We start from the raw sequence: 72,089 nt of genomic DNA on the forward strand, positions 1-72,089 counted from the left end.
TTGGCTCCAACTTTCTGTCTTTGCGATTTCTCGTCATCAAACTTAACCTTTCCACTACCCGTGCGTCCTGCATGCGGACTTTCCAGTACACATTTAATTATTTTGGTTAAGGAATTAATTATACAATTAATTACGTACAGTACACCACCAATTTGATATAATTAATTTGAGACAAAATCTGCATTATCTCATCCCAAAAATCTTCTAAGTACCATACACCACATCTAGCCTGCTTAATCCAATCTACCACTAACATTGAGTCCGTCTCTATTTCCAGCCAACTCATTCCCATCCTTTTACATCTCTGTAGTTCATGCAGCAAGGCTTGAATTTCAACAGAGTTGTTTGTACCTTGCCCAAGCGTATGTGAAAAAGCCATACAGAGCTCTCCTTTATGATTTCTCAATATTCCACATGCACCAATTCTTCTAGGATTTCCAATGCAGCAGCCATCTACATTAATTTTATACCAACGTGGTTGTGGTTTACTCCAACTCACCAACCGAATATTGACAATCTTTGGCAACTGAACCCGAATATTCAACCCCTTCAAAATATTTTCATCTACAATGGACAGCTTCTTGGCTTCTGTAAGTTTCATTGCTACAAGCCCCAACAAAATTTAATTGATTGTCGTGTATCTTCAATAGACACAGACGTCCCTTCCATTCTACCAGCACATCACCAGTTCCACAACTCCCATGTGACAATAGATGGCAACACACCTATAAGAACCCCACATGAGAACTCCCTTTTCCTCTTTAACTCTAATGCAATCCCACGCCGACTTGGTGCTGAGCATTCCAAAGTTTCTTCCCATATAACTAAATCCTCCCCAGCTTTTTTCATTCCCAACATCTCCAATATTTCCTCCAACTTCTCCACCCCAGCTAGCTGAGCAATTTTTTCTTGATCCCATCCATTCTCCACCGACACTTCCAAAACTTTCAGATCAGCTCTACCTACCATACTCATTTGCTCACACAGAGCACCCGAATTCAGCCATTTATCTTTCCAAAAGAAAACATCACCTTGCTTAATTTTCCAGCGTGTGTGCTCCAGGACATCTGGTAGACACTGAGCAATCATCTTCCAAGTACGAGTACCACGGTTTGCTTCGACCAAAGACACATGCCTAGATTTAACATACTTTGCTCTAAAGAACTGCACCAAAAGTGACTTCCATGAGATGAGACTCCATGCTAGCTTCATATGAAGAGATTTTTGAACCTCTTGGAAGCTTCGGATACCAATACCACCTTCATTCGTAGGCCTACAAATCTTGCCCCAAGCCATCCATTTTTTCTTTTCTCTCCCGTCAGAAACACCCCAGAAAAATGTGCTTAACAGTCGATTCAAATGAGAGATGACTGCCTTTGGAACATTAGAGCATGCTAGTAGGTGCATAGGTAAGCTCATAAGTACATGGCGAAGAAGAAGAACTCGAGCACCTTTAGAGAGAATTTTATGCATCCAACCTCCAATCTTATTCCTTACTCTGCTAATAAGCTCCTCAAAATAAATAATCTTCAATCTTTAGAACACAATCGGGCCCCCCCAGATATTTAATACGAAAATTTCCTTGGCTAAAACCTTATTGCCTTAACACTGCCCTTCTTCGTTGAGGAAAAATAAGTTTAGAGAAGAAGGTACATGATTTTTCCTTACTCACAACCTGTCCAGACCACTTCTCATACGTACTAAGGACTTCCGTAATCCTCTTTGTGGACGATCTGCTACCATTAGAGAAGATCACAATATCATCTGCATATAGCAAATGAGAGATATGTGGAGTGCCTCTGGCTTGTAGAAACGCACCAATCCTACCCCGAGCAAACTCCTTCTTCAATAATCTTGTCAGAACTTCTTCTAAGACAATGAAAAGATATGGAGACAAAGGATCCCCCCGTCGTAATCCTCTACCACTTTTGAAGGAACCTTTAGTTGTTCCATTCACTACCACTAAGAACCACGGGCTTGTTACACATTGCCTAAGCAATTGACAAACAGCCTGTGAAAAAACAAAGGATCTCAACACATGAAAAAGTAAATCCCACTCCACACTATCATATGCCTTGGCCATATCTATTTTAAACATCACATTCCCACCCCTGCAAAGCTTATTGATACTATGATCCATTTCTTGAGTAAGACTAATATTCACAAATATTTCTCTCAGGAATAAAAGCACCTTGCTCAGAAGAAATGGTTCTAGGCAATATAGAAGATAATCGATTCACCATCAGTTTAGAGCATACCTTATACACCACAGAACAAATATGATCGAACGGAACTTATCAAAACCAGTAGGGTTTTCCATCTTAGGAATAATCACTATAAACGACGCCGTGTGGAATCTCATAAACAAATTTCCTTAGAAGAAATCCCAAATTGCTTCCACCACATCTGCTGCCACAATTTCCCAATAAGTTTGAAAAAAACCAGCTCCAAACCAATCAGGCCTCGGGCTACTATTAACCGGTAAAGAGAACATCACATCCTTAATTTCCTGAGTCGTGGGCAACTGAGAAATAAAATCATTATCCACGTCTAATACCACCGACACCACCAATTCTGATAAATCCGGTAAGCACACCCTAGGTCTTGACTCCATAAACGCCTTAAAGTACTGAACTGCCCATTATGGATGGTTTCCGGAGAAACAAGGAGCCTACCACTCCCCAAACGCGTTTCTTTTACATTACTCTGCCTCTTACCATTTAACGCACGAAAGAACTATACATTTGCCTCTCCATTTTCCACCCACCTTAATTTGCTTGGCCTGTTGCGCAAGACGAGACTCTTCCCTTTGAAGCCAAACTGACAACTCAAGCTTTGACGCCAGCAAGTCACTTTCTACATCCTCTGAATAATTCTCCTGAAGAAAACCATCCAACAACTCAATCCTGTCCTCTAGATTTTTGATCTGCACCCTAGTAAAACCAAAAACCTCCTTATTCCACACTCGCAAAACCGCTTGAAGCTTTTTCAACTTCATGGCCAAACTCCATAGACCCGAACCCACCACCTCCATAACCCACACTTCCGCAACACATCTCAAGAAATCATCATGTGTTTTCCACATTTGGGCCACACCTGGCAAGCAATGATTCACTGCAAATAACTAACAGAGCATGGTCAGAAGAAGTCCTAGCTAAATACTTCGTTGAAATATTCGAACAACCTTCCAAACAAGCCACATTCAGTAGAGTGCGATCCAACCGTGCCCACCTTCGAGTCCTTCTTGCATGATCATTGCACCAAGAAAAACGCCCTCCTACATGCACGAATTCGCTAAGCCCACAATTATCAATAAAAGAGTTGAATTTTTACATGGCTGATGCACCTCTTGGATTACCCCCTCTTCTTTCATTATCCGATCTTAATTATATTAAAATCACCACTTATCAACCATGGATAACTGCATTGGCTCTCCACCGTTAGAACTTCCCAAAGCTGTCATCTCTCTTGTTGAGAGCATTTCGCGTATACAAAGGACACCATCATTCGAAAACTTTCCTTCCCTACCAGCAGTGAAATATGCTAATTACTCCTCCCATGTACCTCAACGTGAAATCCACTACCCCATACAACCCATAGCTTACCTCCCAATTCCATATTAGTACACCCATCAACCCCATTCATCCGACTTCTGAATGACTGGAACTTTGATTCGGATGCAAACGACTATGCAATGGCAACAATACCCGGATTAAATTTCCTCACTAACATCCTTAACCTTCACCTCAAGGTTTGTAAACCTCACACATTCCAGAACAACAAATTACCAATCATAAATTCAATCGAGAATGCCTGCTTAGGGCCCTAACCGAACTCCTCAGTTTCCTTACCTAGGGTCTAACCTCCACAAGTACATTATGATTCTCATAATCAGAATGACACAATTTATTCTTCCCCATGTGCTCAATAAAGTCAACTCCTCTGAACGTGTCTCCATAAGGACCTTAATATCATGACTTTCCACATTTAACACTCTCTCTGCATCACCAATATTCTCAATTGAAGTACCACCCTCCAAACCCTCCCTACTACCCTCCAAAACTATATGCATGTCCATCTACCCTAACTCACCCTCCACTAACTCCAAACTCACATGCTGACCAAAATCATGTGCCTCCTCCACATTCGGTAACTGACTTACCAAGTGCGTAGAGACCCCCTCAGCTTCAGCATCCGAGCAGTCCTGAAGATCGAAATCCTCTGCCCTTCTGAGCAGCTCCTCACCTCTCAACACTTCCTCTTGATGTACCACATTTTCCACACTTTTCAGCCCTTAGAGCAATAGGCGCATCACCCAGTTGTTCATCCACCATATTAACCACCTCCTTGTCCTCCACCATCACACTTCCCATCGGTAATGCAATAGAATCAGGAACTCCATTCTCACTCTGCAGCAAGACATTCACCCTAACATTCACATCCCTTGTTGCACCCAACACACTTCCTGCACCAACAAAATCATTTTTTTAAAGGTCGACATCTGTATTCTCCATATCGCTATTTGGTTCCATGCTATTCATCATACTCCGAGTCTCATCAATGGTTGGGACATTCTCCTTAGTATTAAGCTAAGTCGTCAAAGTCATCGCTCCCATCTTACTAGATTCACCCCGTTGCAAAATTGGTTTTTCCTCATTTTTTCATTTTCGAAACCAAGTTACATTCACTTTTCGCCCTTTCTAAAGCCCATCACGACTCTTTTCTTCCCATTTACAAGTCCTTGCATTATGTCCTTGCACATGACATTTCATACAATAGGCTGGTAACATTTTGAAAACAATTTCTTGAGAGAAACTCTGTGGATTTAAAGAAGTCCCCATCCAGATTGTTGTCAAAGGTTCCAGGGTCACGTCCATCTCCACACAAACTCTTGCCCCATCCGTACAAGTAGCACACCCTGTTGGATTATCATGCTTGAGGATCGACCAATCGGTGTTGTGATGCTCCACAGCAATGATTCATGATAAAAATTAGGAGGCAACCTCAGCAATGTGATCCATACTGGAACACACATTGGTTCCTGATCCTCAAGAAAATCTGTAGTCCAATGAAAAGGTCAGTATTGAACTCCATCAATCTCACATGATTCTCTAGCAAAAGTTTTTACAAAGTCCTCTTCTGTCATCATACGAATAAAGACATTTCTGGGCCTTCTCATCGATGAAACAACCGGCTGATGACATAGACCCCATCTTTTTCTGATGAAGGAGCGAATGGAATCAAGAGAAGGTCGCTGGTGTAAGAACTTCAAAACCAACGAAAACTAGAACGACACTGCTAAACGATCAATCTCAACCTTCAAAAAGACCACGCACACCTCCCCTTCTAAATTTTCATGAGTCCGAAAAGGCACCACCACCTATAGAAGAGGTTGTGGAGATTCAAGCAGCGTATCAACAAACGAATGCTGACGTGAGGCGACCACCAAAGTGGCTTGGCGGCCACCGGCGACTGCCATGCACAACCCTAAACACACACTCAAATTGGCAAACCAAAATCGCCAAACCAATTGCTTGAAAATCGCCAACTAGCCTCTCGCAAAATACGGAGCCTCAAGTCTTTTTTGCACTGCTAATTGATCTATTAAAAATTATTGCATAAATTCTTTGTTCATGGTTTCAACGTGGTATTTTTTCAATGTGCTTATGTGCTAAGACAAGACTGCACAAAATATGTTAACATTTCACTTGATGAAGTTTCAGGGTTGAGAAAATTACAGATCAATGAATTGGATGAAGCTCATCAAGATGCCTATGACAACGCTCAGTTGGCTATGACAACGCTCAGTTGGCGAAGGAACATATGAAAATTCTACATGATCAGAAAATTTATCCCAAGCATTTCACACTTGGTCAGGAAGTTCTTCTTTACAACTGTCGCTTACATACTTTTCCTGGTAAATTGAAATCCCGATGTTGTGGGTCGTTTATTGTAAAGAAGGTTCATCCTCACGGGACGGTAGATATTGTTAATCCGAAGAATGGCAATAACTTCACTGGCAATGGACAATGTCTGAAGCCCTTTATGACTGCCTTTGATCCAAACGAAGAGATCTTGCTTGTGCAAGACCCCAGGAAAGTATCTTGATTTTGATTTTGATTTTGATTTTGATTTTGATTTTTTTTTTCTTTCTTCTTCTTCCCTTTACGACTTTCTTTAATTTTTTTTTCTTTGATTTTATATCACATGCTAGGTTGTCTGTTTTGCTTACTTATTCCTGTGCAATTTAGTTTCTTTTGTTCAATTCATTGAGGACAATGTCTCTCACTAGTTGGGGGGTAGCGTGTGTGCACCGGATAACATAATTTTGCATTAATGTGATGTGCATTGATACAGAAATGATTGACACACACTCTATTTCTAACATTTTGTGAAATTTGAGCATCTTGGGGGAGTGATTGAGCGGAATTCTTTTTGAGAAGATTTATTTTCAAGCTTGAGCATAGAGCATGATTTTTTATGCATCATATTTTGTTGATGTGTAGCTTGAAATACCGGGATGCTATACTCATTGAAATGAGACTTGGTGAGATTTTTGTAGAACAAATGGCAAGTTTTGAAGGACATTTTGCACATGCTTATATTTGTAGTGTTCCTCAATTTACTGTTCATTGATTTAACACAGGAGAAGTAAACTGCAGGATTACCAAGCCTTTTTTTCAAAACAAAAACAAAAACAAAAGAACAAAAACAAAAAGAAAAAAAAAAAAAGAAAGATGAAAACGATTTATGGATCTTTCCTAAATTAAGGGCTAAAAACAGTTACCCAAGACTTTGGGGGTTGAGTGTTCAACCTTTAAAAGCAGAGCTGGCGTGAAAACTGCTAGTCCCTTGGGCTTTGAGGTAGTTAGAATCAGCAATAATTAATCTTAAGGTTGAAAAATCATATGACAAATCATGGCTAGTAATGAGCAACACACAGCCAGTTTAACTCTACACACACATTTGAGTTCTGATACACTTGCCTCAATTCTATGTGAAATATTGTTGAGATAGTCTTGGCGGGTATAGCCCCTTGGGGTTGAGTAGTAATGTGTCACTTTTGTGAGAATTCATAATTGTGTTTGATTGCTTCTATTTGGATTTCGATTTTTATGCAATATTCATCTCAATTAATTTTCACTATTTTGCTCAAGGTTTAGCAAAACGCTAGTTGGGGGTGTGATTGAGCTGAGTTATTGCATATTTTATACATCTAGAACCAATATATTTTAATTATTTCATTACATTATTATTGGTTTTAGATGGAAAAATGATTAAGATGCATAAATTCGGGTTGTGATTTAAATTGATTTATAGCATAGTTTATGCTTAATTTTATAACTTGTGATTTAATTGGGCAATATTTCTTCAGATGCACAACACATTTTTTATATTCTTTTTTTTTTCTTTTTTTTTTCTTTTTTTCTTTTTTTCTTTTCTTTTTTTTTTTCTTTTTTCTTTCCAAGCCTTGTAAAAGCATGAGAAAAGTCAAGGCACCCAAAGGCAAGTCAAAAAGCAACCCAACATATCTTTTTCTCTTGGTGTTTGGAAGGAAGCAAGGAAGAGTTTTTTTGGTTCTTTCTCAAAACGCACGCTGGGCAACACACGGAAAAAAGAAAAAAATAAACGCACACAACGGAGCGAGACGCTACGGGCATTTTGAAAAAAAGCAAGAATCCCTTTTTTTCATGAGGAGTTTTGGACGACGCGAACGAGAGAGGAAATTGTTTTTTCTTTTTCGTTTTGAATAGCTCGCTAGAAACGGATGCACGGAGGGAAGAACGTCGCGGCTTGAAGAACCTCGAGGGGTCCAAACTGTAGTTTCTCTAGCCTCCTTCACTACTTTCCATCTTCATCTCCATTCATTTGGCTTGCTCTTTCCACTCTCTATTATTTATTTAATTTTAGTTTAAAATTTATGATATATTTTGAGATATTTGGCTTAGATCTTTGGGCATTTTATTTGCCGTTTATTTTCCTTGATGTTAGTTATTTTTCTTGCTTCTTTAAGCTTCCATTAAATATACATTACAATTATTATGGATTGATTTTGATAATTTATGATTTAAATGCAAGGATGAACCATAGAATTTTAGTTTTGGGGCTTTTCAATTTTCAGCTCATATTGCATTAATTATTTTCTAATCTAGCTTAGTTCTTGGTTTAATTTTGTTAAACTTTTAGTTCCATTGCATATTAGGTTAATTAGGACTGAATTAATTTTGGTTTTATTAATTAATTTTCTTATTAATTGAGATTGTTTAGCTTAGTTGATTCCTTGATTGTTAATTTCAATTTGCTAGTCTCTTACATTTCATTTCGACACTCAAAAAAATCTAAAAATATGAATCTAGTCCATGACTAGTGCCCTTTTCATTCCCGTTGCATTCTTCCATTCATTACACATATCAACATTTTTATTTTCTCTTTATGAATATTTTCACCATTTTAAACGAGTTTGGTTTTAAGTAACTTTTCCTGAGGAGACGATCTAGGAATTTATTCCTAATTATTACGCGACATCCTCCTATACTTGAGACAGCCTTTGTGCTGCTCATTTTTTAGTGAGTCAAAGCCCTACTGGTCGTTGGCAGTGGAAGAAATACTCACCTTCAAGAATTGTCTCAAGTTTATCAATCGTTTTATGGAAATTTTTTTGAAGTTGCTAGTAGAGAGTCAGGAGCTCATAGGAGGAGTAGGATAATATTTTTAACTATGTAGAATGAGACAATATGCTAATCTTTTGAGGTTATGACGGGTCAATATTTTAGGATCCTACTTTGATGTATGAATGGTAAGAACATAATCTTTTGGGGTATAATAGACTTTTGATTTGGTACCATGTTTATTGCTCAAGCCCGTGTTATTTTTCTACTGTGATTTATTCATACTTCTAGAAACCTGTTAGGTGCATTGCATGTTAACTATCATGAACGAGGAGTATGTAACCCAGTGTTGCATCTCTCAATGCTTCAATTACTGCAAATCACAAGCAGGGGTTGGGGGCGTCACAATTAGTCATTGTCACTTCCCAAATAATTTTATACAACACCAACTATTCATCACTCTCATTCAGGTACGACATACCAAAAACGATTAGTCGCCTGACTAAATAGTACATTTTCACAAGTGCAATTAACTAGTAGTGGAGATAGGCCTTTGTTTCTATGACTCGAGTAGGGTCAATTCCTCGGAAATTTCATCTTGGACTACGCTTGCATCAAGGCCTATGGTTCCAATAAACGAAACCATAGGTAGGTTAAACATCTATGACAATACTATGAATGAGAGACAATGCAAGTGAAGATGCAAGTACTGTTTTATGTAAATGATTTGTGAACACATTTATGCATGGTGAGGAATCAGCCTCTAAGCAAATCTCAATTATACTTAATTATCACTAAGGCGAGGAAACACCCTCTTATCAAACACATAAAACTCAATTGTTTAAGAAAAGAACCATATGCAATCGGGTTTATATATGTAATAAAACATCAGGTAACATTTATAAAAGAGCTTATTCATACTTGAAGATGGACTTAGGTTTTCCTTGCTAGTGCTCGATGTATTGCCTCACTAGGTATCTTTTGGCACAATTTTCATCTAATCATACGTAAAGATGGACTTAGAGTGAATATATACATGTTATATTTTTTATAATTACGTTATAGCCCCTAAACCTTTTGATTTTATATTATGCCCTAAACTTTTAAATATTATAGTTTGACCCCTAAAGTTTTTGGTATTTGCATTTTGACCACTAATTTCTCAAAATTTACATTTTAGACCCGATTTTAGAAACTCATATGTGATGTTCTTTTCTTGGTTTATTTATTTCCTACATTCCTTATTTTTTCATATATATTTTTAGACATTCAAGCCTAGGATTTTCACTACGGCCGAAATCCCTAAGGAAACTTTTTACACTATTTTCATTTTAGTTTGTCAATCTATCCTCCTACTTAAAATGTTCTTCTTTAAATACATAATATATCCTAATGCATGTTGGTTGGACAACCTTGGCCTATTTTTAACTTATTGGCCAAATAACCAAATCTCATCTCATGTCTTCAAATTTTCATTTTAACATCAAGATTTAGACATGCATGCTCATCTATATTTCTCCATTCAAAACACCATTTTAACCTTCATGAGCCATAACCGGCCTTTATGTAGGTTCGGACATTTTTCCTTTAAAACAATATCACATAAGCATCGATTCATATTCCCATACCCGTTTTCATCCAAAATTTATAACGTAAAACTAAATGAATGTTTGATCTAAGTCTTGCACGTTCATCATCTCTTCAATTCCTTACTTAAACTAATGGTTTAAACACGAATGAGCACATGCATGTGGATTCAAGCTTTAGAACTTCTAGTTACATAGTTTGGCCCATATGAGAAACTCAAGCATGCATGATAAATGCTCATGCTCTAGATCTTTTGCACCTTGGATTAATTGTGTTAAAGTTCTACATTGGGTTAAAAAATAATGAAGGTGATGCATGATCACTAGGGGATGTTTAGATGTAAGATTTCTAGCAAACTAATGAAACTGTTAAATGTTGGTTTACGGGTTTGCAAAACTATGTTTGGGCTGACAAGGTATTTGTTATATTTTTTGTTGGGGTATGAAAAATAGTGGGCCTATTAAAAACATGTTCTATGAAGAAAATTTATGTGAGTTTTTTATTTTTTTATTTCGTGAAGATCTTTTTTATTTTGTTTGATACAAAAATTGAGGTAAAAGGTTTTAATGAAAATGTTTTGTGTGAGGACTGGGTAGAAGCAAGGGAAGAGACATTTTCCCATGGGCAAGGTACGGTGAAGGATGAGGCAACAGGTCTAGCAATGTGCAGCTAGTCCAAAGTAGGGCGAACATCGCTATGTAGAAAGCCTGGCAGACACATCCTAGTACTAGGTGATAAAAGAGAGAATGATACCTGATGGTCCCACCCTATAAAAGGCTTTGGTCCCACCCAAAGTGTTGGATCTTCTTTGTAGTTGGAGTCTTCAAAGAAATCAAGTGACTTCAAGGGTGCGACAGAGAGAGCAGCACCAGTGCGACCGTAGTATTTTAATATTGTTCATGTAGGTTAGCTCCTAAGAATGTACTGGGAATGTGGGGTAATGTTTTGTGAGTATGATTGTAATATTAGACTTTTCATTACTGTAACTCTCCCATTTTTTCTACATGAAAATAATATATATCTTCTCTATTATGTTTATGGATTATCTTTACACTGTAATTTTGAGATTTTGAGTTTGAATGGTGTGGGTTGGTTGTGATTGTGATTTTTGGGTGCGTGAGTATTACCGTGTGTCGAAGAGTCCCTGTGCCATTCCTACAGCACGTTGCCACAAGTTTCATAAGAATAGAGAGAGTCCCCTTGACGATCGGGCTGGAATGTCTTCATATGATTGGCTTCACTTGATAAACGGGTAGAGAGACTTTCCGAATTGATCATGTATGTTGTCTTTCAGTCGGTTGATCGAGTAGAGAGATTCTCCAGGTTGATCATGTATGTTGTCTTCGGGTGTGTTAACCGAGTTGAGCGATTCTCCATGTTGAATGATTTGAAATTGGTGGATCAGTTTGCACATTGACTAAGTAGAGTGATTCTCCGGGTTTAATGGTGGAATGATTCCTTACTTGGTATTTATACCATGAGATATGATGAATTTTATGTGCTTTGATAAGACGGTAGTTCCTCGCCTTGGTGATATTTATGTATGCATAAGATTTTCTCAGAGGGTGATTCCTCATCATGTTTATATACTTGAGTTTTACCTAGATTGTGGTTCCTCGCCATGCATAATAAAGATATGTGTTCCCAGTCCATTTACATAAAACATTGCATGTATATTCATTTGCCTTGTCTCTCATTAGTAGTATTGTCATAGATGTTTAACATACCTATGGTTTCGTTTATCAAAATTGTAGACATTGATGCAGACATAGAGTAAGAAGAGTTTCCGGTGGAAGGAGGACTGATTCTGCCCAAGTCATAGAAACGGAGGCCTATCTCCGTTATTTGTTGTTTATATTTTATTAAGATGTACTATTTAGTCAAACGACAAACTATGTTCGAGTTATCGTACATGGACGTAAGTGATGAACAGATGGTGTTGTATAAGATTATTTGGGAGATAACAATGACATGTGGATATTATTATTGTTAATGGATGAACCTTTACCTATTTAAACTTCTAGTATAATTAGTAGTTAATTTTTTTTTTCACTAAACTTTTACTTATTTTGATGTTACTTAATTTATTTACCACGTATTCGATTCATGATTACACACATAGATCAGACAGTAATATCAAGTTGCCGACCGGCTAGAAATTCTGACATTACGTATCATCATCAGGCTCTTTAGCGAACAATGGAACACCACATTTCGTCCTCGTTTGGATATAAAAACACTCTCAATCCATCTCATATTATCTCAGCATTATAATTTTCTCAAATTCTCATACAAAATATAATAAACAATTTAATTTTTTTCAAATCTTAAAATAATACTAATATTAAAAAATAATATTTTAAAAATATTTTATTCAACTAATCTAAAATCATCTTATCTCATCTCATCATCCAAATAAGCTCGCTTATATTTAAAAGGTACGTGCTTATTAATTTATTTTTGCTGTAAAAACATTATTCCGACTGTCTAATTGAACCAATGCTGAAGCCTGAAATGATTTGAAGAATCCACACGATGGAAAACCCAATTTTTAAAATTAAATTTACATTAATTTGACTAAAAAACTAAGTGCGAACTAATGATAAGGGCACGTTATGAAACTAGTATTTTTGAGATTAGTGCCATTGGCAACCTTTGAAACGTGCAGGCAAGCGGCAACGTGGTGTGAAGAAATTTGGACCAATAATATAATTATTTATTTATTAGAGGTTCTCAGTTTTCGGACATTGTAATCCCCCGAGCAAGTGCAAATCTTCCCGGCATTGGAATTTATTCCGTATCACATGGACTCTGTCGCCATTTGAACGTCGAAAAACTAGTGGTTCTGTGGAGGAGAATTTTATGCATTGCTTTTCGCCGCCAATTGTAAGGTATTAGTCATTCCAAAAATGCTATTTTAAAATATATAGTCATATATTATTCATATAGTCATAAAATATAAATTTTAAAAATTATTTCTTAAAATAAATTATATCATATAGATAATATATAATAGTGTAGATGGCTTGGAATAGAGTTGAGAAAATTTTGGTATCTAAATCAAAACTTATTCTACTTAAAAGTCCTAAACCACATACTTTTTTAAAAAAAATTAAAAAAATAAATCGACGCCTGACTGATTTGTGATATAAAACTGTTGAATAGAATATAGCGTATATAAAAGTATCTTCATTGACTTGGCCAAAATGAAAGGATAGCTAAAATTTAGATAACTTGTATCAAAAAGACTCTACATATTAGATTAGTCATTTTTAAAATAATTTAGATTTCTATTACAATGATTGACTAAATATAAAGAACCACAATTGGTTTATCAAACATTAAAATAATAATTTCTCACTCCAACTACACAGGCGAAAACGGCAACAAAACGCGGAATATTTCTCTCCCGTAACTCTTTCTCCACCTTCTCTCTGTCTCTCTCTCACTCCCACTCCCAATTCGTAATCCCTCCACGACCCATGGAAACACCTGGTAGTGTTATTTTATGTACGTGAGGGAAATTAAGATATATACATGAATACTAGTATGTTGCTAGACATGGTAAGTGCAGATTTATCAAATGTTGGAAGTGCTAGACATACTAAGATGGCGTTGGATCTTAAAAGGTCTTGTAGGTGCAGATTTTTTATTGACACCGAAATGGGTAAATTGTTAAATATTTTGCCAATGAATAAGAAATTTAGATAAAAATTTAGATAAATTTAATCTCGATTTTTTGTTATTAGCATTAAATGATATTTAAAAATATGATTTTTTTAATATTAATTTAATTAGAATATAATTATTATTATTATAAATTAGTATAATTATAAAATGTGATGTAAATAAATTAAATAAAATAATTATTAATTTAATAATATTTTATTAATATATATAGAATGAATGATTAATTTAATATAAAGATTGAATTTAAATGAAATATATAAATATAAAAAAAATATGATATTAACTAAAGGCAGGTTTGGGAGATGAGATTAGATACAAAATTTTCATCTCATCTCATCTCATCATTATACATTTTTTAAATTCTTATACAAAATATAATAAACAATTTAATTTTTTCAAATCTCAATTCAATTTTTTTAAATTCCAATACAATAATAATACTAAAATATAATATTTTAAATATTAAAATAAAATATAAAATTCTTATTTCATCTTCTAAATCTGTCCTAAATTTTAAAGATAAATTTAATCAATAAAATGCTCTAAATTAAAAGAATAAAACATTTTCCTAATTGTCTTACATCAGGTCAATTCCAGCAATGAAGACTGCCACCTACTAGCTATACACTACATCATTACCATCAATGCGATGTTGATACATTTTTAAATAAATAAAAATAATAAAAAATATATTTTAAATTAAAAAATAATATTAAATAAAATCATAAATTATATTCGTATCATCGATTTATTTTAAAAAATAAAATTTATTATTAAAAATTAATTTATTATATAATTCTTATACAGTTATTAAAATAAATACATAACATTTATGCACTTTTTTATATAATTCTTATATACATGTTAAAAAAAATACACAACGTACTCTATAATTACAACTATTATTTCTTTAAATTAAAAACTATCACAATAAATTGAAAAAAAAAAAAAAAGTGGGTGGCCATGCAGCGACCCTTTAATAAAGTTAAGAACTTAAAAGAGTATAAAATTTATCAATTAATCTGCACAAGAAACAAAGTACAGGGACTATTTTAATAGAATAACCAACTGAAAATTTGGAGGGGAGAGCATGTGGAAGACGCAGCTAACTTCTCTCCCCAACGGACACTAGGCAGGGCTTCGTAGAATTGACCAACCCCATCCCTCTCTCTCTCTCGCTCTCTCTCTATAAATGTGAGAGGCCGTAGTGCTGGGTTAAGACCTCCGCCCATCTATATTCTATCTCTCCTTTCTTCCAAAACCATATTTCTAGCTCTCCCACGATCTACCACATTTTTCGGTATGTTTCTGCTGATTTTTTCTTTTTTCTTGCACTACTACGTTTCCGTCTTTTTCTTGGATCGCATGTTCTCGATCGCCTTTTCCAGATACCAGATTTCGCATATGTTCTTAGGTTTTACTTGCTTTACGCAGAGTCGTAATAAAGTTCTTTGTATTGGGATTATTGTCATATGTTGGAGTAGGTGTCATGATTGATCTCTCCTAGTAGTATGTACAGTAGATTTCTGAAGTCATAATCTGCACCTAAATATGGTGGATCCATTTCCATTTTGTATATTCTGCCATCAATTTTGACAATCACCACCTCAGACTCTCAGAAATTACAATGTAGCCCCTCTAATTTATATGTTGATATGAATGCTCTTGATATGTAATTCAAACAAAAAATTAAATAAATAAGGTTGAGAATTTAAAGAAACAATAATAAGAACTAAAAACATAAAAACTGAAAATTAATTTCAAAACAAAAAAATATAAAAAGTAACAAACGTGATTTTTTAAGAATTTTTTTCTAAAAAATATTTATTTTAAAAAACGTTTGTTGAAAATTTTGTATTTCTTTTAATTTAATAGATATAATTTATTAGGTTTGCTTTTTCTGATGTAATTTTATCTTTTAATTTAAAAGGAAAAATGAGGTATATCGCAACTTTTTTATAGTTAGGGAGGTGAATTCCCAAAGAATAACTTTAATTTGCAAACCTATTTATTGATGTTCCAAGCATGCCAAGATGATATGGAAGCCTATCATGTCAGTATTGGTAATTTGACATTTTTTATGAATAAAATGGGTCCACAGTAAGTGGTATGTTACACACTAGACTTGTATATAGCATAACTCTATTTATTAAAACACTCGAGTCTCAATTTCTAAGCACAATGGTTAGAAAGTTTCGTATACCTTTAAGATAATTGTGGATTAATTCATTCTGTTTCATTTTCACTACAGAACTTCCAAAATTCATCACCGATTTGTTTCGGGCTGATGATAATAAAAGATGTATATAAAAAAAGAAAAGACATGTCAAAATATTTCAATTCAAATACGGGTATTGCTTAGGTATAAGATTTGAAAAGTTACACTTGCAAGCCGGTCCACACTGCTGACATATTATAATTTGATTAGTAAAAGATTTTAATTTTAGACATCTCTTACAAATCAAATTTTGCCATATCAGCTGTGTGGAGAGTATGTCTTCCACACCGGCTTGTATGTATTCTGGATTTAATCATCCTCGATCATACTAATTGATGCCAGGCATTTTGAATGACTTCATTGGTAGACTCCATAAAATCAAATGACACATATGGGCCTTTAATGAGGTTATTTTGGATCAGGCCCACACACACAAACACATGTTTTGTAATGGGCTCTTGATCCACGATATCACCTTACATTCTATTTTCACAAAAAGGAAGTGTCTTTGATCTGAATGTCATTTGCTTCTAGAGTGATTTGTATATAATCTTGGCTGCTAAATATCAGACTGCATAAGGATTATGGCATTGCCACCTCCTGCAACTGAAATAATTAATTCTCATATTTGTCATCCTGATTTAAGAACCAGAGTTTTTGAATCCACAGCTTCGTTAATTTTAATATTTTATCAAGCTTTCCATGTGATACTTTTTTCTGCATCTTATTAGAGATGAGTGACGAGGCACATGAAAGTGAAGCTAAAGAAAATCATGCTCAACGTTCAGTTCCCCGATTGAATGAGAGAATCCTTTCATCTTTGTCAAGGAGATCAGTTGCTGCACACCCTTGGCATGATCTCGAGATTGGTATGTATAAACCCACTATATTCAGTGTTCATATAAACTTAAAGGTACTAATTCTGTTCCATAAAACTTTGTCTGCAGGACCTGGAGCACCTAATGTTTTCAACTGTGTATGTTTTCGAACTTGGCTTTACAATATGAAGTGCTTTGTTAGTGAAGGGAATAAACATGTTCAGCCCTTGAATTTTGTCTGCCTTATTTTTTTTCTGTATTTTCTGTATTGATTGTAGCGCATCCAATAATGCAACCAAAATCTCCCTCAAATTTTAGATGGGGGACCTACTAGAAGATATTAACTTTGCTTTTTTATTTTTTGGGTGGTAACATGCTAAAAGAATGTTCAAGTGAGATTTCTAGCATGCAGTTAAGATCACCATCTCAGCACAGTAATTTCTGTTTCTTTATGAATCTCTAACTCTTTCCCAGCATGCAAATATCACTTGTCCAATAAGAATTATCAAAGCAATTACACCTTCTTTATGGTCATTCCCGTGCAACCCAATCCAGCAGCGTTCCCTTTTATCCCAGTGGGTAAAACATTAGTGCTGCAGGCTAATTTTGTGACCATCACCCCTTTCCTTGCAAATTATTCTCAACATCAATTAGACTCCATTTCCCAGCTGCCAACTTTTCTCAGCCTTCTTAAATTTCCAGTACTTTCTCTTTCCTAGCAAGAATTTTCAACTTTTAAATCGAAACTCGTTTTCTTCAGGCACATTTTCTAATGTATCTCTTTGTTGTATTACTAATTGGAATGATACAGGTTGTTGAGATCACAAAGGGAAGTAAGGTGAAATATGAGCTTGACAAGAAGACAGGACTAATTAAGGTATTGACCATTTCGTCCTCTTAAATGGAAGATTTTAGTGCTAGTCTGAAAAGTATATTCTTTCGGCTTTGCGTTGAAGCATACTTAACTAGAAAAGGTTGGTTCAAAATGCTTCCAGTCCAAATACTTTTTTGGCTGTTTCTGCTGAATGAGGACTGTAAGATCTTTGGAAGGGTTTTTGATTTATACTTCTACTCCGGGAGAATCTTAGTTCTTGCATTTTGCTACCTTGTACTTTGATTAGATATCTTCCATCAGATTGACCTTACCATCTGCATCAATTGCTCAGGTTGATCGTATTTTGTATTCGTCAGTAGTATATCCTCATAACTATGGTTTCATTCCTCGCACATTGTGTGAAGACAATGACCCATTGGATGTTTTAGTTCTAATGCAGGTAATTTTTTAGTGTTCCTATTTTATGTATTCAATAGAAAATTCTCATTTCTCAGTTCTTTGAGTGTTGAAAAACAAATCTCACTATCATATTTTCTAGATAATTCTGATATTGTTAAATTCTTGACATATTTCTTATTGAGTATACAAAAGAATAATTTATTGTAGAACGTTCCAATATTTACCTATATATTCCATTTCCAGAGATCCCTGAATACAAACTGTAAATTCCTGGGTTTTTCATATATTGAGACACAAAGTGCACATTGCTCTTCACTTCTTCTTTTTGCACTTTTCTCCAAGCCATTGCAGTAGTTCAACAAATTTGTCACAAATCTACCAAATAAATTGCCAGTGATGAATTTGTCACCACGTACTATGTTGTCAATTTACTAGAGTTCTTGGTGTTTGCATGTTTGAGCTTCACGTTAACAATACCATCCTAAACCATCTGTGACTTGAATAGGAGCCCGTCCTTCCCGGTTGCTTTCTCCGAGCCAGAGCCATAGGACTTATGCCTATGATTGACCAGGTACACTTTCAAAGAGCTGAACAAACAGAACATTTGGAATTTCATGTCGTAGTTTGGTAATAACAGCTTTGTGCCTTCAACCCAGGGAGAGAAAGATGATAAGATAATTGCAGTGTGTGCTGATGATCCAGAGTATAAGCACTATACTGACATCAAAGAGCTTGCCCCTCATCGCTTGTCCGAGATCCGCCGCTTCTTTGAAGACTGTAACCTTTCAAACTATTACATCTAAAACTTGTTTCCCAACTTTAGATTTGTAAGTTTATTTGATGTTAATGTATAATATTGGGATGTTTCGTGATATATTTGACAGACAAGAAGAATGAGAACAAAGAGGTTGCAGTCAATGACTTTTTACCTTCAACAACTGCCATTGAAGCCATCCAGTACTCAATGTAAGTCTAGCAACATGGGAGATTTGCTGAGCAATTTTCCACACTTGCACAAACTAAAGTTGGTACGTTAAAATTGATGCAGGGACCTGTATGCTGAGTACATTCTGCACACCTTGAGGCGATAGGCTATATATTTTATTTCTAGAATAAGTATCAATGATGACTCTGAAGATGTTATGAGAAGCTCCTGTCTTATTATTTGTTGTAATTTTGGGTATTTTTTTTATGGTTTTTTATTTGATCAACCGAGTTGAGAAGGAATGTTAAGGGAACATTTCTTACATGATCTGTTTCAATTGGAACTTTATTTAAGGAATACTTTATCAGGTGTTCTATTTTTTATTTTTAAATAAATACCAGCTTATGTTTTGACAAATTTCCTCCATTATACTAAACGGAAGACACGTGGCAGTCTATAAATAAAAACCGTTTTTTTTCTCTTATTTTTTAAAATGAAAAATAAAATTATAATAACTTATTTTTCAAAAAATAAAAATTGTGATTGCCCCCTTCCCGCCGGATGACAAGCTGGCGGCCCCTACCTAGTGGCTGGATCTGACCCCTTTCCCTTTGAGTAATTGTCCGTGTCTTGGTTTCAAGATTTTGCCAAAATCTTCCTGAGTTCTTAAAAGCAATGCTCCATTCATTATGTTCGATTTCGTGTTAGCTCCTTGGGCTGCAAGAGGAATGTACAAGTCAAAACTTCAAATTTTCTTCTGAAATTGAAATATTTCCCGTAAATCAAAACGTGAATGTGTTATTTACACCTCAATGTTCTGAGAATATTGAATCTAAAATAATAATTATTAAAAACTATCTCATAAATTGAAATGGCTTAATGTTATTACATTTGATCACAATTGAAATTTTTTAAAAGAATCGTTTTCTTAAAAACGAGCATCTACAAATAGCAGTCATCGACAGGTTGTCAAACTACAAAAATTTAGTAAATTTAACGATAAAAATCACTTTTTTCTATTTTACATAACCTATTTCAAATACAACCCACATTGTATTATCTATTCCTATATCTAAACTATTAAAATAATCATTTTAATCACTTAGTCTATATGTTAACGTTGTATTTCGTACACCTTTGAGCCTGGTTTCAATAACTCGAGTCTGGGCCTTTATACCTGCACACTCAAAAAAACATAAGGGGCTCAGTGGTGGCCAGAGAACTTCTAATGCTTAAGTCAGTAAAACTCCTTAGTAGTTTGTACTAGAGTGCGAGAGGTTAGAGAGACTTCTTCGTACCTAGGGGGTCTGCTTTTATACGAGGTTGCGGGGGAGACATCTCGTCCTCCTTGTCAAGGAGTTCTTATCTTTTCTACTGAGTTGTCAGGATCATTTAATGTGGTGTGGAGCTTGGAAGGCATTGCATTCCCTCATACCCTCTAACAGGGTATCAAAGGCCATCCACATTTTCCGCTCTCTTGTAGGTACAGATCCTTGAGTGTTAGGTGTCACCGGGGGTGGCAGGGCGTCGACTCCCATTTGTCCCTATCATTCATCTTTTCCACGTTGGGGTTGCTTCAAAGATTTCTTTAGCTTGCGGGTCGGGTATTCCAAAGGGGTGCAGGGACTCCCTTAGAAAAGGATCATTGGGTCAGGTTAGGCCCCTCGTGGTTCTTCATGGGCCTAGAGGAAGGAAAATTCCCTTAAAGTTACCCTGCCAATTCCTATCGGACTAGTTCGGTGAGAATTTCTTTTCACCCTTCTCTTATTGTTCCTTCCTTTATGTGGTTGTGTCTGTTGAACTTCCATGCCTTTGAAATGGGCAGTTATTCCTCTTCTTGTATTCTTATTGAATAGAAGGAACAAGAAGCAGACATTTCAATCAGAAATCAACGTTGGATCCCTACAAGATAGCTCGACCGGGAAGCAGCATATCTTTCAAGAAAAGAGTCAATCACATTTTTCCTCTCTTGTAATTTTACCAGGTATAGTGTGTATTTTTCGTTGGGGAGTTCCTGAAAAAAATAGTCACATCTTTACTCGTTACTGTCTCAATGTTCAGAAGCACAAATGGCACTCTCTATTAACAACTCCCCCATGAATGATCCTTCTTTTTAAGTATCCACGCTGGCTCGGTTTCCCTAGCATTAATGGTGTCAGGAGGCTCTTCCTCTCCCACGTCGTATCGTACATACACGCTACGGGATTCGTGTCCGTCTTGATGGTCTCATGGGGTGCGTGCGTTCCTACGATCTGGGATCCCAACTGTTGCGAGGGCCTATTTAAGCCTCGACCCCTTCGTCATATGGGGCCTACTTGCACTCTTTGCCATTGTCTCCCTTCTCTGAATCCTTTGCATGTTCTGTGTTTTCCTTCCTTTCAGTCTTCTATGTGTTTCTTGCCTCTTTTTCCTCTATCTTCATGTTCTCATGGCTCCCAAGAACCCTTCCCATGCTACTCCCCGAAGCTCCAACTATGTTAATCCTCTTGGCGCCTCCCAAACCCCAGGGGGTATCGACCCTCCCGAGGTTCGCACTGAGTCTCAATGGTTTGATGGTTGTTCTTGGCAGTCGGCATTGACTTCAGGTGAGTTGGAGTAGTTGAAGTCAACCTACAAGGTACCCGACATCGTCGAGTTCCTAGTGCCTGAGCTCCATGAAGGGGCGGTGGACTCCAAGGGTTATACCATAAAAGTGGCCCTATATCAGAGCATGTTCTCAAGCGGCCTTCGGCTCCCCTTCTACCATTCGATTCACAATGTGCTAGATTTTCTCCATCTAGCCCCTACTCAACTTCACCCAAATGCATGGAGGATCTTGGTGTCCTACTGCATCATCTAACGACGAGCATTGGAGGAGGTAGGTTCAGAGCATCCTAACCTTACTGCTTGCAAGTTCCTTCTCACCCACAATCTTCTGAAGCATAATGGTAACACATGCAGCTTTCGGTCGATTCAGAGACACCTGAAATTTAATAAAGAAGCCACGACATATTAGAACTTACTAATTGAAGATAATAGTCATGAAGATTATTCTGCTAGTTTAACATAATACTTGGAAAAACCACTGCACTTAAAACAAATTTTTAGTTAGAGCCTACAAATCTAACATATGAGCTCCTTTAAAGCACTTAAATTTCAAAAGACCTAACTATAATTCAACGTTCCTAAATGTTAACTAGTTGGGTAAGGCACTCTTTCAATCATGATTACACCTTTAAGATGATAACATAGTAATAATTATGATATCCTTGGATTGTGACAATATATTGTCTGCATACTACTCCCATGGGTTAGCTTTTGTTCAGGAACTTATCAAAAAATGATTTTGTTCAGGATATGATGCCTGAGTGTCACAAGCTTATAATCTCCTTAAAGTAGGGGTGTAAATTCAAACCGGAAAACCAGACCGGTTTTACCGGTTTTGAACCGGTCCGGTCCGGAACCGGTTTTTAAAACGTAAAAACCGACCGGTTCCGGGATTTTTTGGACAGGACCGGACCGGTTGATTAAAAAAAATAAAAAATAATATTTTTATATATAAGTTTTATACAAAATATTTTATATATATTAAATATTAATATATATAAGTTTTATATATAATGTATAATTATAAATTTTTATGTGAAATTTTATATATAACATATATATTCATATATGAAATAATTTCTTATTATAATTTATAAATTATTATATAAAATGTTAATACTAAATCACTAAAAGTTTATAACTAATACTAATATATAACTTATAACTATACCAATAGTCTAATATTAATACTATTATATAGTCTAATATATTAATAAAAGTATAAAACATTTTTTTTTAAATCAATTTTTTTTTTTTATAAACAAATTTTTAATGACAAATTGTGAAATTTACATTTCAAAAAAACTAAAAAATCGGACCGGACCAGACCGGAAACCGGTAAAACCGGAAGTACCGGTTTAGGAGGGTAACCGGTGCGTAATCGGTTTTGAAAAATACAAAACCGGTACATACCGGTTCGGTCCTAGATTTTATCCAAAACCGGACCGGTTACACCCCTACCTTAAAGGAATTTAAGCCCATGCTTATTAATATAGGAGTCGTTCTATGGTGCATATACTACATATCATGAAATCACTAGTGTTCACCGCTGATTGAAATATTAAGTACTGTCCACAGTAGATCACATCAAGAAATCTTTGTTGTTTGTACCGTCCACTCAAGCTTTAGATTGCAATTACAACTTTAACTAAGCAACTAACTTTAGACACCAAAATAAAAGGAACAAGTTAAAAACAACTACTCTACAATGTTAACATGAAGTTTAACCAAAATACAATTGGCATGCTGGAAAAGATTTTTTTGTTTTTTTTATAAATAAAAAACTTTAACTTTATTGATCAAATGAAACTAGGCGAAGCCCATGTATAGAGGAAGTATACAAAAGATGCACCTAATTACATTCTAGAAAGCTGAAAAGAAAACAAAAACTCATGAACATTCCCTCCCTTTAGTACAATAGCATAAAACCACTGAACCAAAGAAGACACAAAAATTCCAGATTTCCTCCACATCTCGCTCCTTGTTGTTGAAGCACCTCTCATTCATTTCCATCCATAAACACCACATTTAAGCACAAAGAAATCATCCTCCATGACGGTGCTAGTTGAGAACTATTATGATGTCTATTCCAACATGCTAGAAGCTCCACCACACTCTTGGGCATAATTCAACTCAATCCAACTCTACTAAAAATGTCAACCCATAACTCCCTAGCCACCTCACAATATAGAAGTAGATGATCAATCAATTCACCATTTTTCTTACACATGAAACACTACTCTATTATAATCATCCCACGTTTCCTTAAATTATCAACAGTCAAAATCTTCTCTAAAGCAGCTATCCAAGTAAAAAAAATAACTTTTGACGGCACAAAAACCCTCCAAATACTCTTCCACAAAAACAAACATGTTGTTGATCTGTCAACATCTTATAAAATGATTTAATAGAAAACTTGTTGCTCCCCACATGTTTCCATAGCATTTGATCTCTCACATTTCCTCTTATTTTCAAGGAATATAAAAAGTTGAAAAAACATTATATCTCATCAATTTCTCAATTCTGTGCATTTCTAGTAAAAATCACATTCTAATGCACAGTCCCATTAGCACGACACAACACCTCTGAGACAGCAATCTGCTGATTTCCATCCAAGCTGAAGACATTCGAAAAAACAGTATGAAGAGCTCTCTAACCACACCATTCATCAAACCCTAAGCGAATTCTTACACCCTCTCCAACCTCGAACTTAAGATGTTTTTCAAAAATGTTTCACCCCTTTCTAATAAATTTCCAAAGGCTCATACCATAAGTCCCCCTACCCTCCTTGGAACGCCAACCCCCCAATCACTTCCATACTTCTGATCAACAACCTCTCTCCACAACAAATCTCCTTCCAATTGATATCTCCACAACCACTTTCCTAATAGAACTTTATTAAAAATGTTCAAATTTCACATTCCCAAACCTCCCAACACAATCGGATTGCTCACCCTTTGCCAACTTACAAGATGAAATTTATTCTCTTCCCCATGCCACCCCACAAAAAAGCTCTAAACAAGTTTTCAATATGATTTGCCACACCCACCGGTAATGGAAATAAATAAAGAAAATATGTAGGGAGATTGGAAATGGTACTTGTAATAAGGGTTAATCTCGCCCCTGGTTAGATATAGCCACTTCCAAACCGACAATCTTTTCTCAACCTTTTCTACAACACCATTCCAAATATTCTTTGCTTTTGAAGATGCCCCCAATGGCCCTAGATATTTCATTGGAAGGGAATCAACTTTGCAGCCCAAAAAATCTGCTAGAAGGTTAATATTCTCCACATCCCCCGCCGGAAGCAATTTTGACTTTCCTGAGCTCACCTTAAGGCCCGAAACAGCTTCAAAACACAATAGAATAGCCCTTAAAGCTTGAATCTGTCCAATGTCAGCACCACAAAAAAATTAAGTGTATCATCTACGAACAATAAGTGAGAAATGGATAAAGCACCATTATTGTTGTTTCCCACTTAGAAACCAGCAAGAAAACCTCCCATACAACATCCTCCACCAAGCAACTCAACACCTCCATAACTATAATGAAAAGAAAAGGTGATAACGGATCCCCTTGTCGAACTCTGAAAAAATCCACAAGAGTTGCCATTAACTAAAACAGAAAACCGAGCGGTCGAAACACAATATTTAACCCATCCACACCACCAATCTCAGAAGCCACATCTTCTAAGCATATAAAAAAGAAAATCCCAACACAAGTAGTCATATTCCTTTTCCATGTCCAACTTGCAAAAAAACCTTGGAATACCTTCCCTCATTTGGTTGTCCAATCACTCATTTGCAACCAAAATTGAATCCAATATTTGCCAACCCCGAAAAAAAGCATTTTGAGGTTTAGAAATAATTTTATCCATCTCCAAACTCATACGATTAGCTAACACCTTCAAAATAATTTTATAAATCCCGCCTACCAAACTAATAGGATAGAAATCTTTCATGAAGTAAAACTCTATAATCAATCCATGAAAAGCAACTTCGCATATATAAAATAAGAGCATCATCACAGACATGTGTCGTAGGTCTCCCTTTTTCCAGAAAATAATCCAGCAACCAGGACTACAAGTGGCGTGAGTCTCTTTATCGCGATATACATCAGAATATTAACTCCTTTTAAACTCACCAATGCAAATGCCACGTTAGCATTGTAAAATAGTGAAATTGGAAGAGTCGTCAACATATCTATAGATTCAGATTTTGTGTATCCCATTCTTTGACCCAAGTGTATAAGCAAGGTGGTTGCCAATTGCTAAGATAATGAAGAACAACAAACAAAATTCACTATTAACAATCACAAAACCATCACAAATTTAGTGAAAGAGCAAGTGCACTATTTTACTTTCACAAAGTCATACCTGCAAAGTGAGGAGGGTCATTGAGTGTGCATATTGAATAAGTATGGCCTTATTGATAAAAACCATCACCATTGAAGAATCCCATATGATAAGGCTGCAGAAAAACTAAATGGGCGATGATATAGAGTTTACAACTGGCACAATGAGAAAATATCTTATATGTGGCAAAACTATTTGTTAAAAACAATGTCTGATCAATCTCATACACAACCATCTCATTAACACGATTAAATTCACTTTCACACAAAAATGGCATAAACATGAGCACTGCTCTACTGCCAAGAGGACATTCAGACTTGGATATATCATATCCATGGTTCAGTTGAATTATAACTTGTATAACTCTGGATTCTGTATAAGAAGGTGGTAAATGGGATCCCACATTGTTCCGAATGGAGAAGTTCAAACCCTTTATAATGATTCCAAGGGACTTGAATTGCAACATTAATTAGTTCCATCAGAGTATGGATTTAGATGTGGTTTTTCATGAAGTTGTTACAATTTAGAAATTGAGCCGTTGGGATTGTAATATCTTAGATTGTGTATATAAAGGTGGTAAATGGGATCACACACTGTTCTAATTTCAACATTGACTGGTCCTTTTTTAGTATAGACCCAGATATGGTTTGGGCCTTCTTTGTATCATTACATAATTTGTTCATTAGTCATAAACATAACAGCCAATTTAATTAAGAAACATATAATTGATCACGTGCAGTCAAGAAAAAGATCTGTACAGGCTTCATAAAGAAAGTATGTCTTACTCTTATCACCTCGAACTTGTATAAACTATTTTGAACACGGTGCACCAAAGTTAAAAACTGACAACAAAGCCTTGAAATTTTAAATGCTTTACTTAGGATTAGATATGGCATTATTCTGGTCCTTGAAAGTTAGTGATAGCCTTCATAATGCTGCTGCGACAATTAATCATTCAAATCCATGAAATTCTAAGGTTTCAAGACGTTGCTTAAATTGAGATCTAGTGACAGCAAACGAAGCAACTTAGCTACAAGTAGCAAAGAAATCTAGATGAAAAATAATAATCATAATCATAAATGGAAGAACCTCAAATGTGGACTCATTTTTGAGTCACTACGATTTTCCATGGTCAATGACGAGAAGATAGTTACGAGATCCAGATATAGAGAATGGTCTCATTACCACTCTAGTGACGTCATCACTAAAAAAACTCCAATCACAGCCCCAAACTCACTGCCAATTAGTATAAAAATCTTGCGAATCAAAGTAAATGTTACACTCCTATGGAGGACAATGGAAGTAAGGGGAAACGACACTAAAGGTTCAGACTTCAGAACTGGTATTTAGGAATGGGGAACTTGTGTGTAGAAGACCCTAGAAGCTAAGGTGCAGAACGGGCCAGATGGGTTAGGAGCGAACTATAAAGCTAGGCTTAATGAAGGAATAAGATGGACCAACTACTTATGTTTAATTTGAGTATTTCCTGTATGGGCCATAGGCCTTAGTATAAGGATAGTTAAGTAATTTCATACATTTGCTTTATAATTCATGTAAGCAGACGGTTATTGTTTCATCTAGAATTTTCCTATGTTGTCAAACTATTTGGAAGAGCTCTCCCTTAAAGAAGAGTATTTTTCACTATCAATTCAATACAATATTACAATTATCCATCATATTTTCCAGAATTTCCCATCCATTTGTACTACTCATTGATCTGTAATGTAACAAGTAGTATCCAGAGACAAGTTCCTCCCCTGCTTCCATGGTTGATGGCATGAGATCGAGTGATCTTCAAGAAGGACTTCAAGCCTTCAAGAAGACTACTGAGGCTCACATCAAACAGTCAAAATCCCAATTTTCTACTATTGACGTGGAGCTACAAGCAATGAGGCAGCAAATGGAAGGCATGATGCAACAGTTTGCCTCCATTGCGACAAATCTGCACATAAACAACAAGCGTAGGTCAGGTGGATCTGGCAGACATGAAGAAGCATATAAACAAGATCAGATGACTCCACAGACAGGGGAAATACTTCCAATAGCAGTGCGACTAGATTTTCCTACTTTACATGGTGAAGAACCGCATGGGTGGTTGTATAAGGTGAATCAATTCTTTAAATTCCATCATACTTTACACATCAGCGTTTGAGACTAGTTTCTTTCCATATGGAGGGCAAGACCCTAGTATGGTTTCAAGACTTAGATTAATTTGATTTGATTTCTGATTGGGACAAGTTTGTGAGAGCATTGATGTTTAGATTTGGGCCCAGCAGTTATGATGACCCCATGGCAAAATTGACTAGGCTGAAACAAGTTGAGATAGTGGAAGAATACAAGGTTCACTTTGAAGCCCTTTTATAATAGACGTAGAAGTCTATCGGAACAGTACAAATTAAGTTGTTCGTTAAGTGGCCTAAGGGATGAAATATGACTACCAGTGCGTATGTTCAATCCAAACAACCTTACCTCAACCTATATCCTTGCCAAAATACAAGAAGAACACGTTTCCCTTCATAAAAAACTCCTAACTTGAAACCACACCAATTATCACCATGAACCAGCCTCACTCAAAATCCAACCAAACCCTCAAAACCATGACCCCAAAAACTCAAGAAGGGTTGTAGTACCTGTGCAGAAAATTAGTAATAATCAAATGAATGATAGAAGAGAGAAGGGCTTATGTTATCACTGTGAGTCTAAGTGGAGACTTGGACATCGTTGTCAAAGTCCAAAATTATACTTAATTGAAGAAGTAGTTAAGAAGTGGAGACTATTGAGGAAGAGTCAGGAACATGGACTGATCAAGAAGGTGGGGTAGGGCTAGACAAGGCTGGGAAGTGTCTTGAAATCTCCCTGCATGCTATCACAGGCTTACTCAACCCGAAAACAATGTGTATCAAGGGGAGGATTGGCAGTCAAGGGGTTGCAATACTGATTGACTCAGGGAGTACGCATAATTTTTTGGACCCAGTTTTACTTGCCAAGGTACAGTTGCCAGTCACAACAAATGAGAGAGTGAAGGTTAAAGTGGCAAATGGAGAACTGGTGGAAAGTGAGGGAAAAGTGGTAGGGGTCAATATGATGATTCAAGAGCAGATTTTTAACATGGATTTGTATTTACTGGTTCTGGTGGGATGTGACATGGTTTTAGGGGTGCAATGGCTTCAAGGGCTAGGCTTTATCCTATGGAACTTTAAGGAATTGGCAATGCAATTTTCCTTCAACTCTTGGATTGAGGAGGGGTATGTAAACAGATCCAATCATCGGGAGAACAAAGGCATTTTCCTTCAATTAATTGAAAAGAACTCAACCACCCAAACACCAACCTTACCTGAGCCCATACAGCAACTACTAAATCAGTACCCAGATAATTTTTCTTTTCCAAATAGCCTTCCCTCTAATCAAACCCAAGACCATTCTATCAACCAACAGCCTAGCACTAGACTCATTTCAGTATGTCCTTATCGATACCCCTGTTTTCAAAATGATGAGATTGAAAAAATAATAAAGGAACTACTGGATTTGGGGGTCATTCGTCTTAGTCAAAGTCCTTATTTCTCACCTGTCTTATTGGTGAGAAAAGCAAATGGGACATGGAAATTGTGTGTGAACAACAGGGTGCTAAACAGCGTCACTATCAAGGATAAATATCCTATACCCGTAGTGGAGGAGTTGATGGATGAGCTACATGGGGGTCAAAATTTTTTCTAAGCTTGATTTGAGGTCAGACAACCATCAAATTAGGGTGAAAGCAGAAGATGTGCCTAAGACTGCGTTCAAAACTCATGAAGGGCACTACGAGTTCCTAGTCATGCCCTTTGGCTTGACCAATGCACCCTCGACATTTCAAAGCCCCATGAACCAGGTTTTTAAACCTCATCTTAGACATTTCATTTTTATTTTTGTTACGACATTTTTATCTATAGCAGGGATGTTGAAACTCACTTAACACACCTAAGGGTGACTTTTGACCTTCGAAGGCAAAATCAACTTTTTTCCCAAAATGAGCAAGGATTGCTTTAGCTGTGTGAGGAGATTGCTTATTTAGGCCATTAAATATCTGGCTAGGGCATTAGGGCTGACCCTGAGATGCTAAAAGCCACACTGTTGTGGCCAGTCCCGAAATCCATTAAGGCTTTAAGAGGTTTTTCAGGCCTCACTGGTTATTATAGGAGGTTTGTGAAAGGGGGACGAAGCCATTGCTTCTAGTTTGACTGGGTTGTTGAGAAAAGATTGGTTCAAGTGGGATGAAAGGGCCCACGATGCTTTTGAAAAGCTCAAAACAGCCATGACTCAACCTCATGTCTTGACCTTACCTAATTTTCAACTACCCTTCAATATAGAATTTGATGCGTCCAAGGAGGCCATTGGGGCTATTTTAATGCAAGAAGGTAAACCCCTTGCATTTTTCAGTCAAGCACTTATAAAAGGGAGGGCCCTAAATCTGTCCACTTATGAGAAAAAAATTATTGGCACTACTTTCAACAGTGCAAAAGTGGCGACCTTATTTGTTGGGCCAATCCTTTGTGGTCAAAGCAGAAGACCACCAAAGTCTTCAGGTCCTACTAGACCGAAGGGTAGGAACAACTATGCATCAAAAGTGGATCTCCAAACTTATGAGTTATGATTTTATAGTGGAGTATAAGAAGGGAAAAGAAAACCTAGTTGCATATGCACTTTCCTAAAGGGAGACTACAGCAGAGAATACAATAGTTATGATTTCTATTCCTAGTTGGGATTGGGTGACTGAAATCAAGTCTCTTTATGATATGGATGAGGTAACATAATGGTTATGGCAAGAACATTGAGAGGGGAGTTTACCCCAGCACTACTTAAAAAAATGGCATTTTGTTATACTAAAATAGGATGTATGTGCCTGCTAACCCCACCATGATCACCAAACTGTTACAATTGGTGCACAGCAGCCCCATGGGGGGCCACTTGGGCTTTGACAAGATAAGCCACAGACTCAAAAGGGACTTCTACTGGCCAGGTCAAAAAAAGGATTTGAGAATATTTTTTAGAGATTGTGAAGTGGATCAGACAGTCAAGGTTGATAATACACTCCCCATTGGGCTATTACAACCCCTGCCTGTACCCTCAAAACCATGGTCCGAGATAACCATGAATTTTGTTGAAAGATTACCCACATCTGGGAGATTCAATGCTCTATGCGTGGTGGTGGACAAATTCACTAAATAGGCCCACTGTGTACCCATCTCACACCTTTACACAGCCAAGGTGATAGACTAGCAATTTCTAAAACACATTTTCAAACTCTATGGGTTGCCTAACGCCATCATCTTAGACAGAGACCCCACATTTACTAGCAAATTTTGGAGGGAATTATTTGCTTTGCAGGGAGTCCAACTAACCTTCAGTACTACCTACCAACCTCAAACAGATGGGCAGTCTAAGGCTGTAAATAAGTGGGTCGAGAACTATCTTAGGAGTTATGTCAGTGATACTCCTAAAGTCTGGTCAAATTGGATTGCCCTAGACGAGTTGTGCTAAAACTCTAAACAACATGCAACCACCAAAATGACTCCCTTTGAGGCCCTCTACAAGTTTAAACCCCCTAGATTAATGAACTACAATTCACAAATAGCCAAGGTAGAGGAAGTGGGCATTACCTTACAAGAGCGTGACAAACTGTGGCACCTACTAAAACAGAATCTAGTTAGTGCTCAGGAAAGAATGAAAAAAAATGTAGACTTGAAGAGAAAGGAGTTACAGTACCAAATAGGTGATTGGGTCTATTTGAGGTTGCAACCATATCACCAGGCCTCAGTCCAGCAACGGCAAAATCTCAAACTTTCACCCAGATACTACGACTCCTTTCAAGTGGAGTGAAAAATTGGAGAGGCAGCTTATCAGATTCGACTTCCACCCACAGCCCATATCCATAATGTGTTCCATGTTTCACTGTTAAAGAAAACAATTAGGGAAAAAGGTCAGTTCTTTACCTACACTACCACCCGTCGATTCAAGGGGGTTTTCAAACTAGAGCCAGAAGAAATTTTAACTAGAAGAATGAAGAAGGTGTTACTGGTTCGTTGGTAAGGGCAACTAGCGGAAGAGGCATCATGGGAATTCTACCACCACTTGTGTGAATCATTCCCTCACCTTGTGGGCAAGGTGTTCTGAAGAAGAGGGCTCTGTTACATGCCTATGGAGGAAGTGAGGGGCGACGACACTAACGACACTAAAGGTTCAGAATTCGGAAGTGGTATTTAGGAATGGGGAACTCGTGTAAAGAAGACCCTAGAAGCTAAGGTGCAAAAAGGGCCAGATGGGCTAGGAGCGAACTACGAAGCTGGGTTTAATGAAGGAATAAGATGGGCCAGCTGCTTATATTTAATTCAAGTATTTCTTGTATGGGCCATAGGCCTTAGTATAAGGATAGTTAAGGAATTTCATACATTTGCTCTATAATTCCTATAAGCAGACAGTTATTGTTTCATCTAGAATTTTCCTGTGTTGTCAGACTATTTGGAGGAGCTCTCCCTCGAAGAAGAGTATTTTTCACTATCAGTTCAATACAATATGATAGTTGTCCATCAAATTTTCCAAAATTTCTCATCCATTTTCACTACTCGTAGATCTGTAGTGTAACAGTAACCCTAATTCGATTAATCGTCAAGAAAACCAGCAAAAATAAATAATTAAGAAAAATAACAAAGTGGGCAAGGATTAAGCCCCGGTTTGGATTGGAAATTCATTTCAACTCATCTCAACTTATCTCATCTCTTCTCATCATTACAACTTTTTCAAATTCTCACACAAAATATAATAAATAATTCAACTTTTTCAAATTCTAAAATAATAATAATATTAAAAAATAGTATTCTAATAATATTTTATTCAACTCATCTAAAATCATCTCAACTTATTTCTGAATTCAAACAGAGCCTAAGGGAAAAAAAGTTAGCCAAGTTAAAGTAGTAGATAAAATTATATCGTCGCACAAGAAAAAGATCGATAGGTGCGGGCTTTGTAAACAATTAGGCTAATGGATCGGATATCAAAAGGGGAAGGGAGAATTTTCTGAGTGTAATGGAGCGTGGCTCGCGTGGAGTGGGGTGTGGAGTGCGAGAGAGAAATGAATATATAAATTGAAAAGAAAAGGAGTAAAAAACAGAGGGTTGTGGGTTTGACGAAATAGCAAGCGAAGAAGTGCGCGAGGGCAGGCAATCACATGGCAAGTGTAAAGATGTGAAGCAATCGCCATCAGATGTGGAATGGACGCCATTGTTGTTGCGCCCAAAACCAGAGCAATTAGCAAAGTTATGAGGTTCTAGTGAGGGCATCGTTGATTCATTACCCTCTTCAACTTGTTCTAATGTGATTAATTGTTGGTAACAGACATTGCTGTTTTTCAACGTGCTTTTCGTCTACTTTTTAGCTAGCTAATCAGTGAATGCAAGGAAAAATTGTGCCATTGTACAAGCTATGATTCAATGGGCTCAAGTTTAGGGGTGAGTTCGGTCCAGTCCCAGGAGGTTTTGTGGACCGGACCGGACCTATTCGGTCCAGGGTTTTCCCACCCTAGACCGGACCGAACAGCCTAAGGACCGATCTAGTCTGACCCCATTCGGGACAGTCCGGTCTGATCAGTCCATTCGGTCCAACCTTCTTCTTTTTTTAAATCGATTAATAAAAAAATTATTTAAAATATTAAATTAAAATTAAGTGACTTATTAAATGAAAATTACATAATAAATTGTTAGTGATAAATTGGTAATACACTAATAATACTATATTAAATAATATTCTATGTAGTTATAGTGATTTAATACTAACATATTAAGTTAACTATACTAATACTATTATAAATTTATACATAACTCTTATAATATGTTAATATATTAATATATACTAGTACTATATATTATAGTTATACATTAAAGAATATAATACTTGTGATATATTAATAATTAATTATATACAATTATTTATATAAATAATATATATAAATAATAAAATATATTTATATTTTTTTAATTTTCATTCGGTCCAGTCTGAGATGAAAAACCCTTAGATCGGATTGGACGTGACCAATTCGATCCGGTCCGATCCGGTAAGTTTCTCCTGTCTGAACCGGCCGAATCTCACCCCTACTCAAGTTCAAGTCCGACTCCTTTGTTATGATATTTTGTTCAAATTCAAAGGAGAGGCTCGATTTTAGAATTCTGTCCATCGATTAGTACATGCAAGGCGAGATCAAGCGAGAGGGAAGGTCCAACCCAAACATGGTTGGGCTTGAAAACTCGTTGGGTTGGTGTTTGCGAACAATACTGAACAAGTGGCATTGATCATTGAGTTTCTAAGTTAATATAATTTTGTCTATGAGAGCAATAAAGCAAGAAAAACTCACAAATAAATTTTATAAAAATAAATTTACAAACTAACGTAATTTTAAAATAAATATATCATATTATATAAAATACATCAATTTATAAATTTATTTTTATAAAATCTCTTTATGCATATAATACCGCTCGTAAAGTAAAGCTAGACTTCCTTTTCTTCTCCTAGCTTTTTCTGTTTTTTCTTTTTTAAGTAAATAAAAATCTTGTTCTTGGAACATGAATAATGTCTACTACATATAATGCCAACGTCATTTGGATGTTGTCACTGACACTAGAATATTTGCATTTTGCAGCTAGCTTAACAGGCTTTTCTTCTTTCTTTAATGAAAATATCTTTACTAGAGGTGGGCTGCAAGTCATACCACCATTCGGTAATCTCGCCTGAGCGCAGAATCCTTTTAGCATATCTGAGATGGGTGAATTTTGGTCATGAATCATCTATCTCGGATCAAGTCCAAAATGTCTATATAAATTAGGAACTCTGCATAGATTCCTAATATGTAAGCCTGTTTGTAACACAAAATGACTAGCGCATGCAAACATCAGCATTTCCCACGATAAAAATTTTAAATGGCACATCGGATATGTACATGCAATGCAACGATCAACATTTCCCAAAATCAAAATTCTAAACGACATAATAGATCAGACAAGTTTGATGCTTCATGTTAAGTTGTCACTCAAGTTCAGCCTACCAGGTAAATCGTTCAAATACGTACTACTGGATAGATGAAAATGATCATCACAGCGGAAAAGTCATGCTTCCCATCATTTTCCCATCTCTCGTGACAAACAGTTGCATGTGTCTTACTTCACTGCAGCTCTTGCACTCATGGATGAGTGATAGGTGGTGCTTCTTTGCTTCCTGTAGGAGGTATAAACATCATCATATTGACTTGTTTCATTTGGATTAGCTGTGGCACCAAGTCCCATCCTGATCCTGACTTCTGATCTACACCTCCATCAGCATATGCTCCTGTCTCAGGGTCCACCTGCAGGTTTGGGGGAGGAGGGATGCAAGGTCCTCCCTTGGCGTACTGCAGGTTCTCCTCATACTCATCTTCATCCCTTGAATCAGCATTAATGGGCCCTTCAGAAGGGTTAATCTCTCCAATGTCTTTGAAGAATTTCGACAAACTCTCAAGAATTTCAGATTGAGGAACATTGGATGGAGGAATTACAGTTGGTATGTCCAAAGGGATCATGGGAGAGTAGGGCACCCCGCTACCAATCTGCATCTTTCTGACCATTCCAGGAATAAGACCTGGTGGAAACAAAGGATATGGTGGAAATTTTTCACCATTGCCAGCAGTTGGGCCTGGCAATAAATGGGGTGTGAGCTGTTGGTTTGCTGGTTGAACAGAAGCTGATATGGTCATGGGCCCCATAAAAGCACCACCGGGGCCTGAGTTTGGAAGAAATTGCTTGGTTGCTAGAGATGGCGGAATGGCTTGGGCAGAGGCTGCATGTTTATCAGGAAGCTCTTGATCTGGTAAATTCCTATCAGGTAGCCGCTGCTGGATGTTATGGTTTGTTGAATGCTGCGCCAATACTGCATGAAATGAAAATTAAGTGCAATTTATAGCATTCTTTATTTATAGAGACATATGCATAGATGCATCTAGGCACCTGCATTGAACAAAAAGAAACCCAGTCCTGCTGCCCCTAAAAAATAACAGAAACATAGAAGGGTTTTGGAATGGGATGGGGAGGATGGGGGTCGTAAAATTGCCTCCTCAACCCAGGTTTATTACATGGCAAAAGCACCAGCTTTGGCATGGCTTTGACGATTTGAGAGAGTAAGTTAGAGAGAGAGGGGGAGAAAAGCACAGCTTACCAGCAGCTGGATCTGCTGCACCACTGGTAGTTGGAAGCCCTGGAAAAGAATTAGTTGGTGGCCCAGCAATCATCTCACCCTTAAGCTCGTTGATAGTATTCGGATCAAAAATATCTTTGGAAGCCCACAACTCTAAAATCTTCTGTAACCTTGTCTGATTTTCCTCCTTGTTCTGAGGGTTGTGATAAATCCTCCTGAGCATGGAACCTAAAACAGGTACAAATGCAAGGGCTTCATTATCAAGGTTGGGGCTTGTCCTCCGTAGCAAGCTGTTAATTTTGCAAAGCAATATTAATTTTTTTTTATAAGTAAAAGCAGGACTAATATATCTAAACCATGAAACAAAATGCAGCTAACCAAAAATTGAGAAACTCGGGAACAAGCATAATAGTCGACACTAGTTTTCGATGCTCATTACAAGGTGAAGATAGGTGAGCTATGACAATATTTTGGCATGAGTACGCATCCCTTAGAACTTGAAACAAGTGGTTCGCCTCCAGGAAGAGGTCCATCTTTTTACTGCATCATGTTAAAGAGAAAAATTCATTCCAAATTTTTCTCATTGAACTTAGAATACCCCTTCCAACATCTAAATTCAATAACTGACTACAGTTCATCTTCAACATCTAAAGTTTTGAACTTGATCTTATATACCTTTGAGATTGGATAGGTCATGTCACAGCGGGTGGTGGAAATGATGGCTTGTTGGCTTTGGTTCCTTTGTGTTTGATCTGGTGTATTTATAGGGAATGTAATGCTCGAGCCTTGGGAAATTGTGTGAATACAGTGTTCAAATTATGAACAAACAATTTTCTTTTGTTTGGATGGTTGCATAGTGCATACAATAGTTTCTATTTCTCGAAGTTTTGTGGAATTATGATCTCTCTTCTTTCACATAGTTGGGCATTCCCACCCTCTATGCTGTGTATGCGATTGCACTTTCTGGGAGGTGGAAGCACAAGTTCGATGTAATTTGTGTCAATTTTAAGGGTTTTTTCTACTCTTTTCTTTTTGATTGTCAATGTAAGAGCTCTTTGTGACTATTCCTGCCACAGGCAATCTCCTGTCCTAAACATAATTTGGCAAGTATATGATGCTCAGCTGGTGTTCCTTTCTCAAAGCAGAACTACCATGGACATTAGGGAAAATAAGAAAAGACTACCTGAGTTAGGTCCCTAAGGGTGGCCACCAAACAAAGCCAGAATAAGATTTGGACTCAGGGGTGCACTTCCCAATCAAGAAATCCAAGCTGAAGAAACTCCATGGGATTATCTTAAGGGAGCTTCTGATACTGAGTTGTGGTGGTTTCTAGGGAAATTCTCAGAGAATCCGAAGTTGAACAGCCAACTTCATGGTGGAAAACAGAATTGATGGATGACAAGGACAGATAAACTTCTATTTCTATAAGTATAAAGACAAGTAGACTTTTTTTTTAATAAGTAAGAAAAAAAGACAAGTAGACTTAGAGGTTCAAAGCTTGGTTTTTATTCCCTACACTGTCATTGCTATCATTGTTGCAAGGTGCAGGCCAAATTTGATGGATATCCACAATTCTTGTTCTAATCAGCTGACTAAAATGGTAATGAAAGCATCTTTGTTAGGTATTGTTAATAATAATAGCTCACCAACCATAAACTCGAGTAGTGTTCAGGTTTCCTTACGGACAATGAACAAAGCCATAACAACATCCCCACCAAAAGAAGGTAGAAAACGAGGCAATAATATAGCTTCTACCAGAGCCCTCTGGAGAAGTATGGTTGACAAAGATCCAAAAATCAATAGCCTTAACACTTTGTTAGCGGGGAGGAAAAAATATATATGAGCAAAATGTTGGGGGGAAAACTGCATGAGTAGAAATCATGAATCTAAAAGACAACATTATTTGTGCAGCCATCTTGTATACACCTTGTGTACTGGGTTACGCCTATTAATAAAATTTTACTCATATAAAAAAAAAAAAACATTATTTTGCAGCCATAGAATGTTACCTGTCAAAAAGAATGTCATTTGCAAGGTATATTATATGCAGTTGCCTCTCAGAATCATCTAGGACAAAAATTCGTTCTCTAAGTGCCTCAGCCAGTGCGGGTGCAAATGGGGATCTCTGCATGAACCAGTTTTTGGCACCCTTAATTGACTCTTTCGTACCATTTAGATTGTTAAGCACGCTATTGAGCTCCATTGCAACATCAGATGGAAGTGGTCCAGAAAGACCCCTGAAAGACTTGGATGACTGGTCATAATCTGGTCGACCATGAATCCCAAAAGACTGTGAATGCTGATGGTGCTGTGGCTGCTCGTAGAATGAGGGAAAAGGAGGTTGGTGCAATTGAGCACCCAGCACTGTAGCTGATGCCCCAACACCTGCAGCTGCGGCATTCATTGGGGGAGCATTTAAAGGGGGAGGATGCATCATAGGTATAGACAATGATGCAAAAGGGATTGAAGGGACCACCTGAAGGATGTGTAGCTAACCAAAGCGTGTAACGGTAGTACCCATGCCCCTCCCCGCCAAAGAGAAAACCATAGTTATGATTCTCTTGCTGCTTTTCACGAATCATAGCTTCAAATTCAGGGCCGTTCTTGGCAGCATACTCAACAAGTTTTTCAATGCGCTTATGCAGCTCCGGATCGGAAGGTGGAGCAGCTGGGGGTGGAGCTGCTTCATATGGACCATGAAACTGTGGAGGAACGAGAGGAGAGGGTAAATGAGGGGGGAAAGCTGGCGGTGCCTGCTGTTGCTGTTGAAGATGAAGAAGCTGAGGATGGAGTGGAGGATGCGGATGGAGCTGCTGCATTTGGGGGTGATATGGGAATTGTTGGAGAGAGGGATGTGGGGGTAGGAAAGGAGGACCATGCACTGATGGGAGGAAATAGCGGGTGCTGTGGAGGAAATCCAAACTGCTGTTGCTGTTGCTGTTGCTGTTGCATGCTTGGGGGTTGTCGCTGCTTTTGGGCATATGCCATAGCAGAGGCTGATGCGTAATCATGAGGCTGTCGATCCATCGCCCTTTACAGAGAATTAGCAGGAGTATAATTCAGCAGCCGTTGTGAAAATCTTCAAATTCACCTACACTAAATACACACAGCGCCCAAAAAAGCATAGACTATCGTTATTATAGCAAGAGGAAAGTGCACTTGTTTTGAGAAAATAACTGGGAAAATGCAATAACATTCTCTCATTGATATTCCTATTCCAAAAAATGGCCAGTAACCAATGTAAACAAATTACAAGTTCTCAATGTGCAGTAAATTGAGGATCTCAACATTTATAATGATTCAATGTAATTCGATACGGCACCAAACACCCATGTCACGAAGAAAAAGGAACTAACATTCAGAGTATGCCATTAAGTTGAAGCCCAAGCCCCAGCAAACACACACACAATCACGGGCAAAAACAGAGAAGAAGTGTAATATGAGCAGAATTCAGATTTAAGAAAAAAATATACAATAACCTTTAAGCTCCAATCACCAGAAGCGAGAAACTGAAAGCCTATTTGCTTTACACATTGATTTTCAAAGTGTCTCTCATTCCCTTGGGGGTTTATGGGGTAAGGTCCTATCTGTAAGCAATAAGCTATAAGTTCATTGCAAGCCTGTTTTCGGGTTCTTCGTAATCTCTCGACTAGGTTTTTTCATCCACCAGAATAGACGGTGAAAATTAAAGACTGCAATTTATTTATCAAATCCACGCCGCGATCACTCTCTCTCTCCGTTCTCTTTCTCTCTCTCTCTCTCTCTCTCCCAGTGCCTAACCGCCGAGCTCACCACCTTCAACCGCCGCTCAGACCCTACTCCACCCACGATCACCGCATCTGCCTCTAGATAAACCCTGCATCCCGACGTTAGGTTTGTTCTCTTTCAGTTTCTTCTCGTCATCTTGTTTAGTTTTCTTGTTTTTCGAGAAGAAAAAATATATTCATCATCTCAACTCCTATCATCATCTTATTATTTCATGATATGGCATTAAATGATAAGTTTATATGTGAAATATAATAAATAATTTACAATCACCTAATACCTCAACATAGAATAATAGAAGGATAATAGAAATTGGGTAGATGAGTAGCATTGTTCTAATAAGAATAGATCTAAAATATTTGATTTCATCAAGTAAATCCTACACAATTTATTATTTCCTTATTATAAAATTTCAATTATCTCAAGTTGATGATAAAAATTCCTTAACTATTCTATATTTTCTCAAGAACAATACTAAAAATATCTCCAGTTTATAACTAGTTCCCTATATCTATGTGAACTTAACTAATTAGAAACTCATTAAGTTTTTTAGATTTTTCTTGAAAATCACACTAATCGCGGTAAAGTATCTATACTTTCACTCAACTAATGATGTTTAATCCTAGGGCTCTAATAAAAAATGACCTCTCAATCTTATTGTGATTCAATTGATCGAATAATAATTAGATAGAAAATTGCAAGCATTAAGAATAAGGAATAAACACTCAATTATGAAAATATTGAAAATAAAGTAATTTAGAATATAAATTGTATGTTCAATGTAGACTACATCAAAACTCTAAAAAAACAAAATTATTTCATAATAAAACTGAAATGAAAAAGAATAGAACTAGTGTTCTTCGTTGGAATCGGTTGATGAAACATGAGACTCTTTCCTCTACTCTCCAGATCTGACTCTTTGAAAGAAACTTAAAGAATAAACTCTGGAATATTTGACTTTAAAACTCAAACCCCCTCCCCCCATTTCATGCTAATGATATACTATAGTAAAAAAGAAACTCTAATGTTTTCATGATTTTTGCCTAAAACATCGCCTAACTTTTAGGACTAATATTGATAGGCTCGTACGTGCTCCAGGAGTCAGAATTTAGAAATCCTTATTAGATACAAAGTTGTAGCCATTTAAGGTAACTTTCCAACCCATCTAGAATCATATCAATCGGACATGTGAGTAGAAAATTATAATCGAAACACTCAAGCATGTCCAGGCTGTCTCCCAGTATATTTTGAACTTGGATTTTTTATGGATTCCTTCTGTGATTTTTTTCTCTTTTTCATGATCAAAATTACTTTCAAGCCCTTTGTGAGTTGTTGCCCATGATGTCGTCTAGGTTGGTCTTTTAAGTTGGTCGGTTAGATTGGCCGCCCAATCTAACCAACCAGAGTCTTGTCGCAAAGTCTTCTCACCCCAGAGGTAAAATATCTTGCTCATCACCTAACTCTTGTCGCCAATTCTAGTCTCCATTGAGTCTCCTCGCCTAAACTTTCTCGGCTCTCTTCATATCTCATTGCCTCTCGTCGGTCTGGATCTGTAGTCTATTCTTTTGTACCAAAATGCTCTCATTTTGTACTAAATCTTCTCATTCCTTCAAATCTAAGAAAATAAAGAAAAATATGTAAAAATAAAATAAAATCAATAGTATTGATGGAGAACTGACACTTTTCATAAATAAAAAGAGTAATAAAAATCACATAAAAATCATATTTATCAGCTGAAGGACCTAAAAGCTGCCTATGCAACTGACACCAAGGTACAAGCTCTAATTTCACTTTTCAAAGAAAATAAATTGGGCCCCGAGTACACAATGAGATCAGATTTACTCATGTACAAATTCCCCAACATTAAGAGTTTAATACTGGATTACTTGAGCTGGGCCATAGCAATCCATGGGGGGGTCACTCAGGTTTTTATAAAACTATTCAAATGATGAGAATGGATTTTTACTAGCCAGGCCTCAAGAGTGATGTTAAACAGTTCATAAGAGGTTGTGACCTCTGTCAAAGGGTTAAGTCCTCCAACACACTACCAATTGGGTTATTGCAACCCTTTTCCTATACCCATTCAACCCTGGATCCACATAACAATGGATTCTGTAGAAGGCCTTCCTAACTTTAAGGAATTTAGTAGCCTGTGGGTGGTTGTTGATAAGCTCACAAAATACAGCCACATCACACCCCTCAAACACACCTACACTACACAAGACATAGCTAATTTATTCCTCAAGCACATCCTTTAAATTACATGGCCTACTCTCTCAATAGTCTCAGATAGAGACAGGTAATTTACAAACAAGTTTTAGCATGAGTTATTCAGCTTACAAGGGGGGTCCAAATGGCACTAAGTACAGCCTACCACCCTCAAACTGACAAGCAAATAGAGGTTGTAAACAAAACTACGGAAAATTTTCTGAGATACTTCTCACGTGACAGACCTAAGGACTGGGTATCGTGGATACCACTTGCGGAAGGGTGGTACAATTCCACTCCACACGGGTCTACTAAATTATCCCCCTTTGAAGCACTATATGGCTATCCCTCGCCCTAGTGGCTAGAGTACATACCAGGTACTGCAAGAGTCGCAGCAGTTGAAGAACAACTCCAAAACAGAGATCCAATTTCTCGATTAATCCAGCACAACCTGCAAAAAGCCCAAGATCGAATGAAACAGTATGCTAATTTGAGAAGGAAGGAAAGGGAATTCACTGAAGGGGAATGAGTTTACCTCAAACTCCATCCATACAAACAAGCCACAAAATGGCCTTTCGTCATAGTCACAAGCTGGCTCCAAATTCTTTGGGTCGTTTCAGATATTACAGAAGGTAGGGAAGGTGGCCTACTGTCTAGATCTACCACCCCATGCACAGTTTCACCCCACCTTCCATGTATCTTTACTCAAAAAGAAATCGGGAGCTTCCACCACAGCTGTTCTAGATCTGCCACCCGTGGACGACGACGGAGTCATTCAACCAGAGCCCGCCGAGATCATAGCCCGTTGAATGGTGAAAGTGGGGAACAAAGCAAGAGCCGAACTGTTGGTGCGTTGGCACGGGCAAGAGAGCATTGAGGCAACGTGGGAAAGGAACTCGAAGCTAAGGGATGATTTTCCCCACCTTGCAGGCAAGGTGTATTTAAGGGGGAGGAGTGTCACTCGACTTACGAGAGACTATTCTTAGGGTTTCAACAGATGGGATGAAAAAAGGGCATTTTGTGGGAATAACGAGGAGTAGTTGTCGAGGGCTTCGATCAAAGTTTGGACCTGAAGTGAAGTAAGTGAAGGTTGGTCAAACAAATGGCTAGTGAGTTGGGCCCAGACCCATGGACGCTTTAGGAATGCTGGGGGCCTTTTATTTCTGTTACTAGCATTGTTAAGTAATGGGCTATGAGTATGTTCCCTTGAGCCCGTTGTTTATTGTTGCCTAATGTTGAACAGGCCTTCTGGCCTTATTTCGTGGGGGCCTTTTATGGTCTGCTAGTTGCTTGTTGCTTTGTCTATTTTATTTTATCCTTACCATTAGGCTGACATTTTATAAGCTTGATAGTGTGCTTTACTGTGGTATGCTGAATGAAATTATAAATTTCTTGTCCTTTTCTATTTCTCTTTCTTTTCTCTCATTTCTGGAGTAGCTCCCCTCGAAGAGAGCAAAACCCTAATTTCTATAACCTTTACCTTAGGCCTGGTAGACAAAAACCACACATCAATACAAGAATATTCCGCATCAAATGTGGATGGACATAATAGCACCATAATTTTAAAGAGTTCTTCTACACTTAAGCCATTACAATACCCAACACCACACACTGCCGACGTGGCCTTTTTTTTTTTTTTTTTTAAGCTGCTACAGTAAAACGAAACGTTTTACTCAACAGCAGCAGGTCTGCTACAGTAAAACGAACCGTTTTACTCAAAGCAAAACCCATCTTCCCTTTCTAAACAGTGCATTCGAATTTCAGACCTCTCCCGCTTGGTTCGTGCGACCCCATCCCTCCCGCTCAGTTCCTGCCGTCGAAAGCGTGCCGTCTGCCGTCGTTTGGGTGGCTTCTGCCATTCGGTCTGCTCAAAACACATCTTCCCTTCGAATTTCTCTCTCCAGCTCAGTTCCCCTCGATCCTCTGCCATCGTCCGCGTGCTGCCTAGCTTCTGCCGTGCCGTGCCGTCTGGGTGTGCCGTGCCGTGCCATCTGCCGTCTGCCTTCCGGCGTCTACATTGTGGTCATCCATTGAACGTTTGCATTTGTTTTGTATTTTGTATTTTTGTATGTTTTAGTTGGTTCATTTTAGTATTGTGTTTCTGAGTTGAGCATTTTATATTGAACTGTACATTGTTAGTTTAATTATTTTGAGAGTTTTAAGGTTAAAAAATTGTATTCAAAACAGCATCTAACAAAGCATGTAAACTGAATGTAAACTGAAAGTTGTCTAGAGTTTTGAGAGTTTTGAGAGTTTTGAGCATTGCATACCATTTTCACTTGTTAAATTACCTAAATGTAAACTGAAAGTTGTCTAGAAAACTCTTTAATATCCCATAAACAAGCTTTCAAGATTTAGGAGCATTGCATACCATTCTCATTTACTTAAAATGTCCTCAGTTAGATGTATGTGATGCAAGAATAAAATCATAAAATTACTGATTTCGAGATTTCTTTGGGTAGATCTAAACCATATGTTACTCTTATTAAATTAGAGGCTGTTTTTAATACAATCAGAGGCTGTTTTAAAGACAATTTCCAACCTTAAAACTCCCAAAATAATTAAAACTAACAATGTTCAATATAAAATACACAAGTCAAAGGCACACTAAGAAGACCAACTAAAACATATCGTCGAGTAAGATAACAATAAGCTGAGCTGCAGAGCATAGAAAAGTCACAAATGTAGCAGTAACCAAAAGTGTTTTTTCCTAGTAATGTCGATTTAATATTATGATAATGGACTAATGGTTTTTTTCTTGTAAATTCGATCTAAAAACTCAGTTGAAATAGCGTGATGGACAAAGAGGAAGATAGAAGGCCACCCAGGCCTTCTACACCAGTTCCACCGACTCAAGTATGATACATTGGTCATTCATAAAAGGAAGGTGTCTTGATTCTAATAGTTAATGTATTTTTATTTGTGTATTGTAGGTCCCTCTTTGTCCAGGAAATGCTTACTACCCGCCATTTATGATTCATCCAAATGCATATCCGAATTCATATACGTACGAATGGGGTAGCCAGGTATATTCTATTTTAAACTTTCAAATTTTTTTCCTTAAGTTCATTGTTACCCGTTCTAACATTGTGGACTGATTGCAGCCCCCACTAATGCCACATTTTCCATCAACGTTCATCTACCCTCCGTCGAGTAATGAGGAAGAGTCGGGTCGTGTTCAAAAATGAACCAGGTAGATTCCTTTCTAATATATATATTTTTTTATGATGCGTGCATTTTTATCCGTTCTAACAACATGCCTGATTGCAGCCCCCACATTTTCCAACAACGTTCATCTATCCTCCGTCAACTAATGCGGACGAGTCGAGTCGTGTTCAACAAACGAACCAGGTAGATTCCTTTCAGTTTATATTTATTTTTTATGATGCGTGCATTTTTATATTTTTAACAACGTTTCTGATTGCAGCACCCACATTTTCCAACAACGTTCATCTACCCGCCGTTCACTTATGCGGAGGAGTCAGGTCGTGTTCAACAAACGAATCCGGTAGATTCCTTTCTAATCTTGTTTTTTTTTTTTATGCGTGCATTTTTATTCGTTCTAACACCATGCCTTATTGCAGCCCCCACCAATGCCACTTTTTCCATCAACGTTCATCTACTCGCCGTCGACTAATGCGGACGAGTCAGGTCCTGTTCAACAAACGAACCAGTTACATTCCTCTATAATATATATATATATATAAGGCCATTATTTTTTATGATGTGTGCATTTTTATCCGTTCTAACACCGTGCCTGATTGCAGCCCCCACCAATGCCACCTTTTCCATCAACGTTCATCTACCCTGCTCCAAAAAATGCGGAAGAGTCGGGTCGTGTTCAACAAACGAAGCAGGTAGATTCCTTTCTAATCTTTTATTATTTTTTTATGCGTGCATTTTTATTTTATCCGTTCTAACACCGTGCCTGATTGCAGCCCCCACCAATGCCACATTTTCCATCAACGTTCATTTCCCATCCATCGACTAATGCGGAGGAGTCGGGTCGTGTTCAACAAACGAATCAGGTAGATTCATTTCTAATATTTTATCTATTTTTTCATGTGCGCATTGTTATCCATTCTAACACCGTGTCTGATTGCAGCCCCCACCAATGCCAGCTTTTCCTACAACGTTCATGTCGACTAATGCAGATGGTTTGGGTCGTGTTCAACAAATGCCATGCACTCTGTCGACTACCGGAGAGAACTCGACAAGCTTTGAAAAGACCGCAAGTAATCCGTTGACTGCGGAGACATCGGCATTTATATCTGGAAGTAAAAATATTGTTGGAGGTACTTCATTAGACGTAGAGACAGAAGTTGAGGAGATAAATGAAGAAAATTCTGATCATGACAAAGTTGAGGAGGAGCCCAAACCTGGTATGAAGTTTGCCACTGATCATGAGCTTATGGCCTACTACATGCGATATGCCAAGCAACAAGGTTTTGGTGTTATAACACAAAGGACGAAGAGAGAGGCTAATGAGAGGGTGAAGTATTTAACAATTGGGTGTGCGCGTGGAGGGAAGTACCATCCTAGTCATAGTAATATCTCGAGGCCACGTCCAACTATTAAAACGGATTGTAAGGCAAGGATAAATGCTCACTTGGTGGATGGTACTTGGGTGGTGACCACTGTTGAGATTGACCATAATCATAGTACAGTCAGCCCACAAAAGTCTAGATTCTTTAGATCGCACAAGAATCTAGACGAATACAGTCAGAGGATGCTTGATTTGAACGACAGAGCAGGTATTCGAATGAACAAGAATTTTGGGGCACTTGTTGTTGAGGCGGGGGGGTTTGAGAATCTGCAGTTTCAAGAAAAAGACTATCAAAATTTTATTGACAAAGCCCGAGAATTAAGACTGGGTAAAGGTAGTGGTCAAGCACTGACTGAGTACTTCAAAAGGATGAGATTGCAGAATGATGGTTTTGTTTATGTGATTGACGTGGATGAGGAGTTGAGACTTAGAAATGTGTTCTGGGCTGACGCACGTAGTAGAGCAGCATATGAGTATTTCGGAGATGTTATCACCTTCGATACGACATACCTAACAAATAGATACGGTATATCGTTTGCTCCATTTGTTGGTGTAAATCATCATGGGCAGTCTATACTGTTAGGGGCTGGCTTGATTTCAAGCGAGGACACAAGTACTTTTGTGTGATTGTTTCAAGCATGGTTGGAGTGCATGGATGGTCGGGCTCCAAAAGCGATCATAACAGACCAAGACCGAGCCATGAAGGCTGCTATTGCATTGGTATTCCCAGACACGCGCCATAGATATTGTTTATGGCATATAATGCGAAAACTGCCTGAGAAATTGGGATCTCATGCTGCCTTCAACGCAGGGTTGAAGACTGCCATCCAGAGTGCCCTATATGATTCACAGACATGTGATGAGTTTGAGGAGAAGGGGGGGCAACTTATTCAGAAATATGGGCTAGGTGAAAATCAATGGCTGCAAGGATTGTATAACGAGAGGTCGTTCTGGGTACCCGTGTACCTTAAAGGAGTTTTTTGGGCTGGCATGAGCACAACACAGCGTTCTGAAAGCATGAATGCTTTCTTTGATGGGTTTGTGCATTCTGGTACGACGTTGAAAGAATTTGTCGATCAATTTGACAATGCACTTAGAAAGAAGGTGGAGGTCGAGACAACAGCTGATTTCAATTCCTCCAACCAAACCATCCCATGTTCATCTGCATTCCGCATTGAAAAGCAGTTTCAAGCAGTGTATACAAATGCGAAATTTAAAGAGGTTCAGAGAGAGGTCTGGGGAATGATTTTATGTAACTGCATACTTATCAGAAAGGAGGGTTGCATTTTCACGTACGATGTTTTAGATGAAATAACGACAGATGATGACCATGTCAAGAGCATAAAGTACATAGTTTACTTTAACGATGAGGAGATTGATTTGAAATGCACATGTGCATTGTTTGAGATGAGAGGGATTGTCTGTAGGCATGCATTGAACGTTTATCAGATGAATAAGATTCATGCGCTACCAGAGAAGTACTTGTTGGATCGATGGAGAAAAGACTTAAAGAGGAGATACACAGTGGTAAAAAGTAGCTACGATGACTTGCGGCAAAATGCGGATTCACGAAGGTATGAGTTTGTGGTGAAACGATGTGTGAAATTAGCTACCCGTGTTTCGTCGAGTGATGCTCATGTTACTACATTCATGCACCACTTGGAGGAGTTTGAGAATCAATTTAAAGGATTAACACTTGAGTCCGGTTCAACGAAGGTAACAGAGACTGTGGTCACGGACAAGGGTAAGAAAATATTAAGCCCACACGTTGTCAAAGGGAAAGAGAGGCCGCCAACAAAAAGGAAGGTTCCGCCTGTTGAGAAGGTTGCGACCAAGCGGAAGAAGAAACAGGTAATTCCTTTTCTCCAAGTATTTATTACGTGCATTGCTTTCCACTGTATGCATATTTCTTTCTAACGGATGTATATTTTTTGTACTTGAAACTTATTTAGACACGCAGGAAAATATTTGATGATACGAACCAAAATTGTGAGGTGTCGGAAGCTCCTGAAAATGTTGAGGTAACATTTTTTGGAAGAGTATTTTTTCTATATTGCTTCCCTTCCCACTGCATTCATAACCACTTTCTAATGTCGTTTTTTTTTCTTTAATTTAGGAGCAGATACCCAGTGTAGCTAAGGATGATTTTGTGGTTCTAACTCAGTACAGTACTGTCACACAACCAATGCCATCAGACAATGAGTAGCTGTTGTGATGTATTTTATGTAGTTTGAGTAATGTTTTGTATTTTTGTGGATTGGAAGACTTTGATGTATTTTTATGGATTGTTGGAAGAGTTATGTATTTTTTATAGATATTGGAAGAGTGTTATGTATTTAGCAAGATTGTTGGAAGAGTGTTATGTATTTTTATGAATTTTTAGAAGAGTGTTATGTATTTTTTATGGATATTGGAAGTGTTATGTATTTTTATGATGTTTTAGAAAAGTTATGTATTTTTATGGATTTTTGGAAGAGTGTTATGAATTTTTAAGAATTTTTAGAAGAGAGTTATGTATTTTTATGGATTTTTGGAAGAGTGTTATGAATTCTTAAGAATTTTTGGAAGAATGTTATGTATTTTTATGAATTTTTGGAAGAGTGTTATGAATTTTTAAGAATTTTTAGAAGAGATTTATGTATTTTTATGGATTTTTGGAAGAGTGTTATGAATTTTTATGAATTTTTGGAAGACTGTTACATATTTTTATGGATTTTTGGAAGACTATTATGAATTTTTATGAATTTTTGGAAGAATGTTATGTATTTTTATAGATTTTTGGAAGAGTGTTATGAATTTTTAAGAATTTTTGGAAGACTGTTACATATTTTTATGGAATTTTGGAAGACTGTTACATATTTTTATGAATTTTAGAAGACTGTTATGTAGTTTGGGCATGTTTTGTATGCTCATGGTAGTGACTTTAGCCCTGATTAACAATATATGTGTCATCTCAAAGCAGTGTAGTAAAACAGTACAAGCAACAATAGTTTTCCACTTTATTAATATACTGAAAAGAGCAGCTGCCACATAATAAAGCTTACTAATACAACATAAAATTTGTGGAAAAATACATTCTATTGAAATGATCATAAGTCTGGTACAGTTGCAACATAAACTGCACATTACAACTTTAACAAAATTGCATATTAATGTAGAATGTTTACAAGTCACCAGTCTGGCTACACTGAAACACTAACAAACTTAACAACATACAACAAGTCCCTAACACAAACTTGATCGTAGCAAACAATATGAGATTAGAATTAAAAGTCCCCAATACACGCAAAGTAGCATGCGTGCATGACTAATATCTTTAATTTGGCTTTGAAGCTCTTCCCGATCATTAAGTAGAACCAACACTCTATTTTGGATGTCTTTCTCTCTTTTCTGAATCTCTTCCCTGGCATACTGGAGTTCTTTCTCTCTTGTTTGGAATTCAACTTCTCTTTTTTCGAGTTCTTCCTCTCTTTGCTGGAGTTCTATTTTTTTGGCAACGAAACTTTCATTTCCTTCTTCAAAATCTGCCCATACAAAGTAGTTGCAGTATGGCTTTCCCTGCGGCAAATAACTTGTCAACATCATTGGAGAAAATTTAAATATTTCAGCCCAACCAGTGTAGAAGATTAAAAGTAAGATAACAAAAGTTTTTAGTAATAACCTCCTTGTTGTACTTTGGACAAGTAAAAAAAGGTCTTCTTAGATTTCTCGTGGTGTTCGAGACTTTGAGATGTGCAATCGATCCACATAAACATATTGGAGCATTTTTCAAAGAAGATGATGAATGTGATTGTGATTGTGATGAAGACATTGCACTTTATTGCACTTTACAAATTATATGCCTGCACATGAAAGCTGAACTTGAACCAAAAAAGTCATGGACATGAGGGCACAAAAAAATCATGTGTCCTCTTTTCCTTCAATTCCCTGGCCAAATAGACTGGGTTCCATGTGCATATGGCACCAACTGGAAAGGGTTGAAGAATCCTACATGAACATATGGATATGCAGGATTCTTTGCACCCAGCCCAAGCATTGAGGTTGTTTGTTTACAATAAGGGATTCCATGTGTGTGCAATTGTAATAGGTAAGTTTACCCTCAAAATTGTCTTACAATAACTGAACCAAAACAAAATTTTTGGCACTTTGCATTTCAGTGAGGCTAGCACCTTTTCAATAACACCAGTCATAATCCACTCAAGCATGTCAATATGTAAATCAATATACACAACACAACCCTACAAACAGTTAGGCTTGCACCTACCCACTCTACTTTCTACAAACAATCTCAAATTCCATTTAATTACAAGTTCCAAACAGATAAAAACCTGCTCCAAAATTATAACATATCCTTATATACTTCCTGCATGATCATTACAATAATCCCATATATGGTTAACATAGGATACAAAGTAATACTAATACTTCTATCGTTCATAATTGGTATGATCAATGCAATGGAAAATGTTGTATTCACCTCTCTTACTTATAAAAATATAGAAAAGGTTGCATTCAATATTTGGATTTTCTACTATAATTGGGTGCTGCAATAATTGAAGTTTTTTCCTTTTACTGTGTGCCTGTGTATCAGCTTATTCTTTAAACAGAAAATGGAACTTTCTCTCGTTGGCCTTCAGAATGCAGGAAAGACATCTCTTGTTAATGCCATTGCTGTGAGTAAACATAATCTCTGCTATTTATTCTAGTACTTGTGAGTTTTTTTTTTTTTTATATATATTAAATGATTGAAGGAAACTTTATTTCAATGGGTATCTCCTGTGTCTTAATTTATAACACCCAAATTATGGGGAACCTCCGGATTCAGAGTTTCTCTGGCAGCATGCAACTAAACAACATCGATTATGCAACGAGATAACTAAAAAACAAAAAAAGTTCTCTTTTGCAGACAGTCATGCTTATTCTGGTAATTGTGAGTTGCTTTCTTTTGACATTAGTCCTTTATGTCTGCCAGACAGGGGGTTACAGTGAGGACATGATTCCAACTGTAGGTATCTTTTCCTTGAAGAAATTGTTGCACAATTTTTTAATCTCGTTATCTTACAACAGTTTTTTTTTCTAACAACGGATTATTAATACTATAAAACCAGGTTGGATTCAATATGCGAAAAGTTACTAAGGGAAATGTGACAATCAAGCTTTGGGACCTTGGAGGGCAGAGGAGGTTTCGTCCAAATTAAGGATGATCATATCATTCATATGAATATAAAAATGCAACAGAACGCTACATGCAACTCTAATAAGACCCAAAATCTTTTTAATTTGGCGTTCAAACTAATTTAGAATTAAAAAAAACCCAATAATGCCAATCAGTATCCTCTAGAAAACCCAATTGAAAGAAACAACTCACCAAATCAATACCCTATAGAAAACCCACGTCCAAGACCTAACCAAATCTGTACACATATCGTGCAGATTCTTCAAGAATTTGTTCATTTTTCGAAACATCACATTCGGGAAAATATAAGTACCTTCGTAAGAGGTAGTGTTGATGAGACTTATACCTGTGAGAGGGACAGCATTGCATCAACTTGTTGGCACAAAGGAAGGGGACGACGAAGCTCAAGCGGAACGAAATCAATGGCACCCAAACAATGAAAATCAATAACCTACGAAAATAACATCAATCAATTGAACCCAAACAAACCCAAACAAAATAAAAAAAAAAACCAAAAATAACATCAAAGGCACCCACAGATCATAGATCCACTTTCAACAAGCATGCAAGTACAAAATCAAACCCAAGGAAATCCAAAAATGGTGTATGCGAAATTTGCTATTGACAAAAAATTGAGCAAAATAAATGAGAAAAATCAAGGCATGGGTTTCGGATCGTACCGTGTTGTTGGTATGGGATCTCGACGTGGCTCTGAGCAGCTACTGGAAAGAGAGCTGACCAGCAATTTCAGAGGGGGTTCGCAGATGTAGACCAGCGATGGAGACGAATCAGGGGGGGGGAGATTTCGGGTTCGGGAGTTAGGGCACAGAGATGGAGAGGGAGTGATGGAGACGATGGGAGGGAGATTTCGAGAGTTAGATTTCCAAGATGGGGAGGGAGCTTTGAGACGAATCACGATTTGGGGGGGGGGGGGATTTCGGGTTCGGGAGTTAGGGCATAGAGTGGGGAGACGATGGGGGGTGCCTTCGGGGAGTTAGGAAATTAGCGAGTAGACCGTTTTACACTTGAGACCGGGTCTGCCACATCAGCAGGTGTGTGGAGTGAGAGTTAGACCGACTTGAGAGTAGAGTTTCTGAATTTTAAAATAAGTTAAAACCTCTACATAAATCCAAATAAGGAACCGATATCAGCCTCTAGTTTCCGAGATAACAAAGTAAAGGAAATCAACCTAACTTTCTCTGATACTTTTCTATTTTGGAAAATGAAATTGTGAGTTCAACGGTACTTTCTCTTTCACTTTTCTTCTGCATTTAACTTAGCAAGTAAATAGATCCCATAGAAAGTTTGTGTATTCATATTAATAGGAAACAAGAATGATCAAATATAAAGACAAAGAAACAAAGTTTTATAAAACGGAAATTGAAAATAGTGTGAATTTAAAATAAGTTGGATTTTTTATTTTTATTTTTAAAAAGAAGAAGAAGAAGCGGAAGAAAAAGAAGAATACCTTCAACATCAAAGGAAAGAAATAAAGGGAAATAAGTTCCATGTTAGGGAGCTCTCTGGAGAATAAGGTGAAGGGAGCTCTCATGGAGGGTCAAAGGGTTCGTAGGATTCTGTCTGGGGAGAAAGGAACTGAAGAGTTAATGCAAAGACAACTCAGAACGCAATGCTTTGAGATGGCTTAAGCACACTGTTTAAGGAGAAAGAGAAAACACACCGTTTGAGATTAATAAAGGGGCTGGAAGCTACCAGTCTTTTGGAATTAGTTAACCAGAAACTACTTGTCGTTTTTATACTTATTTCTTTCAGTTATAATGTTTGTTGCATTCTGTTATTTACTTTCCGCGTGTTGCAATGTCATTAAAGTAGTTTGTTATGGCTGCACCCTTTTATGTACGTCCAGAGAATAGTGGAGAATCATCTGGAAAAATATTGAAGAATTGTTCATCTTTTAGAGATTAAGAGATCCCTCGAAGTACCCTAATGGCAATCTGAAATTCTCATTTGCTTTTTATCAAATACCTTGTCCACAAATTCTTCTCAATTCTTGTTTCCATTCTGCCATTATCCTCTACCTCCACCATTTGCAAATTACACAACCAAAACTCTTACATTCCAATACTTTAAAATATTCTCAAAAGGCAATAACAGAAACTTGATATTTTTCTTTTAACAAGAAATACAAGAAACTTGATAGAAATTTGTTGAAAAGCACTAGGAATTTCAAGATTCTATATTTCTTCTTTTCTTTACATTACCATGTCTTCTAAAGATAAAAGTAATGCGTATTGGAATGCATTATTAAAATTTCTTAGCAACCAATAGAACATAAAATCCTTTAGGTACAATAATATAGAACATAGCCGTCTCAATACCATCAGGCTCTTATTTTTCTTTTTCGTTCTTTTTTCCTTTTTGGCAATTTCTTGGAAACCAGAATAGAAAAGGTGATAAAGAAAGAGCGAATGGAGAATGATTAGGTAACCTTGGACATTGAGTTGAGTTGAGGAGATGAAGTAGTGGAAGGTTTTGAGAACATGGATGAAGAGAAAGTGACCATGCTGACCAATAACGATTTCCTCTGTAGATTAATCATCGCCAGTGGCGGTTTCATTCGCTTGCCATTCTTTCAGTTCTTGTTTTTTTCTTTGGCTTTAAGGATAGAGAGAGGCAAGATAGACAAAGGCAGAGGGAGGCAGAAGAAAAAGTGCAAGATGAATAACCTTGTCTGGAAAAAAAATACACGAAGAAGTGGAGGCTGAAATGAGGAGGCTGAAGTTAGAACTCAAACAGACAATGGAAATGTATAGTACTGCCTACAAAGAAGCACTCACAACAAAACAAATGGTAGGTGAAATTAAACCTACTTTATGCCTTGTAATTTCTATAAATTCCAAGCAAGCACTGATACGATTTACATAACAAGCAGTAGAGCTGCCACGTTGGAAATTAGAGGAAGAACAAAGAATGGAAGATGAACGATTGGCTGAGGAAGCTGCATTAGTGATTGCAGCAAAGGAGAAGGCCAAGTCCAGGGCAGCCATTGAGGTTGATGAGGCAGCCAAAAGGATAGCAGAACTAGAAGCAAAAAAAAGAATCCATGCGAAGATGAAAGCATTGCGAGAAACAGAAGAGAAGGAAAAGGCATTTGATGCTTTAGCACAATCAAACAATCGGTGTAGGAGGTACACAATCGAGGATATTGAAATTGCCACAAATTTCTTTGCAATCTCCCACAAGATTGGGGAAGGGGGGTTATGGACCTGTATACAAGTGTTATTTGAACCATACACCTGCTTCAATTAAGGTTCTTTGCCGAGATGCAACTCAAGGAATGTCATAGTTTCAACAAGAGGTATACTAAAAATAGAAGTACTTGGCTACACAAGCATCAAATCAAAAAGTTATGCTTGAAAGTTTAATTAAGTATTTAGAAATAGTTTCGTTATGACTCACTAACAACCATTCTCAGGTTGAGGTATTGAGTTGCATACGACATCCAAACATGGTTCTCCTACTAGGAGCCTGCCTTGAGTATGGTTGTTTGGTGTACGAGTTCATGGCTAATGGGAGTTTGGAGGACCGTCTCTTCTGTCGGGGTAACACTCCACCTCCTTCTTGGTAGATTAGATTTAGAATTGCTGCCAAAGTAGGTACTGGCTTGTTGTTCCATCACTAGACCAAACTAGAGCCACTAGTGCACCGTGACCTGTAACCAGCCAACATCATACTTGATCGCAACTATGTTAGCAAGATTAGTGATGTCGACTTGGCCAGGTTAGTACCCCATCTGTGGCCGATAATGTGACACAATATCGAATGACATCCATAGCAGGCACATTCTGCTATATAGATCCAAAATATCAACAAACATGCATGCTTGGAGTGAAGTCTAATATATATTCCCTTGGAATCATGTTTCTACAAATGATAACAGCTAGGCCACCGATGGGCTTAACTCACCATGTTGAAAGAGGCTATCAAAAAAGGGGCTTTTACTCAGATGTTGGATCTAGTCGTGCCTGATTGGCCAATTGGAGAGGCTTTGTGCTTCGCAAAGCTGGCACTAAAGTGTGTAGAGTTTAGGTGAAAGGATAAACTAGATCTTGGCAAGGATGTCTTGCCAGAACTTAACAAATTGAGATAACTTGCTGAGGAAACCATGCACCACACTTTGATAAATGGTAGTCCAGCCTCCTCACTAGGCCACAACCAAGTTTTCCTACAGCTTGTAAGTTTGTGTTAGCTTGACAATATAATCTAATGATTAAATTCATCCATTTTTTGGATAATTACTAACTCGACGATGATTCAAAGCGATGGTCCTAAATTTAACTTTTGACTCCATGATTTACTCTATTTTAGTTAAATATTTCATGGTCAATTTCTTTTTCATAAACCACAAAACTATTCCAATTTCATTGTCATTTCCTATAACAGTTCTTTAGAATTCACATAATGCTTGTTTGACTTCTACCGTGCGATGAAAAGCCTAATTAGAAATGTATCGATTGACTCTTTGCAGGAGGGGGATCTTCCACCTGCACTTTCTGGAGAAGGTTCCATCATCTCCCTTACAAGTAAAGATCAAGTTCTGATGAAAAAAACTGGTTTAAAATGATCGTGCCGACAAGGGAAAAATGCAATTGTTGGAGGTAAAAGCTTATGTTCATAGCATCTTTGATTCTCAAAGTCGTGTTTGCAAACTTCGATATCATGTATAGTGAATCAAGATGAAGTTCCAAGTTTCCTAATCAACGTGTACATATATACGCATTCCTTCTAGTTCTAGAGCAAGATTAAATAGAAAACACACAAAAACAAGCAGCCACATACTTTAAAGCCTGGTGCTTCATAAGACATGAATGTGCTTGTCTTGTAATAATTTACGTTTGTGTCATCAGACGGCTGGTAGTCAATGAGGATGTTCATGAATCTACTTTTTTGTTTCCTTTCTTGAAAAAAGCAACAGGTCGGTATGCTAAAATTCCGAAGCAAAAAACTCTAAAATACTATTTAAGGTAGAGTTCGTTACGAAGAACAATAACTTATCAATCTTTAGCATTATATTTTTATACTTAGACACCAAAAAACAATATGTTATCAGAAAAATGACTGAGAGATGGAGAGACAAACATGATGTTGACAGTTTCATACAGAGGAAGAAAAGTGTTCCCTTTGACCCCTAGAATCTTCAGAGCTTTACAAGATCTATCCCGAACAAATCCATTATCTAGTACACAATTTTGTCGCCAACTTCAAGTGTCAAGGAAAGTACAATAGAATGGCTCATTTAGGTGTGGACAGTGAGTTGAGATGAAACTTAAAAGTTGAATAAAATATTATTTTTTAATATTATTATTATTTTAAGATTTGAAAAAGTTTAATTGTTTATTATATTTTATATGTGAATTTGAAATAGTTGTAATGATGAAATAAGATGATATGAGATGAGATAAAACAACTCTTATATCCAAACGGGGCTTAATGTAACAAATGGAGGAAGCCTTGAGCGATATGGGTAGAATCTAGCTATTTTTTTTTATAAGTAGAATCTAGCTAATTAATATATAATTAGTTTCATAACTCCATTTGAGTGATATCGGGAGCTTGGAAAATAAAAGACTTTGTGAAGTTTTTGAGCAAGAAAGCCTGACAATTTATTACAAAGAGATTACTTGGTCATACTTGAAGTCTTGTTTCAAGAAGACAGCTATTTCCTGCGAATTATGCCGCAATTGAGTAATAAAGCTCAATTTATTTTCATTTCCTACAAATAATCCAGACCACTTCGTCCACGATAAAGTTTCCAAATGATGAAAAATGAAAAAGAAGTGGATTCTCTTTATCTACGTGAGAGAGTTCACGTTTTCCCGGCCCAATGCCCAAGTGTAATTGTTAGGTGAAACATTTCAATGAATATAATCTTTGCGCCTCAAATTTGATTAAAAAAATTATTGCTAAAGACAATACAATTATCTAACAATGACCTTAACTTAAACACATAAAGCGAAGCAAACCTAATATGACGCAATACAGCTTAAGAGACCAAAATTTTTAAGTAATTGAAGACTAACTTGCATCTCAACCGTAAAGCTTAAAGTTAATAAAGAGACATATTGACCAGGATGAAGAGGAAATTATTTGTTGTTAACCCTACCTAGACAAGGGGGCAGAATTCCCACGGAAACACCCACTAACAATAATAAATGAGTAGTTGGGCCGATAAATTATAAGGATATCCATCATACATGGCTTGTGATCACCCAGAGGTCAACCCCATGGAAGCAGCAGTCAGGCCACATTGCCCAATCATTTGCACAAGAGATTGACCTAAGAGACCATATGCAGTAGCCTGACTCAAGGAAAGTTACCGTTGATAAGCTAACAACTCAGATGGTGAATCGCCTTGGTTCATGCTTGCAGTTGGAAGGATCTGATATGGTTGAATTGGAGGAGGTAATGGATTTGAAGCTATCCCAGGAGTTGGCTTGCTACCCCACAAGCACTGCATTCACACATGCCAAAAAGATTAGGCATTTTCTTCAACAGTTAAAAATGCTGCTTAAAATTTACATGAAAACCATTTAACATGGAAAATAGTACTGCTTGTTCTTCTAATGATGGATCCATGCCAAGGACCTCCTAGGTCCTACATTCAAAATGATCACTTAAATAGCAAATCCGCAACCCATAGAGTTAAATGCCTAGAGGCCCTAGATTAATGCAAAATAGTTGGAGACCTGAAGTGAACAGGAATAACGCACCTGCAGAAATTTTTTGTATAATATATATATATATACACACACACATTTTGGCTTTTGAGCTGACCAACCAAAACAAAAGTCTTTCGTGTCTCTCAAGATCAGTAGCGTATAGCATTCGTTCAAGGGCATGGAAATCAGACACAGGTGGGGTTCATAACATGCATGACCCAAACAAGGTTCTCTGTGCATATGTGGAAGGGTGGGTGGGTGGGCTGTAATGCGTGTCTTGGTGTACATGCATGTAGGAAACTTGTTTGACATTGACTAGCATCATGCAATATCCATGGCCCTATGATGGAGATGTAAGAAGGGTCATTCGTAATGCCACTAGGAGGGTTAGGCGTGCCGAGGCTACGAGGGTGGCATTGGGGTGCATACATGGCTCGGGTGATAGGTCCTTGGACGCCCAAGACAAGGTCAACTAAAGGAGGATCAAGTTGTTAGCCAATTCCTTGATTTTAGGGGTTGGTTGGCAAATCCCTTGAATTTAGGGGAGGTGGCAAACCTCTTGATTTTAAGGGATTGGGCAGTTGCTAGAGAGTTGGCCGAATATCTCCTTCAAATTAGGGAGATTATCTATTTATTAATTTGTTTGAGTTTGTTTCCTTTATTTTAGGCATTTGATAAGATTGTTTCCTTAAATTTAAGAGTTTGATTTATGTTTGAGATTAAGGTTGTTAGAGGGAGTAATTGGGGCAAGGATGGTCGAAACTTTACTGAAACCCTACTATTAATTTTGGTTTTTGGCTTGTAATTCGAGAATTATGCTATTTTGAATGAATGTGAATTTTCTCTTCCAATCTTCCGAGAATTGAGTGCTAGTCTGAGTTAGTCTTAATTCTCACCATCATACCAATCGGATCTTGGTGTTGCCTTGAGGTAACCTTGGATTCAATCACCCAACACGTCACAAACACTTGAGTGAGAGTGAGGCTTCCATCATTGGTGCTTTCATTGAAAGTGTCCAACCCAAGGAGAGAAAGCCAAGGCTGATCGACAACCAACTCATAGGGAGTGGATTGAGAACCTTGAAGCCACTTTGAAGGCATAACAAACTGCCACCAATGAAAGGCTTGGAAGGCTAGAGGAGGTGCTCCACCAATTGGTGGATCAAAAGAGGAATGGAGATGGGAGGTGCCATAGGAGAAGAGCTAAGAGACATCATAGTCTTGAGGGCTCCATGGGGTTTAGGAGAAGATGGTGGAGGACTCGGATTCATCCTGTCACCACCCCCCCTAAACTAGGACGAGGCTGTGACCCGTGACCTATTCTTTCCTTAATATTATTATTACTATATATATTTTTTTCCATAAAAGTGATGAGAGATATGCGTGAATATGTTACGCATGCAATCTACACTTCTAGTTAAAAAGAAAACACGTGATAGACGATCTATTCAATATTTTACATAAAGGACTCTGAGAGTCCAACATTCATTCATCAACATAACTAGTTCTAAATAAAAGGAGACTTAGTCCCTGAAACACATACAAAAAGGTGTTAAACCATCGTATGTGGGGTTACCATCACCCTACCATAGAAGTTACACCATTACCATCACCCCACCATAGTATTTACATCATGGCCAAAGACATATTGTCTCAAGTTAAGCCAACAAAACGTCCCAACATGGGACCCATCATAAAAACATAAAAATATAAACCATTATCATCAAAAATCAAACCGAAAGGGAACTCTAAGCATTGGCCCCTCCCTCCTCAGCAGTGCCTAGCTCCACAACCTCTTTATCTATACTTGGACGTTTAAAACATAAACACAAAGTGAGTCTAGTACTCAGTAAGCAGTACATCATGCTGTTAATTTATTAATCACATAATCTTTCTTTTGAAAACATGCATACATAAATATTTGCTAATTCTTGAGAATTTTTTCATGCATAAACAGTTTAAGGAATAACTATACTTTCATGCTCAAATGATTTAAGGCATAACTATACTTTCATGCATAAATAGCTTAAAGCATAACTATACTTTCATGCATAAACAACTTAAAGCATAACTATACTTTCATGCATAAACATTTTTAAGAAATGACTTTATTTTACGTTTCAAATTCTTTGGCTAGTACACACTATTACGCCCCGTGTGTTGGGATCAACGATCTTTTGGACCCAGATTTCTCCCACGGCAACATGTTTGGAATCCCTTTCATGGGGGGCAGCACTAGGTGCACTACCAGTACTACTTACCCGACATTGCAATCTGTCCATTCCTTTGGTACCCTTTCATTCATATGGCCGTTATGTACTTTCATGCTTTCAATTCCTTTTCTTTCCTTTCTTTGCAGTCAAACGTTTTCATTGTCTTTTCCTTAGTCCAAATGCATATGTGTTTCTTCAAAAAAAAAAATTTGTCATGCTACATATAAATAAGGAGTAGTTATTTAAGAGAGCATGTATAAAATTTCATGATGCATTACCATATACACATACACACACTTATAATCAATAGGGTGCTTAATAGGGGCTACCAAGAAAGACTTGCACATAATATATATATATATATATATATATGTTTATTCTTTCTTTAGAAGAACATTTGATAAGAGAGAGAGATATTCTTCCATAAGAGAGTTTTGTGTAAGGAGCATGGTCATAGCTACTTACTTCGATGCTTTACAAGTAGGTTCATTGAATCTTGAAAATAAACTCATATTCAATGAAATGAGATAAACATATTAATATTCATTTCACTTTAAGCTTTACTATTCGACACCCCTACATGCTTACTTAAATTCCAAGTTTGAATTGAAGTGTTTTTCCTTAACCCATTTAGCTACCCACTATACATGGCAGTAAGCCAAAACATTAATATCCTCGTTCTGACATTTAAGAAACCCATGAAAGTACATAACTTGCTTGCTGTCCCTTTTTTAAATGCCATCGTTTTCTATATGAAGGATAGGTAGAAATCATAAGTTAGGAATATATAGATGGTAGGGATTTATTTAAGAATGGAAGGGAATAAGGAAGTGCTACAAGTCTGGAATTTTCGTTTAAAGATGGCATTTGATAGCTTTGTAACATCATTTGGAAGGTAAGTCCAACAAAGGCCAATGCCCACAAGAGGGTTGATTTTTGTCACTTGTTCTTCAATGGTTTTTCATACTAAAATTTATCTTTGGTTAAATAAAGGGGTGAAATTAAACAAGGGATGAAATGGGCTGGTTTAGGCTTCAAAACAGAACATATTTCATAAATTCTGCAGTACATGGGCAACTAGCAAGTCTTAGTACATTCATGGTCTTAAACATCCATCTCTTAACCAAAATCCCAACTACATAATTAAGCAATAATATAGTTGTAGAAAACTTAAGAAAAGCGTAATATATTTTATGAAAACATAGCATAATAAAAGGGGTACAACACTCTGCAACTAAAATTCCTAAAACAAGTTTGCTAGTTTACTAGAAATTCTTAATGGCTTACTTAGGCCATAAACTTGTGGAAAGTATATCTAAAATCATACACCTCAACTCCATTAATTTAACACATAAAGGTATAATTAAAACATGACTTAGACTCAAGAAAATACAAGAAAGGACTACAAACTTTGCCTTGCAAAACACACGGTTGGAACACCAAGACAGAGCATAACCCACGGCTTCTTCATCTATATATCTATATACATATATATATATATATATATATATATATCAACATATCATTTAATCATCACGTGTGACTAACCAAGTTAAATAGAAAATACCAATTTTGAAGGGTAGGAGAATACACGGCACAAACAGCTTCAATATGCTGGGTTTTGCCAAAAGAATAGAGCATTAATGTTTGTCAACACAGACAACAACTAAAAAGTAAGATTTAAGCTAAAACAACTCAATGGGTCTCCAAAATCAACTAAAACCAAGTGGGTCAAATTAGGGTTTTTACCTTTGGGTAAATTCTTCCCAAAACACGAAAATGGTGAAGAGGAAGGTAGATTCAGCTTAGGAAAACAGAGGGCACACGAAATCCTTGGCTGGAAGTCCAAAACCGAAACATCAATAGTCAACAAGAGAAAAACCCACTTGATTAAACCATGACTAAGCTACGTTTGGGTAGTGAAAATACTTGAAAAGTGTTGAGAATGTTTGTGAATAGTTATGAGTAGAGATTGGAGTGAGTTTGTGAGTCCCATTGAGAGTATTTTGAGTTGTTTGGATATGTGAAGTATGTTGAGTTATTGACTTTTGGATAGGTAGTTGAAAAATGTGTAGGTCCCATAAATATTATAATAATTTTATTTTTAGTCATAAATATTATAGTTATTTTATTATAGTGGTTTTTTAATATTAATAAATATTGTAGTGATTTTATTTTATTTTTATATATAATAATGATAAATATTATAATGATTTTATTTTTAATTTATATATAATAGTGATAAATATTATAATGATTTTATTTTTATATATATAATAGTGATAAATATTATAGTAATGTTATTTTTTATTTATATATTATAGTGATTTTCTTTTTTATTTATATTTAATAGTGATAAATATTATAGTGATTTTTGGAAAGACTTTGATACGAAGATGGTTCATTGCGTTTGGCATGTGGAGTATTTCCAAGGGAAAGGGTTGATGGTGCTCTTACCTTACTATTTCCCTCTTGAGAAGAAGGAAAAATGGAAGCTTGGTTTGAGATTGGAAGAGAAATGGAATTGGGAGAGAATGGGTTGTAGTCACACAGTGAGGGCTGGAAGAGTTTTCTTCCTTTCCTTGTTCTAGACGTCGGTGGGTGCAATAGGAGAAGAGGATTTGTTTTCTTCTTTTGTAAGCCGACGTATAATGGAAGAAAGAGGGAAATTAATTGGTTTATTGAGGAAGCTACGGGTTCAAGGGGAAGAAAAGCCAATGGATTTGATCAAGGCTTATCCCATAAGTTAGGAAAATGAAGGATGGAGAAAATTAAAAAGCTGAAAGAAAATATTATAAGGTTATGAAAAAATCATACCCTTGAATTATTTAATAACCCACATAAAATAAAAGCACACTCATCTTAAAATAATAATAATAAAATAATAAGTCTTTATCTCAAAATATTTGGAATTAATAAATGACGTAAAGACCTACATAGTAGGGTTCGGGTATTACACATCCACTCAAGATTCCTCAAGCACTAATGAGGAATCAACCGGGGAAAGTGAAAGGGAAGAAGGGAACCGAGGTGAGAGGAGAGGTACACGTAGGGGAAGTTCTCAAACCAAAAATGGACTTTCTCAAGTTCAATGGTGATGACCCGAGCACTTGGATTAGTAGAGCCGAGCAATACTTCGAGCACAATCACATGGAGAACCATGCTAAAGTGTCTTATGCCGCCTACTTCCTTGAGGGGGAGGCTAACCAATGGTGGCAATGGATGAGAAAGACCTATGGGGCTCGAAGGAGGAAGTTGAAATGGAGGAAGTTTGTCGAGGAGTTTTTGAGGAGGTTCGGGCCAACTGAGTATATGGACTACCATGAGACTTTCTCAAAGATCAAGCAAACCGGATCTTTAAGAGATTATCAAAAGGAGTTCGAATACTTGTCCACTAGAGCACATGGGTGGTCAGAGAAGGCCCTCATTGAGACCTTTGTGGGTGGTTTGAAGAGTGAGTTGGCGGCAAAAGTGAAACTTAAGAAACCAAAGACATTGATGCAAGCTTTGGAGGTTGCACGAATCAAGGAATATCAACTTCAAGATTGGAAGAAGAGTAGCCGATTTGAGGTGAGGAAACCACCCCCAATGGTTTCCAAGTATGGTGCAAACAAAACTTTTGGCAAGGACTTCTAACCGGGAGGTTCTAGTGGAGGTGCATCAAGTGGAACCAAACCCTTACCCACAGGTGTGAAAAGGCTATTTTCATCAATTCTAAAGTGGCCGAGAGCTTGGGGTTGCCTATGACTTCTATCACTCCATTTGAGGTTAAGGTAGCTAGTGGGGAGAAGTTGATGTGTAGAGAAGTATATAAAAAAGTATATTTGAAAACAAAAGCCTTGAGATTGTGGTAAATTTGTATTTTTTGCCTATTGTTGGGTTAGATGTTGTGTTGGGTGTGCAATGGTTAGAGGAGCTAGGGAAGATAGTGTCGAATTATAAAAAAAAAGACTATGGAGTTTATGATGGGGGGCAAATGGGTGACCATGAGGATGAGTGGAAGAGGGCAATGCAAGGCCATGGGGCCTAATGATATGGAGAAGATTTTGAGGCAAGGGGGTAATGTTTTGCTATCACATTGGCCTCCCAACCGAGGTGCTTGAGTGAGAGGCATGAAATGGAAGATGGGGGCTTGGAGAGGGAGTTAGGGGCCAAGATGCCTAGTGACTTGAGGGAATTGTTGGGGAGGTTTTCTAGAGTGATGGAGGACCTGAAGACACTTCCACCCTCAATGGAATTTGATCATCACATTCATTTGAAGGAGGAAGCCAAGCTGGTTAATGTGGCCCCCTACCGGTATGTTTACTACCAAAAGATCGAGATTGAAAAGCAAGTCAATGAGATGTTGGCTAATGGGCTCATCCGGTCAAGCACTAGTCCATTCTCAAGTCTGGTTCTCTTGGTGAAGAAGGATGGCACATGGAGATTTTGCACCGATTACAGAGCCAGAACATGTTATCAAAAATATCAAAACAAAAGTCAAAAAATATTCATAATCAAAATCTCTTTGACACAACATAACTGAATATCATATCAGAATATAATTCTATGGTTAACTCCCATGATAGGGTTGTGCAAACATCGGCAGCCAACCAAGCAGAAACATAATGTGAATTTTTCACTTATTCTTCTCGAAACCCCGAGTGTGTACATAGGAAAAACCACACATAAAACCAATTTGTTTCCAAAATGGGTGTACCAAAAATAGAAAAGTTGGTACCAACCATGCATAAAACCACTTTGTTTCCAAAGTGGGTGCACCAGAAATAGAGAAGTTGGTACCAACCTAAACAGAGGCTACAATTTTACACCCGTGGTAAAATTAGAATGGAACATAAACAAAATGTCATGCCAGAGGTTTCAGAAATCACATCATATCATATCATAGTACCTAACATTTTCAGAACAGAACAAAATCAAATCACAAAAATATCATTTATGCACAAATTTTTATATTCGCTCTTTTTTGCACAGTTCAAAAACAAAATGCCAAAATAGCTCATGTTTTCACCAGTCATGGCATAAAATACTTTATTCTTATACAGAATTTCATGAGTAATGCAGAACAAATAACTGAGGTCATTTTAAATTTCTTTTCATAATAAAACATGCATATTTTCTAAAAATCAACCTCAACCCATTTTATTTTTATACAAAATCTAGCATAAGAACCCTGCTTACCTAAACTTCTTAGCTTTCAAAATTTTCCCACAACAGTGCTAAACGAATATTAACCCCCACCTATAAAATAGTTACGTAACTTTTATAAATTTTTAATCCACGTATTTCAATATCTAAACCTGAATTGCTTTTAGAAAAAAGTCATCCTATCTTAATTCCTTGGAATCCAAAAATTTTCATAATTCTAAAATACTATCATTTATCAAATCCATCAATATCCACTTAATTTACTTAATCCTAATTTTCACTCAATCATTAATGATACAAAAAATCAAACCCAATCCACTTAAAAAAAAATTGTGACCAATACGTACCCAAGCCCAACTTAAATACTTATGCAAATTTTAAAGGTCAAGCCTAGCCCAAGTCAAATAACTATTCTACCAAGACTTGCTCATTCATAAATACTAGAGTAAAGCTACACAGACACCCCATTTTATCTTCACTGCACGATTTTTTTTTCCTACTCATTCCCGCCCAGACTCCCCCCACCCCACTCCACTCGTTAGTCATTCCTGAAACACGTTCCCCTTCCTCTCTCACATTACTTCCCCCCAACACAAACACATTCCCCTCCCTTTCACTCGTTACTCGTCAATCCTCCCCCCTTTCCTGCCCCTGGCACATCCCACCGACGTCATTTCCCCCTCCTCCCCTGCGTCCCCACTCCACAGTCCCACCCCCAACATTTCCCCCCCTCCCCTGCGTCAAAAGGAAGCGCCCTTGCCTGCACCATTCCATGCGAGCTCCTCCCCCACTGGTAAGTTTGATGTGTTCTGCTTCATTTAAAAATACATTTTATGTGCTTTGCTTCTGTTAAGTACTCACTGGGTTGAACTAAAATTGATTGTAAGAACAAATTGATGATGAGAAAAGTGTTATGTGTTTACATGTCTGAATTTATGGCTCAACAAGTTGTTGCCTTTGCATTGAGCAGAATCTTTTCTGATGGTGTTGGGGCGATATGTGCATTCAAACCATGCTATTTTTCATTTAAAACTTTTATCATTCTTATAAACAATATTCTTGATCTTTTTATAAAAAAATGCATGAATTCTTGGGAAAAATAAGCCATACAAATAGCACAAATATTCTTGATCTTCTTTCTGTGCTAGCTACTTGATATAATTAGCTCAGTTATGTTCTTGAACATGAGTACTTTGATAACCAATTAAGTAATTAATTCTATTCAAAGTCTGAAAATAATTACAAGATTTAACCCAAGCTATTAAGGCAGAAGGATCATGAAAACACCAAACCATCTTGTGTCACATGATTGAAATACGTGTCAATTGGCCTTTGTTGAGAATGGATTTTGTCAAGAGAGTTATGATATGCTTAGAAAGATTTTAGCAAGGAGGAACTGCATTTCCCTTTTCATGATATCTCCTTGCTTACTTCATTTTCATAGTGAGATAAAACCCAAGTTTGTAATATTATTCTGTAGAACTTTGTGTTTGTCAAGCTTATCTATGAAGCTTGCTTAAAAAAATGTTAAATCAATTTATATATATATATATATGAATGTCTGGCCATGCTATTTTGATAACAAATTTTCTCCATGCGGATGTCATGGATTCACTACTGAGCAATGGTACTATGACGTTGGTTAGTTGTAAATATTGTTAGGTTAGAGAAGAATAGTACAAGATGGAAGGCACAGAGGATGATAGAATGTCACCCAGGCCTTCTACAGTGATTTCACCAATCCAGGTATACTAAACGTTTGTCATTTGGATAAGTTGCCATGTCCGTCGTTGTGTCTGATATTTCCAATTATTTAATATATTGTTATTTGTGTATGATAGGGATATTTTGGTCCCGAAAATCCATACCATCCGGTGTATATGATCTCTTCAAATACTTATCCAAATCGATATCCATACCATTGGAGTAGCCGGGTAGATGCATTATATTTTTGTAAAAATCTTTCCCATATGTGCAATTCATATTTTTCTAATGTCATGCCTAATTGCAGCATCCCCCAACTATGTCTTACCCTCCGTCGAGTAATCCGGAAGAGTTTAGACGATTTCAAGAGACTATCCAAGTACATGCATTTTAGATTCATTCAAAAAGTCTTTCTCGTATGTGCAAGTTCACTTTTTTCTAACATCGTGCCTAATTGCAGCATCCGCCAACTATACCCTACCCTTTGTCGAGTAATCCAGAGCGATTCCAAGAGACCCCCAATGCCCAGTTCAATCATCAACTGTGCCTGATGAAAGTGAAAAGAATGTTGCAAGTATATCACACATGAATGAAGTGGATGGGAGTAATGAAGTTTTGAATGCGGATGAGACTAATGAAGTATCGGAGGCGGAGGGGACTAATGAAGTATCGGATAATGATGATGATGAAAGAGTTGAAGAGCCGAAATCTGGTATGGAGTTTGCCACTGAGAAAGACCTTCTCGCCTATTACAAACGATATGCGAAACAGTCGAGTTTTGGTGTGAAGACATTTAGGACGAAGAGAGAGGCAGATGGGAGTGCAAAGTATCTCACCATTGGGTTTGCGCGTGGTGGCACCTACCATCCTAGCCGCAATAATGTCTCGAGGCCACAACCAACAACCAAAACAAATTGTAAGGCGAAGGTAAATGCAAAATTGGTGAAGGGGGTATGGGCTTTGACAACGATTCAGATTGCTCACAATCATATTACTGTAAGCCACATAAGTCCAAACTTTTTAGAACCCACAAGCATTTAGATGAATACAGTCAGAGAATGCTCGACTTGAATGACAGAGCAGGTATTCGAATGAACAAGAATTTCGAAGCACTTATTGTTGATGTCAGGGGTTTTGAGAATCTTGAATTTCAAGAGAAAGATGCACGAAATTTTATTAATAAAGCCAGACACTAAGGGTTAGGTAAAGGAGGTGGGGAAGCACTTAGTGACTACTTTGAGAGAATGAGTATGATGAATGATGGTTTTATTTCAGTCATAAACGTGGATGACGAGTGCAGAGTCAGAAATGTGTTCTGGGCTGATGCACGAAGTTGAGCGACATATGCATACTTCAGAGATGTTATCACTTTCGATACGACGTACTTAACAAATAGGTATGGTATGCCTTTCGCTCCCTTTGTTGGTGTAAACCATCATGGACAGTCCATATTATTAAGGGCTGGCTTGATTTTAAGCGAAGACACAAATACTTTTGTCTGGTTATTCCGAGCATGGTTGAAGTGTATGAATGGTCAGGCTCCCAAAGCAATCATAACAGACCAAGACCGAGCAATGAAAAGTGCTATTGCAATTGTATTTCCAGACAGTCACCATAGATATTGTCTCTGGCATATCATACGAAAATTTCCAGAGAAATTAGGATCTCACTCCCAATTCAACACAGGGTTAAAAACTGCTATTCAGAATGCTTTATATGATTCACAAAGTTGCACAGATTTTGAGGACAAGTGGGGGAAGCTACTTCAAAAGTATGACCTTGGTGAGAATACATGGTTGCAAGGGTTGTACAACGAGAGGGGTTTTGCGTACCAGTATATTTGAAGGGTGTATTTTAGGCAGGTATGAGCACTACACAGCAGTTTGACGAGTTTGTGCATTCTGGTACGACGTTAAAGGAATTTGTCGATCAATTTGACAATGCTCTGAGGAAGAAGGGTGGAGGTCAAAGCGATTGCTGATTTTAATTCCTCCAAACAAACAATCCCATGCATATCACCATTCCATATTGAAAAGCAGTTTCAGGCATTGTATACAAATGCTAAGTTTATGGAGGTCCAAAGAGAGGTGTTGGGGATGATTTTATGTAATTGCATACTGGTCAACACGCAGGGTTGCATTTCTACCTTCGATGTTTTTGACGAAATTTCCACATATGACTATGTAAAAATGGTGCAGTACTCAGTTTATTATAATGAAGATGAATGCGACGTTAAATGCACGTATGCCTTGTTTGAGATGAGGGGGATTATTTGTAGGCATATATTTAAAATCTGTCAAGCGAAAAACATTAATGTGCTACCAAACAAGTATGTCTTGGATCAATGGTAAAAGGACTTAAAGAGAAGATATACACTGGTCAAAAGTAGTTATGATGACCTGCAGAACAATGCGAACGCACGGGGGTATGAGCTTGTGGTTAAGAGATGTTTGAAATTTGCCACGAGCGTATCCCCTAGTGATGAGCATGTCAATGCATTTCTGCGGTTGTTAGATGAGTTTGAGCTGCAATGTACAAGCTTAACAGTCGGTGACGGTTTAACCAAGTTGCGAAAGAACATGGTCCCAGAAAAGGATAAGAAAGTATTAAGCCCCCATGTTGTCAGGGGAAAAGGGAGACCCCCAACAAAGAGAAATGTATGGGCTGTGGAGAACGCTGTCACAAAGAGAAAGAAGAAACAGGTAACAAATTTTTTGCATTAATAGTTTTTTATATTAATATTATGCTTGTTGGACTGGTATGAGATATCACCTTTGTAATTGTTGTTTATGTTTTTGTCTTGTAATTTAGACATGCAGGAAAATATTCAATGATGAAGAACAATTGCATGCGGGCCTGGAATCTGCAGCGGTTACTATTGTGGACAATTTTGTTGTTGGAACCCAATGTAGTTATATCACACAGCCAATACCATCGAGCAATAAGGAGGTATGAGGTTGTCAAAATTCTAATTACAAAATATAATTTTAATTATAACACAAAATTCTAACCCAATATAGTAACAACAGTCGTTGAAGTACTAGAGCTTTTAAATATGCAAGCATAAGTATACTTGTGAATCTGTACAATTATGGATAATATGCATATGATTCACAAAGGAAGAAGTATAATTACTTAATTTGGACATTAGATTGGAATTCTAGTCATCTTTAAAAAAAATCTAAAATAAAAGAACATTTTTTAATATCCTTAAATTACTACTCTTTAAAGATAAAATTAGAATAACAGGACAAATTGAAAAATTAGATAAATCTAAAAAACTGGTTATAATATTAATCTCTTTGGGGTGCTATTATATTGTGTTATTAATTGATGATTTTATTGTGTTGTTTACAGCAATGTGCTGGTGCTGATCATATATAACTAAAGACATGAATGCAAGCTTGTTGTGTCATTACATGGAGGGTGTGTGGCAATATTGGTTTTGGAGTATTTTTTTGTTGGGGAGTTTGTACCAATGTTTTGGTTATGCAGTTCTGGGAGAGTTGGTACCATTATTAAATTTTTTGGTTGCCGGGGAGTTTGTACCCATATGTTTGGTTGTGAATATTTAACTTTGTATAATCTGTTAGTGTATAGTTTATTAACTTCTACCCGGAATGGAAGAGGATGAACTTTGTATAATCTATTAGTGTATAGTTTATGTCCTCCCTTTAATCCTTTTTCAGATTTGATGGCTTTCAAATTATGCTTATATGATTGTGGGCTGTGAAATTAGGCATGATTAAAGTGCAGAATTAACAACCGTATATGTTAAATTAGGAAATTTTGTGCAGGAAAATTAGACTAGTTTTTTTGGGCAGAAGCTTGCTAATTAGCATGACTGAATTTGCAGGACATGCATTTCTTTTTTGCAAGTAAACCTCATGTGGAGGCTAAAACTATCCATATTTACATGTATTATTGCAACTATCCAGGAAAAACTTGTTGCTGAGGATAAGAAAATAAGAAAGACTTCTCAGAAAATTCCTTCTAAAAAATAAGTAACATTTACACATTTACCATTCTCATGAGAGCATTCCTTCTCACAAATTGAAAATTTAACATCCATTACCATACACATCCATGATGACATTAATTGAAAATTTAAATTTGTGAGTATTCCTTCTCACAAATTGAAAATTTGAGGACGACTATCTATAACACCATACATTGACAATCCAAACCAACAATAAATCATTACAATAGATAAAGACTGCATTTTGTGAGTATTCCTTCATACTCGCGCAATAATACATCATCTTCCCTCTTCCAAACTGCATTTTCTACCAATTGAAGTATGTATGCCCATATTAAAAATTGACATATTGTTTCTCCCTGCATTGAGGTCAAGAATTTTATAGTTAAAAATGACACATCTAAATGCAATTCAAAAAGCACAAAAATATGAAAATGGTAGCCTATGAAAATATATATT

General features: G+C 37.1%; 3 protein-coding genes, 1 long non-coding RNA gene and 1 pseudogene across 4 annotated transcripts; 4 read left to right on the forward strand and 1 right to left on the reverse strand.

Annotated features, from left to right (window-relative positions):
* The first annotated feature begins 14,926 nt into the window (after positions 1 to 14,926).
* On the forward strand, positions 14,927 to 19,565 carry LOC108986404 (soluble inorganic pyrophosphatase 1). The gene is made up of 9 exons (XM_018959019.2): positions 14,927 to 15,186; positions 16,836 to 16,973; positions 17,052 to 17,080; positions 17,734 to 17,799; positions 18,089 to 18,196; positions 18,662 to 18,727; positions 18,813 to 18,933; positions 19,041 to 19,122; positions 19,205 to 19,565. Exons 2-9 carry the CDS (start codon positions 16,838 to 16,840, stop codon positions 19,245 to 19,247), a joined length of 651 nt encoding a protein of 216 aa, XP_018814564.1. The 5' UTR covers positions 14,927 to 15,186; positions 16,836 to 16,837; the 3' UTR covers positions 19,248 to 19,565.
* Positions 19,566 to 34,906: 15,341 nt separating this feature from the next.
* On the reverse strand, positions 34,907 to 40,093 carry LOC108986415 (calcium homeostasis endoplasmic reticulum protein-like). Its single transcript, XM_035692714.1, is given in 7 exon segments — positions 34,907 to 35,328; positions 35,331 to 35,948; positions 36,234 to 36,502; positions 38,222 to 38,674; positions 38,676 to 39,085; positions 39,087 to 39,308; positions 39,692 to 40,093. Coding segments are annotated over 6 exon segments (2,028 nt in total). The 5' UTR covers positions 39,240 to 39,308; positions 39,692 to 40,093; the 3' UTR covers positions 34,907 to 35,203.
* Positions 40,094 to 47,382: 7,289 nt separating this feature from the next.
* On the forward strand, positions 47,383 to 48,937 carry LOC108986406 (protein FAR1-RELATED SEQUENCE 4-like). The gene is made up of 3 exons (XM_018959021.2): positions 47,383 to 48,582; positions 48,684 to 48,752; positions 48,848 to 48,937. Exons 1-3 carry the CDS (start codon positions 47,383 to 47,385, stop codon positions 48,935 to 48,937), a joined length of 1,359 nt encoding a protein of 452 aa, XP_018814566.2.
* Positions 48,938 to 51,334: 2,397 nt separating this feature from the next.
* On the forward strand, positions 51,335 to 51,911 carry LOC108986413. The gene is made up of 3 exons (XR_004802054.1): positions 51,335 to 51,404; positions 51,704 to 51,736; positions 51,840 to 51,911. It is a non-coding gene; the product is annotated as an uncharacterized LOC108986413 (long non-coding RNA).
* A 2,497-nt stretch (positions 51,912 to 54,408) lies between these two features.
* Positions 54,409 to 56,018, forward strand: LOC108986405 (annotated as a pseudogene).
* Positions 56,019 to 72,089: the final 16,071 nt, after the last annotated feature.

The sequence above is a fragment of the Juglans regia genome, chromosome 7, assembly GCF_001411555.2.
Source record: "Juglans regia cultivar Chandler chromosome 7, Walnut 2.0, whole genome shotgun sequence".
NCBI lineage: Eukaryota > Viridiplantae > Streptophyta > Magnoliopsida > Fagales > Juglandaceae > Juglans > Juglans regia.

What these genes read in the sequence shown, in the direction of transcription:
- LOC108986404 (XM_018959019.2), top strand. Translation starts at nt 16,838, where the DNA reads ATGAGTGACGAGGCACATGAAAGTGAAGCTAAAGAAAATCATGCTCAA. An exon ending in AGAAGACAGGACTAATTAAG is followed by an intron (nt 17,800 to 18,088) that starts GTATTGACCATT and finishes TCAATTGCTCAG; the next exon opens with GTTGATCGTATTTTGTATTC. An exon ending in GAAGCCATCCAGTACTCAAT is followed by an intron (nt 19,123 to 19,204) that starts GTAAGTCTAGCA and finishes AAATTGATGCAG; the next exon opens with GGACCTGTATGCTGAGTACA.
- LOC108986406 (XM_018959021.2), top strand. Translation starts at nt 47,383, where the DNA reads ATGGATGGTCGGGCTCCAAAAGCGATCATAACAGACCAAGACCGAGCC. An exon ending in CCAAGCGGAAGAAGAAACAG is followed by an intron (nt 48,583 to 48,683) that starts GTAATTCCTTTT and finishes AAACTTATTTAG; the next exon opens with ACACGCAGGAAAATATTTGA. An exon ending in AAGCTCCTGAAAATGTTGAG is followed by an intron (nt 48,753 to 48,847) that starts GTAACATTTTTT and finishes TCTTTAATTTAG; the next exon opens with GAGCAGATACCCAGTGTAGC.